A 72,089-nucleotide genomic window follows, 5' to 3' on the forward strand; every position below is an offset into this window, starting at 1 on the left:
ATTGAACTTTAAAAGTTGATTCACATATGCGTCGGTTTTTTATATCAAAGATTAAACAATAAAAGAAGAATTACACACTAAATTTATACCATACAATAAACAGCCTGATCTTTAGAAGAACTATCAGAACTCATTGACATCGACTTGTTAGAAGTTAGAAGTTTTCAATTTCTTGGGAAAGTCGACTTTTTCTTTTTTTACTTCAGTTATGTGGATTAAACCTCAAATTATTGATGAATAAATCATTTAATATTTATTCATTTGATGAGATATCGGCGCTTCTGATTGGTCGAAAAATTTCTTTGATACCTGCATCAATAAAATTTTTGCCGGATCTACTTTTCTGTTTTGATCTAACACTATTTATAGAACGGGTATTTCCAAGATAAACACTGTCAACAAAATGTAAAGTTGTGTCTGTTTTATTGTCAGCAAAGAAAATGCAATCTTGTGAATATAAAAACTTGAAAGTTTAACCTTCAAAAATGAACGAAACACATTATTTGATTCACGAAATAGAAAATTAAGCGTCTTCTCACGATTTCGTCTGCTTGAGATCAATCAACATTTACAGCGAGGCTGGCTGTTCCTTTTCCAGGAATATTATAACGAACATATAGGCCTATAAACTTTCACGGTAACACTGCACTGCTGTTCAAATTTGGTAACGATAATCATAAGTTTCAAATTTACACACGTACATGATCGGTCATCAGAAATAGAGTCGTAAAGAAAAGCTATGAGTAATGCATCAACTCCTTCGGCGCATTCCAAGCGGCAGATATGCCATTTAAGTACATCACTGGCTATCTAGTTACCACAACGTTTACAAAAGTCGCTTATACATACTATTCTTTGTCGACATATCGGCTATTTTCGTACACGATCGCCTTTCCTTGGATGGTTATGTCCAGTTGCATTTTCCAGCGATCTCACATGAAAACTAGTTTTAATACGAGTTTTTCTGCACAGGGAATAATATCACAAGCTATCGCATGTATTTTCCTTTCGTTTTCAATTCAGCCGGTTCAGATTTTAACTCACTATTTGTGTTTAATCCATTAAATTCAGCTCAATAGCTCTGCATCAGCTGAAGGCGCATCCATTTTGAATACTGTTGCTGTTGTTGTTTTGTATTCATACGCGCCGCTTCATTTACATTATTTACATGTTTGATCAATGACACTTCACATTTTTTTATTTGAAAATGTTTTATTAAATGATAAGAAATGAAGATAATAATTTTTCTATTGATCGACGTATCAAAGAAAAAATTGACCGGAAAACTTTTTCATCAATGCGCTACGCGCATTGATGAAGTTTTCCGGTCAATTTTTTTCTTTGATACGTCGATCAATAGAAAAATTATTATCTTCATTTCTTAAAACATGTTTTTAAGGAAACCCGTCTATGAAAATTGATTTAAGACAATCAAACAAAATCAATAGAGAAAAGTTTTGACAAATCTAACTGACAGGGATTAAGTTTAAAGGACGCTTGGTGGTCAACAAATTAATCATTAGATCTACCTAAAATTTTATGATATGATCAGTTAAATTATGTTATATTATTAAGTAAAGAAAAATCCATGCATTTTATCTTTAAACTTTTGGTATTTTCCTATCATTTTATAGAGCTGACCTCTTCTTTTTAAGGAGATTTAAAAATAAAAAATGGCTACGATTTTCAAGTCCTATTTAATCGATTTTTTTTTTTAAAAATCAGGCGATAGATACCATTAATTATTTAGTAGTTTTCTGAAATATAGGAGCCAATGGTTGATTTGATAACCGGCACAACAGAATTCACTCACTTATTGGACCTCTGGCTCACCGAAGTTATTTGTTTATGCTATTTATAGAAAGAGAGTTGAAAAAAAAACCTCTTGCCAACACCTGAAAAATTAAAACCAAGGAATCAAACATACTATTTCATCAATATTCGAAATAGTAACTAGAACAAAACTCGTTGCAAAGCAAAGAATAGGGCTTCCGTTGCACTGCTCGGCGAATAAGAATGAGTGTTAATCAATTCTTTGTTTTGCTTTTTAATGCATTGTATATGTATTAATTAAGAAAAATTTTAATCAACAGAAATACTTGTAAATTGAAGCAGCCATTTTATGATTTTAATGTTCATGATCGCTAGAATATTTTTGAATAAAACATTGGTCTATTTCATGACAGTCTATCAAAAATGGTCTTTATACAATTAAAAGGGCACCAATGGTTAAGCATGCGAACCAACCCAAAGTTAATCAACGAAATCAGTGCTTACTGAAGTGCAATATCCCAAAACAAATTGATATGATATAATGTATAACTCCAATATTAACTCTAATTTTAAGGTTTTGTTTCACTCTACAACATCTCGGAATTCAGGAACTTCCAAAAGCCTCGCACCCATTTCTGAACCCTTACTAGTTTTTGCCCTAAAGATCTTTAGGCGGTCTCAAATTATCATGCTTCTGAAAAACTCCTTCATACATACACGTTCTTCATTCAACTAACTTTCTCCTCCACCCCCCCCCCCTCCTCACCCCACTCTCATTTTCTGGAACCACGCCAGTTTAAAGACAAAAACACAATAGTCCAATTTTTGAAATCAGAAAAGTGACAGAAAATAAACCTTTGTTTTTATTATGATTGTGGTGCTCAGAATGAAACTGGTCAACTTTGTATAGCATTTTTTTTTCATATGCCTTTTATGCTAGTGCAACGTTTTTAATCGTTTTGATAAGACTGTAAATCTTATATAGATTAAATAATCAAATCCAGCATAGCCATAGTCATTTCAAACTAACTTCTTTAAAAATACATGTACTTCATGAACATTTTCTTCACCAAAATAGTTACATTAAAAAGAATCCCCATAACATATTGTCAAAGACTTTACGGTGTAGTCAGTGGTTTTCAGTCAATGCTGACCTCCTTTATTTATTTATTTTCCTTTTGTTATTTTTGACTTTTCACTTTTTTTTTATCTGGCAACATAGAAAACATATGTATTCCTACTAAAGTCTGTCCCAAGTTTTTGCTTCCATCACTTTTTGATGATTTTAAATAAATACACATACCTGTGAAAGAAATTTAGTTGAAATCGATAAAAGGGAAAATATCCCAGATATCTTTATTGACACATTTTCATTAATCACTCATAAAAGTTCAAGGAACGAAAACAAAAATCTTACGGAGATTTATAATGGGTAATGTTTTCATCTTTTCACCATTCGGAACTCACTCGGAATACCTCGCACAATTTTTCAACGTTATCATCCGGGCTATTTCATGGCTGATGCAATGCAGAATCCCCATCGACTTTCTATTTTGGGTTTTATATTGAACCATGAAGCGGTAGAGGGGGTGTTTCAAAACAGATAATCTGGACAATTTTCATATTAATGGATGAACGTAGTTTGAGCACAAAGGTGTTAATGATTATCGAAGTATAAAGCCAAAGGTGGTGGAAGCAAAAACTCAGGACAGAGTACAGGTCTGAAAAAAGTAAGGAACTGTACAAACATATTTTTAAGGATAACAGACCATCATTCTACCACTGTCGCACAATAAATAACCATTTAAATTATAATAATAATAAAATAAAATAATAATAAATAAATAATGACAAAACTCGCAGATTCATGTTTTAATACAGGTACAAACATGCAATTGGTTTACATTGCAACCTCACAGTAAAGATTCTATTAAAACACAGTAATATTTCGAACTTCAAACTGAAGATCGATGTTATGTGCGACGACAGTCATTTGCAAATTGAGAACGTCGTTTACAATGTTACAGGAAATCAATTCAGCGACACTGAGACGTATAGGTGTCTGGAAGGTTTTAATCATACATCCGGGGATCTGTACAGACGATGCAATCACCTGGGCTACTGGACAGGAACATTCCCTACGTGCAGTATGTTAAGCATTGAAATGTATCAAATATAAAATTTAACATTACCGTAAATAATTTAAGCTATGTATTCAAACCTCAAAACAATGCAAATCGTTTATATTTTCTGACAGACTGCATTGAATGGATGAAATATGATAAATCATGGAATATTTAAAACGAAATATTGTAGAAACATGATAAATAAAAGACGTATTTATTCATAAGCGGTACAGTAACAAAAGGTAATTGTTTCAGCTTTATATTTCTAGGTGCCATGTGTGACATAACAAGCTTGCTTATTGACAACGCAAACTACACAATAACAGGAAACCTATACAACGACTCTGTTACGTATAGCTGTCTGGAAGGTTCCAATCATACCTTGTACAGACGATGCAATCACCTGGGATACTGGACAGGAACAAGTCCTACTTGTAGTGAGTTTACCATTTTGATACACACATAGACACAGTGCACCCCCCCCCCCCAACATACACACACCAAGTATCATACTAACATTTTATTAAGCTTTACATGTAAGCTAATGAATTATTTTAAAAAGACCTCAAACCATTTCTCAACATAAATTAACGATTTCTTTTATTTTAATAGTTATGCAAAAATACATTTGAATTTGAAAATACACTTTGCCAATGTACATGTAGATAGACCGTCATTTGTAGAATTGTACTTGGTTTAATTGAAATGTAATAAAAAGAACATGTATTTGATATTTTTATAGCCAGTATGTGCTATTGTCCATGTGGATCCAATTAATACAATCGTAACTGATACAGAAGCATTCCAAGCCAGACTAGAGGAAATAAAATCCAAACTCTCTATCAAGGCAAACGAAATTTCTAAAGCTCAGCGTTTAAAAGTATGTGCAAAAGATGAGCGAACCTCAGCGAAAGCAGTCGGGAATATCCTAGGTAGACTGCTTATCGGGAAGTTTTGTATTATCCATTACTGCAAGTGATTTACCGTTCCTCTTTCGTGAAATCAAGAAAGCATACAGAAACATAAGGTCTTAGCTGGAAAATTAATACATGTGTTTTGCTTTTCACACATTTGTCATTAGTTACGATATGAATATAATAATGTATGATGGGTACTGAGATACATCAATAAGGTTTTACGACTTTGGAGTCGGGCAACTTGGGGCGCAGTCAAAATAATTTATATTGATAACAATTACATGCATCTTATAATTGCATATAACAAAAATACATAATATGAATTATATAATGTCTTATGGAGAAACTTTGGAAGTTCCTGCTTTACACAAAGATTGCTTATGCTCTGGAGGTGTGTCGTTATATTGACCTAAGGTCATTAGGGCAAGTTCAAGATCAATGTAAAAAAATGCACAATTCCCGTCCAGGCCATATCATGTAATGGAAATATATTAAAAGCTACACCTTGATGCAAAGATTTCTTGTGATCTGAAAGTATGTCGATCGTGACCTTCAGGTTTGGTCATTTGTGGAAGTTCAAGGTTATTGAAAAAAATATCGGCGTCTCCATTACCTTCCAATAGAGAACTACTTTTTTTATCATTTGCTACAATTTTTTATATTATATCATTATATTTTTGACAAATATGATTCTTCAAGTGAAATTATACACTTCCCATATTGAAAATGTCATTACCATTTCAAGCATAACATGACATTCTTGCCCAAATTATTTTTATTTGTTTCTTATACCCCAGTATTTTTGGTACAGTACAGCAAAATTATATTTTTCAGCGGGGGTATAATTTGTGAGCTTGCTCTGCTAACGGTATCACTACTTAAGGGACCTCACTACACCTACATTTATACTTTTTAAGACACTACGTCACAAGTCATAGTTTAGTGGTTAAAGTATTGGGCTTCGAATCCGCCTGGAGCTTTTGTTCATGTTAACTGAATTAAAGGACTATGTGCGGTATGGTCAAATATCTTCCCCCGATTTAAACCAATTTTAAATAGTATCGTATAAAAATAAAATCTTCACAAATCATTGCATAGAGGATGCCTATGACGTTAATCTTGATTTTAATCATCATTGCTCATTCGCTGTTTATCTATGACGTCATCTAAATGGCCTAATTCCGGCAAATTTGCAAAAAAGGAAAATATTCTCATTTCTGCTCTATATTTTGCATTCGGAAGTATAAAGCGCTGGTCTGCTCAAGTGCGATTTTAACACATGTTTTTTTTTTTAGATAGTTATACACATTATACTAAAAAATGGTACTTGAGCAAGCCTGCGCTCGACGTTTCCAAGTCGAAAAACCATCGGAAAACACCCATATTTTGCTACAAAACATCAATTTATCTAAATGATGCAATCTTCATGACGTCATTTCTACATTATGACGTCACTGTGGTGATTACCTTTTACACCTTTATTTTCAATATGATTTCAACTATCTTACACCTTATTTTTAAAAATCTTTCTAAACCTTTGATTTTAGGGGCAAAAAAATGCATAAAACCGCACATAGTCCTTTTTGAAAATGTAATTTTTCATCCAAACTTGCACATTTTTTTGCCTATTAGACTTAAATACTTCTTATCCATAATGATATCTATCATAATCAAGTAATTTTCTGCTGATTTGAGAAAATATTTTACGGTGTAGTGAGCCACCTTAATTAATAGGGGTAGGTAACAATTTGGGATAGATATTTTATAATTTTATTTCTCTGCTTTTTATATTTAAATTGTTCACTTGTTTATTGTTGATGATGGCTGACATTTGAATGTCAGTTGTCGAGTTATGTGAAGGTACAGATGTCCCAATTTTTTGTTATGTAAACAATGATTACATTCGTTAAATATTTGGCAAGGTTTTATTTAAAGCAATTTTTCTCCTTGATTTCTTCTTATGAACAGAAATAAACAGTGTTCCATATTTGTCAAATTTGTTTGAAACCTTGTTTTCTCTACTTTGAAATTTTTGCTGAAGTATTTTGTTGTCTAATATGAAATATCAATTTTTATCTTGATTCTGTTGACACCAGATCGTTTTATGGATTTTTGAGATGGTTGACAGTTTGTTTTTGTCATTTTTTTCATCTATGGTCGGGCGCTTTCAATAAAAGCTCTGAAATAAAACAAACTATATTATCATTGATATTTTATTGTTTAAGATTGACATTTTTAGCTCACCTGAGCTGAATGCTCAATTGAGCTTTCTGATCACATTTTGTATGTGGTTTGTTTGTCCGTCTGTCTGTCTGTCCATAAACTTTTCATATTTTTGACTTCTTCTCAAGAACTATTGGACCAATTTCAACCAAACATAGCACAAAGCACCCTTTGATAAAAGGAATTCAAAGTTGTGAGAATTACATCTTCGCTAGCCAAGGGTGACGATCCACTCTGCTACTCTTTTCACCCTTGGCAGATCGAGTCGACTTTTGTTAGTTTCGAGGAGCGCCCTCTAATGGAAAGCGAATTTAGCTTCCGTCAACTTCAGCCAATCAGAGTTTACGTAACATAAGGAGTATTCATCAAAAATGGCTGCGCCCATAGAAAATAATATTGAAGCAGATATTTGCAAAAGATTTAAGATTCCTGCTCTCAGACCTAATCAAAAGAAAGCTATTTATGCTGTCAGTGATAGAAAAGATGTTTTCGTCGGAACGAAAACAGGCAGTGGAAAATCTCTGACCTACGAGTGCATTCCAATACTTTTTACCGGAGCGTGTGTCATTATAATAACGCCGCTAATTTCTATAATGTCTGAACAATGTAAAAAATTGACTGCTTTGGGTTTCAAAGCGACCTACATAGGAAAAGACTCAGCTGAAACGAATGACATAATAAATGGGGAGTATGACTTTATTTATGCAAGTCCCGAACAGCTGGTTGGTGATTTGAAATGGCGAGATGTCCTGAAATCTGATATCTACCAGCGAAAGCTAAGAGCAATTGTAGTCGATGAAGCACACACAGTCATACAATGGTAAGTGACTTAGATTTTTTAAAGTTAGACATACAGTTAACAAACTAGCTGAGGTTGTAAGAACTTATAACAATTGATCTATGCTGTATATAATAGATAATTTGGTTTAGAATTGAAGCTGCTCGCTGAAAAAAAGTATACAAACATATAGTTATATAATGTTATATGTTATAGGGGAGACTCTCAAGACAAGAAAACAGAGCCATTTAGAGAATGGTTTTTTAGAATTGGGGAACTTCGTTCACTGTGTTCCAGCGCTCAAATGGTGGCACTTACAGCAACAGCAGGCCCAAGCAACAGAAGAAAAATATTAAATCAATTAAGCTTTTCTTCCAATGCAGAAATTGTTGTTGAATCTCCTGACAGATTGAATATAAAAATATCATCCAAATGTATTCCTAATAATGACAAAATCGAGAATGTGTTTGCATGGTTAATTTCTGACTTGAGAGCACTAAAAGAAAAGATGTCACGTCATGTTATATTTTGCAAGGCTATATCTGATGTTTCAAAACTGTACGTTGCTTTTGTTAAAATATTTGGTGCAAACTGTGAATTGATTAACATGTATCATAGTAAAACTAATGAAAAGTTAAAAGAAAAAATCAGAGCCGACATGGCTGTGGATGGGAAAATTCGAATTCTTATCTGTACTAATTCTGCTGGGATGGGCGTAAATTTTTTTGGCCTGAATAATATTGTTCATTATGGATTGCCCAGAGAAATGGACACTTTTGTGCAACAAATGGGGCGATGTGGTAGAGATGGCATGCTGTCAAATGAACTCATACTATTCAAAAACCACAAGGGACACTTAAAGAAGGTTGAATGTGATCTCGTAAAATTGGCAAAAGACAACAATGAATGCAGGCGAAACAATTTGTGCAAAGCATACGCGATGAAAAAAGCTGATATCATTCCCATTCATAATTGCTGTGATGTCTGCGAGAAGAAGTGTAGTTGTGATGATGACACTTGTCCCAACACCCACAAAGTTAACCAAGAGACAGAACAGGAAGAGGAAGCAGAGGAAGAAATGAGTCGAGAGGTGTCTGAAGAAGACGGAAAATTTCTCAAACAAAAGTTATTAGCTTTGAAATATCAAATGTCGGTTGAATATGACAGTGTTTTGCAATTTGAGTTAATTTATGGTTTAACAGATAAAGTTATTGATAGTGTTGTTGAAATATGTCATCTAATATTTAATCCAGATGATGTCATGAAGTGTTGTCAAATATGGTCATATGCATCAGCTGTAATTGTATGTAATATTGTCAATGAAGTATTTGGAGACATAGAATTTTATCAAATAGACACTGACTCTGAATAATAAAGTATTCTGTATAAAAGTGCCCCACAACAGCTCGATATGCCAATCAATTATTGTTAAGTTATAATAGTTTCGAGTTCAAGAGATTAGTCTGACAACCATTTCAACAATTTTTCATTTCCTATAATGTTTGATGTACATACATCTCCTGTGGTTTAGGTATTATTATAACAAATGATACATCATTTTCTTTCCTACTGGTTGTGTTACAATAACAAGTGCCTATCTGCAGCTTTTGTTTATTGCATGGTTGATTAACAATGATACATCAGAACAGATCATGTTTATTATTTTGTCATTTTAGTAAGACATGACACTGTTCAATTTATGTAAAGATATGAAATTTATATGAAATAAAATAGACTTGCTGATGTATTTATTAATCTTTTTGAAAAGAAATGGCATTTTACAAATGTTGGGCTGAATGTGAATTGATTAAAAATTGATGGATAATTTTGTCTAAAACATAAGTGAAATACATGCACATGTATTACATATTTTAAAATATCAATCACAATTATAATAGGGACATATATTCATTTCTCTTTATAAAAAGTCTTATAAAAGAATAAAACATCATAGTCCAATTTTATAAAGAAGATAATGTAAGTGCACTGTTACAATAATTGAGGCATATAAATATGATACTTAATTAAATGCAACACTCTTACTGTACATAATTAAAATTGTTGAAATATTTTAAAATTGGAAAGGTCTGTTATTCATAAAATCCATCAATTGTTTCACTTTCTATACACTTGCAAGTTTAAACACATTCATAGGATAGTCGCTCCTTGTTTTCGGAAAGCCATTTATGTAGCTCGGTCACTTTCACACGCGAATATACATCTTTAAATCCTGGAAAATTAGAAAATTCTCTGCCAGGAGTTCTCTCAAAAATGTTTGCTGACATAAGTTCATTCACCATAGCAACAATGTCATTCAGTTTTGATGGTGGGGGTCTTTTGTGTCCAGTCTTCTTTTTTTCCATTTCTTTCTGCATATTGATCAGTATTTCTTCTTGAATTTGCAAGGACAATGCTGCATTTCTAGCACTTTTGTAAGTTGCATTAGATCCTTGAGCATGAATCTTTTTCTTGACTGCTTGAACTAACAGTTCAACTAGGTTGTCATTTGGTATATTGTGACCTGTATTTCCTTGTAAGTTAGCTGTACAGTTCCATAGGTATTCGTAAGCCATTTTTGGTGTTAGCAAAGCATAGCAATAGGCCATAAACCTGAATAACCACAACTGGTACTTGCTATGGTTTCCCACACGTGACAGTAACATCTGCAATTTGGAGTTTAGCAAAATGCGGTTGCCATCCCCCAACTGGTAGGCATCGTTTGTATCCCTTAAAAGAAGGGCACACTTCATAAATGAGGCGGAGTACACAGCAATATGATCGTAGTCTTCTTGAGGTATATTCACCCCTGTGTTTTCCGTGATGTCCCACTGATGCTGGTCTCTCAGATGCCGTTGAATGCCATTTGCAGTCTTGTATTGCCTGTCACACACTTCACACACATAGCGCTGTTGCCGGTTGTCAAACATTGCCTCAATCTGTCGTTTTTGTGTATCCATCGCAGCAGCTTCGGTCAATAATGTTGGCAAGTCTGAAAATTACATGAAAAATACATTTTTTTTTTAAATTTGTACTGCTGAGGCCCTAAAAAATTTCATATACATGTATTTACAACTGCAAATATTATTTCTTATAATTACAAATTAGTGCAAACAAATTTAATTCTTATCGAGTTTAAAGATCATAATGCCACAATGAAAATCACAACGGAGATCACACAAGCTTACAATGATACAATATTTTCATATAAAATAGTGTTATATTCTGATTTTGGTTGTAATGAGCTGACTCAAATGTAAATAATAATAGCAATGTTAAAAAATTCACAGGGATATAAACTTGGTTGTTACATGATAAAATCTACTGAGAAGCGCTTGATTTGCACTTCACATGATTTGATCATGTGACCAGTCAAGTTCATCTCCCAGTGAACTTTTTCACGTTGTTATCTATTTTTTAGATGGATCAATTTTATATAAGCATTGAATTTACTAGTTAAACATATAGCATACAATTTACTGGAATTATCCTACATATTAATTAGGTGCATATATAAATAATTTATAGGTACCATTGGGTATTTTTATGTATTTCTCCAAAATTTCCTTAGATATTTGCGAGATAAAATTGTACTGTTCCTCCTTCGGTAGGATGTCAAACAGTGTCTGTTTTCTACTGGAAATTTCATCTATGTCCGACAGATCCAAGAGGTGTAAACATGCTGTCACAATGTAAGCATCCAAACAATCATCAATAAATGAATAGTGGGCCCTAGAGAAACAATCATGAAGAAAGTACAATATACATATTGCTCAACAGAATGTAAATAAACATAAAAACATTTTTTAAGGATGCTAAATTTGTCGTACCTGTATTTCTGCACAACTTCTTCAGAGCCATGAACGTCAATCCGACCTATAAAGTTCCGGAGTTGGCATAAAGATCCTCTGTCTCCCGAGGCAGTTTTCTTGTAGAAAATCTGATATATAAGCTGAAATAAATAGAATTTGACAATAATATAAATGATAATTTCTGTTACGAATTAAACAAACATTGACACTATTGCAATATTAAAGTGACAGAAAATGTACACATAAATGAATGGAGTGAATGATCTGAAGTGATGGCAATTTATTTTTAATATCAGATAGATTAAAATGATATATATATTGGATAGTGATAATGCTTAAATATCAAAAAAAGGATAATACTAGTCCATGCAACGAACAACATGCTCATAATTAATTGAATAAATCATCAATAAATGCTAAAGGTACCTCACTACACCTAGACTTATAATATCTAAGACCTCACAAGATGGCGATTTAAATGTTTTGTTAAAAAGTATATATCCTTCGATTGGGTTGTATATCATAATAGCTCAATGGTTACAGTATTGGGTTTCTGAACCGCAGATCATGAGTTCGAATCCACCCGGTGTAATATTTCATTCAAAATTGCACATTTTTTGCCTTTAAACTTAAATACTTCTTACCCATTATGATATCTATCATAATCAAGTAATTTTCTGCTGATTTGAGAATATTGTTCACAGTGTAATGAGGCACCTGAACTTTGAAAATAAAAAAAAATGAATGAAACTATAATGATGTAAACACAATATACAAATTTGAAAGAAAAAACAATTTTAACCCTAAAAGATTAGGGGTTTAGGAAATCCATTTTCTATTTGAACAAGTGCCCCCCCTCCCCATTTCCATGTTTCACAAATTCTGTTAATCATACAGTAAATAAGAGATGTTTGTAAAACACTAAACACATATGCCCCCTCGCTTAGACCTCTGTGAAGAAAATGAACAAATTTCACTTCAGTATGTGTTACCTCTGTGAAGAAAATGAACATAAACCATTTGTGGACCGACCGACAGCAGCAAAGCAATATGCCCTCCCTTCTTCGAAAGGGGGGGGGGGATAAAAATAACAATAATTATAGAGGATTGGCTTTCTTGAAGAGGCATTTAAATTTACCGGTACCAGATAAAATAAATTATGCACATGACAAAATCAAAATTGCGAGTTCCTTTCAGTATGATTATGTTTAATGCATTGCAGCATCAAACTATCTCTTATCATCTATATCTAGCCATGTTCAATCTAACAACCCCAGATTTTTTTGTTAATGAAACTGACTAATAAAATGTAAAACAAACATGCCTTTTGAAACAAGAAACTTAAACATCAACTGTGGCCCATTATGATACCAAAAGAAGGTTCATCATTCTGTGTAATCCTTCGGGACGGTGTATTAACCCACCAAGTCTGTCATAATCTGTGTCACCATTCAACATGGCAAGTTGAGCTGAATAAGCTCGTTCATTGGTAAGCACGTCACCTCCGAACACTTTTTTCTTGATGACAGCTGGATTTTCTCCATCAGTATGAGCAATGTAATTGGCATGTATGTGTTCCAAGATAGTGATCATGTCCTCAGACTTGTTTTCACTTTTATCCAACATGTCTAGCAGTACAAAATTTGACTTTTCTGCAAGTTCCTTCAAATGAGGGTTTTGAATGAACTTGGGCACACAGTCTTTGTACTTCTTTAGGCAACCCACATATTTGACAAGGACATTTGTTATATGGTATATGAAGTGTTCATCCAATTTTCTACACTCGTCGAAATTTGGTATAAATGTACAATTGTCAACTGATTTTATATCTGCAATTGGTGCTGTATCATTTAACAATGGATTCAGAACTCTTTTTTGTAGCCCCACCAGAAGAAACCAGTGCCAACTCTGCCTTTTTCTATCTACACTCATCTGAGATGGACTTCTAGTTATGTCTATGTTATCCCCAATAATATCACAAGATATCTGAGAATCATTCTTACCCGATTCTTCTAATTCTTCCTTTTCCTTCAGCATAAGGGTTCCAATTTTCTCTTTCTGTCTCTGTAAGAGCCTCTGTTTCTGCTTTGACATTGCTGATGATGATACACATACACCAAGTTTTGCTAAAGTATCAATAGCCTGCAATGATCGATATTTAAGTATTATACATGGGAAATCTGTTTATTTAATTTTGGTCCCTGCTAAATTTTATATTGTAAATAATATTAATTCAAGCTAATTCTGTATTCATGACAATTTTTCTTACAGAATATTAGCCATTTAAACTGGTGCAGTTTAGGCTAAGTTTACCTTGATATAATTATAAATCTCTGAACATCATAATTGCTTAATTGATCAATTCAAATATCATTCTTCAATCTTCAATGTAAACTATTCTTTATGAAACAAAAACAGTATACTACCCGTTATATAGTTAAATGTGTAAATTGTAAAATAAAAGATAATCAATGACAAAATTTAACTCCTTGATTACAAAGATTTGTACTATCCTAATATTTTCTTAAAAACCAACCTCATCTGTTGCTCCCCCTTTATCTAAAATCTGAGCTACTATGTGGTGGAATGCTGACAACTGGTTGTTGCGAAATTTCAGCGCCACTGCTGCAGTGACAACAGTTCCCAAAATGGATCCTTTCACAGAATGTTGCAGAACTCCATGCAACAGTGGAGCTTTCTTTTGTATTTCAATGTTCAATTTGTCCAAGGAGAAAGTTGACACATTTTCACTGCTGAAATCTCTTAATACTGAAGGCAACCTTTTGGAACACATGGCAGCACAGTCCTTCTCCACTTCAGAGAAAACGGCTTTGTTCACCGCTGCTTTTAGTGGTGTTTTGTAGATAATTCTTCCAATTCTGTCACATGAACTGTTGTTTGTTAAGGTTTTGACAATTTTCTGGCAATGACCTAATGGAATAATTCTACTTTTCACTTTCTCACTCTTGGTAGTTCTGTACAGCACCTAAAATCAACAGTTTATAAATTTTGAATATAATATTCACTTGTTCAAGTTATCAACATATTTTCAGCTCATCATATCATAAAATTGAAAGTGTGTTCTGGTATTGAGAAAATAATAATAGTACTAATATAAAATATAAAAATACCTTGAGTTTACTTGGCGTGAACGACTTTATGGTAATAGACATGGCTTTCTGATTTTCTGGAGCTGATTTTAATGTTTCTACACATGGTATCTCCATCTGATCTGCATTTTGTAAACTGATTTTGGCATGACTTTCTCCGAAGTCGTTTTTCTGGGGGGTGGAAAATAACGTTCTTTTACTTTTCCTTGGAGTTGGTGAATGCACTATTGTTCGTTTATCTTGGGACTTTGGGGTTCTTACTTTGATCAGTTGTAACGTTTTAGAATGTTTCTCCCTTAAAATTCCTAACACTTCACTCTTTTCCCTCCTGAGAGAGTCCATTTTGTGAATCAAATCAGTGTCAATCTTGCACAGTTTATTAAGCTTCGTAAAGCAAAACCCACATACGTATTTCGAAAGTCCATCGTTTGGAGAGGCTCTATAATCTAAAACTTGTGTCAACTGTTGAAAAACGCCAAAGGTTTCGCCAAAAATCACGCGTCTGTGTTTGATAGGCAGACAGTCATTACAAACACGACATACGTCTATGGGCGCAGCCATATTTGTTTACGAGATGATGATACAAGCGTTGCGATTGGATCAGCTATGCGTAGCTGCGTCCAATCAAAGAACAGATCGTATCTCCTACAAAAGTCGACTCGATCTGCCAAGAGTGAATAGAGTAGCAGAGTGGATCGTCACCCTTGGCTAGCGAAGATGTGAGAATTAAGGATCACGCTTTTTTCAAGGGGATTTAATTAGGAATTACTGATAATTTTTGGGATATTTTTAAAAATCTTGTTCTGAAGAACCATTTGGCCAGGAAAGCTGAAACTTGTGTGGAAGCATCTTCAAGTAGTGTAGATTCAAAGTTGTAAAAATCATGACCCCGTGGGTAGAGTGGTGCCACAATGGGGGGGGGGGGGGTGGGGGGGGTGGAGTCGAATTCTTACATAGGAATATATAGAGTAAATCTTTAAAAATCTTCTCAGAAACTTATTAGCCGGATGATTCTTTTAAATTGTGTAGACCTTGGCCCTTGGACAATTTTTTGGCGTTCAGAGTTTGATGTAGGTTAATATCCCATATTCACCCTACATAAACAATTGTGTAAGATCATTTTGAGAAACTGCAATGCATATCATGTGTAATGACTATAAAATTATCCTGTTAGAAAAGGGACTAATAATTAAAAAAAAACTCTAAGGGGTAAAATGGATATTTATTGATATAGGATCCACATGAATTATACAACATTGTCTGGATATGTTGTATTATGGTTCCATTGAGCTGAATTTTATCATACCTATTGTTCCTCAGGTAAGCGTTTGGTCTCTTTTGTACACCTTGATGTGTAAAATTCACACTTCAATTACACATTTATCTGCAAATTACACATTTTAATCTGTACATTTACATTTTTATCTGTACAACTTACAACTTAATGTGTTGAATTTACACCTTATTAATGTGTTATATATATACATGTATATAATTTTAATCTTTAGTTCGAATTTGTCGATTCTTGTTTCCGGAGAGTCTTGAACATAATCAAGCTTAAGTGATTTTTTAATCTATGGTCCCATTTTTTTCAATTTGATAGAGTACCTTTCAAGCTAGACCTTATTTGATTTTTTAAAAGAATCAAATATCGGGCATTTAATTTGTTGCCATCAGACTTCCTGTAAGAGCAATAATGTCGTTTACTAGCGCATTATTTGTAAAAGATTTACAGAATTACTGGTGTATGTACGCAATTAGTCAATAAACAGGCATGTAAACATCATAGAAATTACAGTGTTAATAATATCTTGTTTTAATGTCATGTTATATCTTTTTGTTCTTACCATAGAGATATACGATGTTTTATATAATTGTTTTAATTTTTTTTATATGCATCTTCGCTTGGCAACGGTTTCTATTTATTGGGGTGATCGAAGTGGATTGAACACATTTGGCTAACGAGTATGTTTCATGTTTCATCTTTTAATAAAACAAAACAGAATGAAAAAACACTTGTTCAGCAATGATTAAAAATCAATTCTACTGGGTATACATATAGTGTAGTTACATGCAGGAGTGTAAATACTTAGTTTATAATTGACAAATGTAAATTCACATTTCATATTTTTTGCAGATTGAAACTTTGTTCAATCGAAATGTTATCACGACGCATGCATTTAGATGATATAAAAGATAATTGAAATAGCTTTGAAGATGAATGATAAATTTATTAAAATTATGCATTTTTATTATTTCTCAATGAAGTACATTACAAAGTGATATTTATTTTGTTTATTTTTTCTCAAATTGCAAACTATTTTCAAAAACGTATTCAAGGTATATACATTGCGTCTGCAAAAACTGGTTTTCCTACCTTAACTGTTTTACTACATCATGTATTTGCAATGATATGTCAATGTTAATGAAAATTAATTTCGAAATTAATATAAGCATTATAAGCATAATATAGCATTCATTTTTTAAGTAATCGCTTTAATTTCTATCGCCCGAAGCAGTGTCCTGCATCTGGAGAGTCACTGACATGCGCGGATATATGGGGAGTTATTAACATGCGTGGATCTTGAGAATAAGTATGTGTGGGGAAGGGTGGTGGTCCGAATATGGATAATTATCTAAAATAGGCGTTAGATCCTGACCTTATTACTCGGACACTTCCCCTAAAAAACAAGTAGATTTCTTGATCTGCCCATTATTGACGTGACAATAAAAATAATCAAGTGCTATGATTCAATCAAACCTGCGACCTAAATTGTTTTACACATTAGCTATTTTTATCCTAAAGAAAAAAGGGAATTACTAAAACATGCCTTTATTTACAATTACAATGTAGTATATTTGAAAAAGCTAAGAAAACAATAATGAATAATAAAATTAAGTTTTAAAGAGTTGCGTTTTCTATAAACAGTGGACTACTGGTAGAAAATATTCTATCAATTTTTCTATCTAAAATGTCATTTATATATTTTAAAAAAAAACAAAAACAAAAACCCAACAACATCAATAATATTTGTTTATCCATACGACTTAGATATGTTTATCATTTTGATGTACTATGAACTGCTATTAACCATTAACTCACCAGTAGAGCTACAGATTGTGCCTGATGTTTTGGTTGGATTTTTTTAAAGAAATTGACAGCAAACACCAACAATACGTTTATATTCAGACTAGAAAAGAAAGATCAGTATTAATTTTTTTTTTATAGATAGATTGTTATATATCTCAAATTCTAGAATTGTAGTTCCGAAATACATTTATGTAATGCTTTCCGATCTGGCAAGGAGTCTTAAATATGAGTCAACACATGTATTGCAAAATTAGTCATTTTATTAAATGACTTTTAAGTATTTCTAAGTTAAAAATGTCCCAAGCTTAATACATGATCAAGCAATAAACAGCAGTTCAAGCCTGACCTCCAACAGAAGTCATCACAGCAGTTGAATAATGATCTGTGTGATATCGTTGATAGCAGTATACGCCTGACCTTTCACCATGCTGTAATATAAAACTATCAATTCTTATATATCTACGAACTGCATCAAAGTTCCACCTTCCCATTTTCTGAATACAGGTCTCTGAAAATCCAAGTTGTGCTCCATGGGTACACCCCATATTCAAAATTATGACCTTATAGAGTCCTGGATTTAGACCAATGAACCGTATAATGTTTTGTAAATGTTTTTACACAAAGCAATAGTAACTCGTCCCCCCCCAATAAACCAATAAATTGAAACAAATGGCCAGATTTATGATAAAAAGTTTGTATGACTTAATATAAATATTAAACTAAACACATGTCAGTATTTGCAGAAGCTTTCAAGTGAATTGTACAATTTATTCGATTTGTTTGTATTGAAGTTTTGAAGAACAAATTAGACTGCTGAAAGTGAACCTTGTTGAATTCAAAACCGAGATAAATTGGGTAAGTAATTAAAAGACGGGAATCCTTGTTAGAGGCCGGGTGGTGACAACCTTGTAAAATCTTTTTAACCAGAAATGTGATCTGTTGTATCTGGTAACCCTTTAATAATATGAAGATAACTGATTGCATATATATGGTGAGAAATGCTATTTGGTGAGTTAACATTTCAAAAATAGTTGCGAAATAAAGTTGCATGGTATATCTGGGGTAAGAGGCAAAAACTTCTGGAAATCTTTGAAACAACATCTGCCATGTTCTGTGGTATAACGTTTTTGAACTACATATTATTGTAGCAGCTAGAAGTCTGCGAGCCACTTCTGTCAGATCTTCAAGAGATCCTGTGGCACGGGTGTCACTCTATTGAAGTGCGGGGAGGACTGGCATACAGCCTGGAAATGAAACGGTGATAAGCGGTAAGCTGTGAAACTATAGCTAACACCAAGCGTCTTTCTAAACGCATAATTGACTCATTTTTAGCTCACCTGAGCTGAAAGCTCACGTGAGCTATTCTGATCACATTTTGTCCGTTGTCCGTCTGTCTGTCTGTCCGTCTGTAAACTTTTTACATTTTGAACATTTCTTAAAACCGCTTATCCAATTTCAACCAAATTTGGCACAAATCATCCTTATGGGAGGGCAAATATAAATTGCGGAAATAAAAGTCCGATCTGTATTCAAAGCGGAGAAAACCTTGAAACTGTAAAAAAAGGGGGGTGCATTTTTAAAAATCTTTTTCTCTAGAACTACTGATTCCATTTCAACGTAGTTTAACATAAATCATCCTTATGGGAAGGAAAATATAAATTGCAAAAATTAAGGGCTAATTCTGTTTCAAATCTGAGTTATTACGAAAATAATAATAAAGGAAAGGCGTGTTTCAATCAGTTTAATAGCTTCGGGTTCGGCATCCGGTAAAATGGGTAGGCAAGACTTGGCCTGGGCAAAACAAAAGATTGGCAGTTATTAATCTGCCAATCTTGTTAAAATTTCAGCATATTTGATGGACCAGTATATTTGTATTCGCTGTTAATATTGCTGCAAAATAATGCGTATTTGGAATTGACGATTGCCGATCTGCCCCGGCTTTTATTTTGCCACGGTCCGGGTTTGCATACCCATTTTACCAAGACTCGTATTCCATACTTCTAAAACGAGGTTCTTTGTTTAAAGCAGCCATAACATCATACGAAAAATGGTCGATCTGATAATGATGAATTTGCTTGTTGTGCAACAGTTCGCGTATGAAGGGAAATTTTTGAAACATGCAAAATATTGTGAAGTAAATAGAGGCTAAGCTAAATATTTCAGTGCGTTGACAGTTTTCTCACATGACGTTGGTGTTAGCTTGTTCTGCTTTTCGTTTCGTTTTCATTAGTTATGCTTTGTAACCTGGGAACTGTCGTCTGTATTTCGTGATTTTTACGTATCAAATCGAACAGAGACTTCGGTAAATCAAACAGTTAACTGTTTACCTGCGCAAATTAAGCAAAATCTGATGTATCAAAAAAGTACTGAAATACAATTCATTCTATCGGTAATTCGGCATTATCTTTTGCGTAATGGTAGATTAATGCAAAAGGTTTTGTTGAGATGCTCGGCATTTGCTCAAGTTTATTCAGTTTAAATAGAGTTTATTATCGCTGACGGAAATATGTAGGTATATACATGTATATATATGATTCATTTCGAAAAATAAATTGTGTTCTTTATTTGTTATAGTGAATGTTTCTTGTGTTTAATTGTTTACAATTTCTATTTACTAACCATATTTGAGTGTTAAGCTTCGAATTATAAGCAAGATACAGAGATTTGCTCACAATTCTATGTGTGTACACAGGTCTTAAAAACTAAAGATTAAAAAAGTAAAAAATTTGTCAACATTTATTAAGAAAATTTTCAAAGTCTGTTCTTCAAGAAACCAAATTTAACAACTTATTGTATTGTAAACTTAACCTTTTTTCGTCATTAAATTACTCCTACTGTACACGTGATCCTTGACTGTGTTTGTGTACATTTGTATAAACTGATTTTGAACCTCAAATACCAGTGAACTGGTCTTGAGTGAATAAAAGAATATAAAATCTTTGGCCATTCTTTTTTTTCATTTTATATGCTGAATAGGAAATACCAAGTTAAAAATCTTAAGCTGAATGTAATTAACTCATGTGAACAAAATATGACTCAAACCTAGGCGAACTGTGAGCTCTGTATCTTGCTTATAATACTACGATTGACGCTGAAATTTTGGTTGAACATTAGAAATTCTATATGAATTAGAGTATGTTAAATACTTGTACAAACAAAATAAAAGAATGATATTCTGTATATACCTACTCTCTGGGGCCCCCTCTTTATACAATAAATAATGTGAAATCTACATCAATTTTGATAGTTTTTCAGACACTAATAAATAAAAACGACATCTTTAAAACAGTTTCCATAGTTCTTACACATTTCTGTTGTGGGGATAAAGTTATTATCGCTATTCCTAAGAAAATATCACAGCGGAAAATTATCCTGGTTTGTACGCGAAGTAATTAACAGGCATTTAATTATAATGGAGAAGACAAATAATTTTTTGAATGTTTTTAATTTGAGGAACTGAGCACATTGAGGTACAATTTTCTTCTTCACATCTATACATGCAGGATTTTTTAAATAAAAAACAATAACTATTACATTTTTTTTAAATACAATAACTAGTAAGTAGTTGATGAAAAAATTGTACCTATATGCTCTCATATATTTTAATCGCTTTACAAAGTGGGGGGGGGGGGCAGAACGAAAATATAGGGAATTGGAAGTTAACAACTTAACAGTCTAACCCTACCAAATGTTTAGTTTTATATTTTGCGTAGGATTTTCTTATTCTGGTAAAAAAAAAAGTATTTCATGAAGGTACAATGTCAAAGATTACGTGTATGCAAAAATAAAGGTAAAATTCGAATACTTTACAATATTTTTTTTTTGTTATTCTACCGTGGGACCATATGGCACAATATCTTTTGAACGCCAATTGTTGCTCAGGTGAGCGTTGTGTGCCCCATTGGCCTCTTGTTTGATGTTTGATTATTTATGATATAAACCACTGCTATGTTGTCAGACGCAGGTAAGTACGATAAAATTTTTATTTTTTATTAATATATTTATAAAGATCTCAAATTGTAGAATTTCAGTTCTGAAATATATAAAATATAAAAAGATATATCATTATATATTTGTATGTAAAAGTCTCACTCTAAATAGCTGGCCCTTGCTTTATCGATTTCGACTAAAAACTTGCATGCTTGCTAAATTATGATCACAATACAATTTAGAACAACGTTCCTTCGGATGAGAAAATATTTAGATGTACTTCTTGAAATAAATATTTTTAAATATTTGTCTTTTATGTTTCTGCTGAGCTTTAAGGGTCTTTGGACTGGTTTAAATTAGAGTTGCAACAATGTTAAAACCACTCTTCTTCAGATTGCTTCCATATTTTAATCAATCGTTGATTGTTGCATTTAAATTCTCTATAATTTTAAAGAGATTTTTTCTTATAAATTAAGAATCTCATCAGTATTATGATACTTAAATGCTGTTGTTGATAATTGCATTTCTGGTGCAGTAGTACTTAAAAAGACATAGACAAAAAGGTATGAAACAGCACGGATCAAATCTTTCAGATAGATATAATCGATTTTGAAATTTACACCATCTACCAAAAGCTAGTGAAAGTCTTTTGTGCAATGACACTGTTAGATTCCGAGATCGTTATGCATTGGATATTTGTATATCTCACAGGTTAGATTTTTGTAGTTTATTTTTTCTTGGGATGTCAATTTTTCAAAAATGAAATTGCATTCTCTTACTTTTTCCTTACTGTTTATTTACAATGTTGTTTTTTTCTGTTGGTACATATGCCAGTATTAATATTTAATGAAAATTATAAACTTTTCAATTTTAAGTTTTTCATTTTCTAAAAAAAATGAAAAAAAATGTAAGTCATCATGATAGAACGTATGAACGTCTTCAAACAAAACCCAACCCTTTCAAAAATTGCACGGTTATGATCAAACTACAATAGAATACATTTTGTGGATTGCAGAATTCATCTGATCTTACATCACAAGGTCAATACGAGCTTTGAAATAAAGTTTGCTTTTTGTATAGAAATGTAATAATCTGTTAATATACAATATGATAATCATTACATAAAGTGTAACAAAACACCTCATTGCTTCCTCTTAAAAAATCGTTTTTATAAAGATTTTTTTTAATGCAGCTGGTCTTTCCATATGTCTTTCAACGAATGTCACTGTATTAAGAATCGCAACAGGTGCCAGTTTTGGAATATACGACTTCTATCTTCACGAAACATTATTCGGCGGATTTCCCAATTCATCCTCACAACAATTTAAGTCTGAAATCATCAACGACTGGGAAAAGACAAACATTCAGGAGGTAAATAAGGATGAATTCTCCCACATATGAGAGAGAGAGAGAGAGAGAGAGAGAGAGAGAGAGAGAGAGGGAATTGAATTTAAGAATTTGAATCACCTATATGCTATTTTATTATCAAATACTTAACAGTGAAAAAAAAACACAGTAAATATATACCTATCCAGAAACAGCTTGATTTAAAGAACGACTACTAATAAGTATTGAAATCGAACAGTTTCTTTCGGAGGAATTTTTATTTTAATACCACTAGTATTATGAAGGATTCAAATAACTTATCAACTAATTTTTTTTGTAAAAGAAACAAATCTCGAATATAAATTAAATACAATTGCTACACAACATATTATTCATGGAAATTAGCAAAACAAATTCAGAGCAAAGATTCATCATGAATCAACAGTGGGGTGAGATTAATTGTCTTTTTCTCCAACGAAGTAAACACGAATCATGATCATTTTTTGTACGAATATGAAACAACAAAACGAAGATAAGAAGTTTTTAATTCATCGGGAAAGTCCATAATATCCTTTTATTCTGTATATTCATCGAACCTCGAATCATCAATTAGTAAAACATGATTTTAATGAAACCCGTCCCAGGGTTCTCCAAGTCGATTTAAGACACTCAAATAAAATCAATAACAAGTTGCTGTCCTTTAAAAAGGGACTACAATACGTGGATCATTTGCATGTGTTTCCAACGAAAACGTGAAAGCCTTAAAATTATCAGAGATTCCACAGAATCCAGCCCTCTGCTTTTAACCACTTAATTTGTACTTTGTATTGCGTATACATGCATGTATAGCCCTGACTTTTTATCTCAGAATAATTATGATTTATCTATGAATGAAGTTTGCATGTATGGTATCAGGCATTCGGTGAATTCTGCTATTTGTTCACACATTACGATTCGCTTTACTTTATTAACTATGCAGTGACAGCTTTGTGTAAATTAAAAAATTTCATAATTTGATGCATTTTTCTTGAGATTTAAACTTTTATAGTGACATAATTATTCAATCATACTTAAATGCTTAAAAAATTTAATCGGGAAGTTATCTAGCCTCGCCTACTATAAATGTAAAGTTAAGTTACATGTGTATTCGGAAAACAACAAAACATTGCAAATTATGCTTTTTGATGCATGTTGTAGTTTCGGCATAACATTAACTTATTTCATAATACTGATAGTTCATATCACATGCCAATCATTTCCTGAAAAGGAATACCTTGTCTGTACCGTTTACCTACAACTTTACAATAACAGCGCCTTTGAACTTATATGTGTCATATGGCACAGAATCCCGATCCCGATTCAGATAAACTTGTGCTAGCCTGGTTCCCTGAGCTACCCATTACGCACAGGAACCAGGCTAGCTCATGCGCAGGCTGAATTTTCCCCATAGCATCCGGTTTAACCTCGCTTATATATTTTCTGCGTGGACCTCAGGGTCCACGCAATGAAAAGGAATCGACAAATCTACCTGACAAAGAGTTTTAAGTCAGTTGAAAAGAAAATTATCAAGCGATACCATTACGTATTTATAGATTGATGATATTCAGCGGCTTGTGGTTGATTTTATGACTGCTATAAAGGAATTCGCTGATCAAATGGAACATCTGTTTACTGTAGTTTTAAATTAATGCTATTTATAAAAAGAGAATTAAAAAATCCTTGTTAACAAGTGAATCGCAAAACAAGAGGCCCACAAGGTTTGACAGTCATTGGAGTACCATAGACCTTACATTGACATGTCAAGGAATCTCATATATTTTAAGGTTCCTATGAAGACTTAACCCTTATCTGGGACTAATCTGACTGTTTTTATTGTTTGAAACATATTTATATTGGATCATGAAAATTGGGGAGGGATGACGGGGGGAGGGGGGGGGGGGCAAGAGCCGGAGTAATATTACTTTATCTATCATAATAATATAATGATATTGTAAAAATAAATATCAAAACTGTTTTGCTTTTTCATACATTCAATACGTACTAGTTATAAAATATTTTAATGAACAAAACACTTGTTAATGAACGTTGTCAATTTATAATTTTAATGTTCATGATAGCTAGTTTATTATTTTTGATCTATTTCATGACAGACTATTTAAAATGGTAATCAGTGGTTAAATAAGCAAACCGACCCTAAGTTAATCAACGAAATCTGGTTAATGAAGTGCAATGTCCAAAAGCAAATTAACATGATAAAATGCATAAATCAAATTTTGAGCCTAAGAAAAGAAGCATAGAAAAAAAGTTCAAAATATAACTAGTCTTTTAAAGTATTTTTGTGTGATTTATTGAGAAGTAAGCGAAAGAATATTGGAAAGGATGGCCATTTTAATAATCACTCGCAAACTCGTATGTAATTTGGCCTTTTTTTTTAAAGCCAGGCTGTTTTCTTTCGTTGTTTACGATACTTACAAAAATCGACTAGAACAACACTCCCCTGTATATATTGAACTTCACATTAAGCACGCAATAATATCAATAGTTTTATCAATGCTTAACATGGAAAATGCTGCTAAAAACCTGTGTTTTGTGTTGAATTGATGCAGCATACCGTTTTCGTGGAACTATATAAAAGGTTTTTTTTTGAACGGGATGAATAATTATTAAATCGAGAAGAATATAAGATTCTAGCAGCAGTTTTGATAAAACTGAGATGGTTTGCCTTCACTTGATTTATTTTTTGTTTTGTGGAAACAACAGGGGAGTGTTGTTCTATTTCAATTTATGTTAAGGAATATAGTAACCTATTTATAGTTATCACGTGATAATGCCCCGATGTAGCAGTAATGTACTTCCTTATTTTATTGCATTGACATCTATTTCAAAGGATAATACTTAGTTGTTGGTCTAATGAAAAACAGTTTTACAAATTTGTAAATAACAGTTGAATTAAGATGCTAAATTGCCATATGCTTCTATAACCTACTTGCGAACATAAAAAAAAACACATTGGCAGTCGTACTGGGTCTTAACACTAAGGAACATTAAGAGAGAACTGTTAGAGTTCAAAAAACATTTTTAAGGATAACAGACTGTGGCACAATACGTCATTTAAAACACCATTCATAATATACATGCTGCTTACAAAATGAATTGTTTTAAATCGATATATTCAGGTAACCATAAAAATCTACACAGAGGAAAATATTACTGCGTTTTTTGTGTTCGACGGCAGAAATACCAGCAAAACCAACTGGATGTCAAAAGAGCGATTCAAGGGTTCTTCATACACCGATCTCACAACAATTACAATCGATTCTCTGGAATATTTACAAATAAGGTACAATATTATCGATAAATATGACTGATGTTAAATATATATATATATATATATATATATATATATATATATATATATATATATATATATGTACATATGATTCAAATGTTTTACTTTTTCAAAACATTGGTGACCAAATGTCAAAGTCTGTCACTTTTAATTGTTGCAATGTACAATGTATTAATCCGTACGCGTTCGCGAAACGCTTAAGGAATAGATTATTGTGGGCAACTGAAGATATGAATCGTAAAGGAAGAAGTACACGCTGGATATGTTTAATATACTTTGGAAGATAATCAAATGAAGTATCTGGTGCAAGCCATACGCACGATAACAACCTGGCATGAATACAAACCTTTACTATGACAAAGCATTGTTCTAAAGTTTTTCTCCTTGCGGACGTTTGGTGTAAATTACTCAAGCATTTAAATATGGCAATACGCAAGTTTACAATATCAAAGACTATATCTAAGGCTGAAAGCTATATCACACATTTACAGAATTATTTGAAAAGTCAAAATCAATTATTCCTCTATCGGTTGTTCTTGCTGTAACTTTCAAACTGCCACAATATTAACGGTGAGTAAATTGTACCTGTGGTATTTAATTGTCTTTATTGTATTCAGCTTTCAGTTCGTCAAGACAAATAGAAGATTCTATATAGCTTATCCTCACAATGGATGTAACTTGTCACCGAGTTTTCGTAATGGCATCTGCCAAGGGTTTATGGGGGAGTGGAGTGATCCGAAAACTAATGAAGATGCCACAATATTAACATTACGTTGAGTGACTTGTCTCAATTGTCTTTGATGTATTCAGTTTTCAGGACCCTAAAGTAAAAAGAAGATTCTATATAAGCAATCCTCACAATGGGTGTGACGGGGACATTGGGTGGCTTCTTGTCGAGGAGTCCGTATTAACTAAACCCTGCAAAGTGGATCAAGTTTCTAAAACAACTATCTGGTACAGTGGTTTGACGACAAAGGATTATTTCAATAGTAAACCAATTATATCATTTATTTTTTTATAATCACAAAATATGTATCCTAAATATTCACGCTTTTGCCAGAAGAAATGCACACGAGAAAGGAAGAAAATTCTAAAACAATTCATTCGATAAGAAATTTTGATATAGAGATAATTAAACTAACCATGTAGTTATAGGGATTTAGACAAGTTTTTGGTTTTCATTTTTCAATTTAAATTATATATAATGGTTTTCTTGGTCAGTTTGAAGGACTTCATTTACGTAAGAATTACATAAAAAAGAATTCTTAACACTGTATCTTTCTTGTTACTCGTTCGTTGACATTCAAAATCAGAAAAAGCATTAAAAATGTGCATTAATTATATAAATTGCGACATTAAAAGAAAAAAAATAAAGAAAAAAAACTTGACATTTATTTGTGTCTATGTTCCTAGTCTTACTTAATAACCATTTCCTTTCTACATTTTTTATTAATTTTTCCTTCCATTATAACTTATTCTGCATTTGCCGTTTTCATAATTTGTTAAACGTTCTTGATCATCCTAACGATTCGCTTCTTGTGTCTACTAGATATCCAGGAGAAGCTAACAATTTTAAAATAGCATTTTCATGGCATGAATAAACTGGTTCCATCATATCACATGAAAACATGATGAAGGCATCAGTTAAGATTTTGACTAATATTTTTCAGTTTGTTATAACCAATTACTTTCTTTGCTACGATCTAATTGACTCAATCTTTCAACCAGAGACTTTTCCCTGGAATCATGATAGATATTTAATTATTTTATGCACCCCTGCTTATGATTATTTCTTGTATATAATTAGTTTGCTTGCTATGTGCTCAGTATTAGGAAATCAAATTAAATCAATTTTTATAGATTTGTTTTGTATTGAGCCCTTTTGAGGGCGTTAACTAACTTCACCGAGTTACCAGGTAACTAAATAGGAGTCTCCATCCCTAAATAATGGGGTTTTAATAATTTAAGAAAGTCAGGAACAAAAATGAACATTTATCATATTTTTTTAGATTACCTTATAGCAGATTTAATGACTGTAGAAGTCAATATAGGTGAGTAATAGACACATTTACGGAAAAACAACAAATGTATGTCTTATGTCTCGGTTAATTAATATTTAATTGAATTAAAATGATTCATAGTGCTACTGTTGCAGCGAGCGCAGCAAGAACTACACATGCCTTGCATCATTGCCATGTTATTAAGTTATCAACTGTGTGTGTGTAGTATATATACGTTTACAAAGTAAACTTCGAAAACGCAGTGTAAGAATCATATTAACCAAACACACATTGTAAAACTAAGTTATTGCTGATCATACTTTTATTATCATCGGACTTGAAAAAGAAAAGACCAACACGTTTTTCTCGTCGACTGCTCGTGGAAGAAGCACGTAGTGCAGCTAACGGACAGACAGACAGAGGGGGAGAGAGGGAGAAAGAAAGATAGATGGACAGAAATTCAAATAGATATACAGACAGACAACATACGGGGAGAGAGAGAGAGAGAGAGAGAATTATTAAGATTTCTAAGTTTAAAAAAAATTCTTACAAAATACATAGAGCTTCCACCTAAAACCGTTCTTTACTTTTGGAGAGAATTGATCCGTCTGTCAAAATGAATTTGTGTTTGGTTTGGTCAAAACTGTTAACGATAAATAAAGCATTATTTTTTGGTACCTTGTTTATTTTTTTCTCTTTATTATTTTTTTTTAGTTCAAAATGACCTAATTATTTTTTAATCTTGAAGTTCCCTACCTGTATTTACTGAACATGCATGCAAAATTAGTTTAAAATTGGATCGATATGACAGTAAAGTATCAATGACTCTTGCTATTATATATTAAATCTCTCTTTCATCTCACCCCACCCCTACCCCCCCCCCCCCTCAAAAAATAAAATAATAAAATCATCATCTGAGGCAGGTATCGCAGTCTATACTTAAATTGCTAGTACACACATTACAGATGTTTAATTCACCTCTAATTTATCGCGGGAAATATAGCGCGAGAGCACTGTGACGTCACCCATGGCCTTTTTTGTCTTTGTTTATCTCGACTAAATACGAAGGTATGGAAGCATTTAACAAATCTCTTCGGTCTCGCCAATGCTTCTGCAGTACTCAGAACGTGTCTTCAAACCTCTAGACACAGTAAATTACGAGCTAAATGTCCGCCATTTTTGGCATAGCAACACGGGTGAAAACATTAGAGAGCATTATGGGACGTAGACATGATGAATCTATAGGTTTAGCTCGTTCTTTTTCCCGCGCACACTGATCCTTAGAGCTCGCTTCGCTCGCTATTATTATCTAAATTAATGAGGATTTGCTGTTGTTGATAAATCTATCTTTGTTATGAAATATAAATCTTCTTTTTTTCAAAGATTAACAATACTGATTTAAATGGTGCAAAAATTAATCAAATATGCATGAAAGCCTAAAATATTAATTTAGAATTTGAGGGTTGAAATTTTTGGGCATGATCAAAAAGCAGTGTATGAAAAGAAACACGCAAAAGTATGACTTTTTTAAAGCTGATCCTTATGACTTATTTTAATATTTCAAAACGACATATTTATGTCTGATATCGATTTTTGAAAGTTGCATCTACAATAAGATTAAACTTCTCCAAATTCCAACAATCCGAACAATCAAAAAAATTTCCATAGCATTACCATTTTCACCAGATATTTTAAGACCTCAATTATATGCATATTATTTGCAAATGTACATGTATATTCTAAAGATTAAGCTGAAACACTCTAGCGTAAATAGACGTTTGTAACAAAAGATAAATTTGTACTGGCACCAAAGTATTAAATTTACGTGTCATGTATTTCCAAGTAGCTTATAGTTGTTTAAAATCGGTCGGTTTGTGTGAGAAAATAGTACAAAAAACATTTCGTTTATTGAGTATTTAATTATTTATTTTCACACACGTACAAAGTTGCAATAAATTAACATTTTAAACTTACAGGAAATATTGTATTTAAACACAGTAAAATCCAAAACTTCAAACTTTAGATGTTACGTGCGACGACAGTGATTTGCGAATCGACAACGCCGTTTACAACGTGACAGGAAATCAATTCAACGACTCTGTTACATATAGGTGTCTGGGTGGTTTCAATCATACATCCGGGGATCTGTACAGACGATGCAATCACCTGGGACACTGGACAGGAACATCTCCTACGTGCAGTATGTTAAGCATTAAAACGTATCAAATATAAAAGTTAAACATTACCGTAGATAATTGTAGCTAAGTATTTAAACCTCAAAACAATGTAAATCGTTTATATATTCTGACAGACTGCATTGAAACGATGAAATATGATAAATCATGGAATATTTAAAACCAAATATTGTGGAAACATGATAAATAAAAGACGTATTTATTCATAAGCGGTACAGTAACAAAAGGTAATCTGTTAAGCTTTATATTTCTAGGTGCCGTGTGTGACATAACAAGCATGCATATTGACAACGCAAACTACACAATAACAGGAAACCTGTACAACGACTCTGTTACGTATAGCTGTCTGGAAGGTTCCAATCATACCTCTGGGGATCTGTACAGACGATGCAATCACCTGGGATACTGGACAGGAACAAGTCCTACTTGTAGTGAGTTTACCATATTGAAACACACACACAGTGCACCCCCCCCCCCCCACAAACACACACCAAGTATCATACTAACATTGTAGTAAGCTTTATGTGTTTATCTTAAAAAGGTCTCAAACCATAGTTATGCAAAAATATATTTGAATTTAAAAATACACTTTGCCCATATACATGTAGATAGACCGTCATTTGTACAATTGTGCTTGTTTTAATTGAAATGTAATAAATAGAACATGTATTTTATTTTTTTACAGCCAATACGTGCTATTGTCCTTGTGGATCCAATAAATACATAAACGTAAATGATACAGAAGCATTACAAACCAGACTACAGGAAATAAAATCCAAGCTCTCAATCAGGGCAAACGAAACTTCTAAAGCTCGACGTTTAAAAGTATGTGCAAAGGATGAGCGAACCTCAGCGAAAGCAGTCGGGAGTATCCTAGGTGGACTGCTTATCGGAAGTTTTGTATTATCCATTATTGCAAGTGATTTACCGTTGCTCTCTCGTGAAATCAAGAAAGCATACAGAAACATAAGGTCTTAGCTGGAAAATTAATACACGTGTTTTGCCTTTCACACATTTGTCATTAGTTACGATATGAATATAATAATATACAAGACATGATCTCGTTGCGAGCAACTAGGAGATTTTTTAAAAAAATATGACATCATTGACTTTGATTTTCGACAAAAATACATGATATGGAAAACGGAGTGTAGTACTAATGTTTTTATGTATCGCCTTTTATAAGTTCTCTTTCATTGCTTTTTAAATACTTGCATTTCTTCTAATTAAGATAAAAATGATAACACTTGTTTACCACTGGCCCTAAAAACCCTAATTAGGTAGCGCAAGAGGAAATCATTATATTGTTAGGATATATAAACGTATTATACCTAATTCAGCTTAAATAACCTTCCCCAAAAGAGCTTTCAGTAAAGGGCTATAGATAAATGACTTAAGAACCCTTTAGTCCCTTGATTTAAGGGCTCTTCTTCTGGAAATCAAATGAATGGTCATTTAATTCTGAACACATTTTGTCAACAAATGTTTAGATAGAAAGTCGTTACCCGTTCTTGAGAGATATGTGAAAGAAGGTTTTAGGGACCGATCCCTTGTCACCTGATATGGGCCGTTTAACGAAATTTTGAAGGTTGCATATTATTAAGAACATCATTCTGAACAACTTTTCTTCTGTACTGCATTTCAAAATATTTTTCCTTTCTGAGATATCGGTGATCAAACTTTGGACTTTTGGCCCCTAAAAACCCCTGATTACATAACACATGATAAAATCATTAAATTGCTTGGGTACATAGCTGTAAGATAAACATATTTACTTCTATCACATTTCACAAAATATCTTTCAGTAAAGGGGTATAGATAAAAAACTTAAGAGACCCTTGGTTCCCAAATTTTAGGGGCCAGTCCCTTTTTCTTGATATCAAATAAAAGGACATTTAATTCTTAACACGTTTTGTTCAACAAGTGTTTAGAAATTTGTTACCGTTCTGGAGATATATGACAAAAAAGCTTTTAGGGGCCGATATCTTATCTCTTTTTAGGGGTCGTTTAGCGAGATTTTGAAGGTTTCATATTGCTAAAAACATCATTTTAAACAACTTTTCTTCTGTACTGCATTTCAAAATATTTTTCCTTTCTGAGTTATGAGTGATTGAAATTTTGGACTTTTGGCCCCTGAAAACCCTTAATTACGTAACACATGATAAAATCATTACATTACTTGGATACATAACTGTAAGGTAAGCATATTTGATTCTATAACATTTCACAAAATATCTTTCAGTAAAGAAGTATTGGTTAAAAAACTGTAGAGCCCTTTGGTCCCCTTAATTTAGGTGTCGGTCCCTTTTTCTTGAAATTAAATGAAAGGTATAGTAAATATAAACATATTTTACATTACATGTCTTGAAAAAATATTTTCAGAAAAGAGATAAACAAAGAAAACCCGAAAAAATAACGACGTTTTTTAAATCTCGAATTTCCGGTCCAGGCGACCATTACCGCCTTTTGAGTCAGACAAAAACGCATGCCAAAAGACACATCAACAATCTTTCGACTTCAATCCCTGAGAGTTTGAACTCAATATCTTCAATCGTTAAAGTAAAGATCCAAGACAAGCCGACCCTCTGAAAATCGCTAAAACGTCAATATCTCAAAAACAGAAATGACTTCATCCAAATAGAAAAAATATATATTAAGTTTAGATAAGTATCTATCACATCTGAAAGTTTAATGAAAATCGGTTGAGTCGTTTTTGAGAAATCGCGTGCACAAAATTTGTTGGGAAAAAAAGAAAAATAGCGAAAAAAAAAGAAACAGAACGAAAACACGAAGGTCTTCCGTTGGAAACGGAAGACCTTAATGATGAGTACTGGGATAAATCAATTAGGTTTTTTACTTTGGAGTCGGGCAACTTGGTGTGCAGTTAAAATAATTTATATTGATAACAATTACATGCATCTAATAATTGCTTGTAACAAAAATACATAATATGAATTATATAATGTCCGATGGAGAAACTTTGGAAGTTTCTACTTTACACGAATATTGTTTATGCTCTGGAGGTGTGTCGTTATATTGACTACAGATCATTAGGGCAGGTTCAAGATCAACGTAAAAAAATGCATAATTCCCGTCCAGGCCATATCATGTAATGGAAATATATTAAAAGCTACACCTTGATGCAAAAATTGCTTGTGATCTGAAAGTATGTCGTCACCTTGAGGTTTGGTCATTTTTGGAAGTTCAAGGTTATTGAAAAAATATCGGTTTCTCCATTACCTTCCAATAGAGAATTACTTTATTTATTGTTTGCTACAATTTTTTTCATATTATATCATTATATTTGTGACAAATCTGATTCTTCAAGTGAAATTATACACTTCCCATATTGAAACTGTCATTACCATTTCAAGCATAACATGGCATTCTTGCCCAAATTGTTTTAATTTTTTCCCTATTCCCCAGTATTTTTTGCACAGTACAGCAAAATTATATTTTTCAGCGGGGGTATAATTTGTGAGCTTGCTCTATCCTCACGGTACCACTACTTAGGGTACCTCACTACACCTTCATTTATACTTTTTAAGACACTACGTCACAAGTCTTATCTCAGTGGTTGAAATATTTGGCTTCGAATCCACCTGGAGCTTTTGTTCATGTTAACTGAATTAAATTTTTGAAAATGTAATTTTTCATCCAAACTTGCATATTTTTTTGCCTACTAGGCTTAAATACTTATCCATAATGATATCTATCATAATCAAGTATTTTTTTTTTTTTTTTTTTTTTTGCTGATTTGAGAAAATATTTTACGGTGTAGTGAGCCACCTTAATTAAAAGGGGTAGGTAACAATTTGAGAGATATTTTATAATTTTATTTCTCTGCTTTTTATATTTAAATTGTTCACTTGTTTATTGTTGATGAGGGCCGACATTTGAATGTCAGTTGTCGAGTTATGTGAAGGTACAGATATCACAATTTTTTGTTATGTAAACAATGATTACATTCGTTAAATATTCGTTAAGGTTTTATTTAAAGCATTTTTTCTCCTTGCTTGCTTTTTATGAACAGAAATAAACAGTGTTCCGTGTTTGTCATATTTGTTTGAAACCTTGTTTTCTCAACTTTGAAATTTTTGCTGAAGTATTTTGTTGTCTAAAATGAATTATTAAGGAAGGAGTCTTTTCTGGTTTTCGACTTGTCAAACGTAAATTTGATTAATTGTTCATTAAATCAAGATGAAAGGAAATTAAAATAGTATATTTTTCTTTCTTTTTTACTATCATACAACTTGAAATAGAAAAATGTAATTAATGTTTAGAATGGAACAAGGACTATATTTTTGGCGTAATATTGGCGTAGGAAAATATCACATGTTGCGCAATTCAGAATTGCTGCAGATTATATATATATAATGAGTCTGTTTTAGCATTTTAAAAACAATAACAATAATGTTGGATTTTTTTTACTAATGTGAACTAATAATATGATACTTGGGTTTCAAAATATGTTTTTAAAATATGATTTGCCTATCAAATAACATTTTTATAAAGTTTGTAAAGCGCCCATTCTATACATTGATTTTTGTGAAAAAATCACTAAAATCAGTTTTTCTCTCTTATGAAACGGTCAATATATTAGCTTTTCTGTCAATTTATATCTTTATATAAAGTCTTCATAATGCATAAACATTTGAAATATTTTATTATTGGAAGCATAGAAAAATAATCAAAATTTCTTCAAAATTTTAGAAAATTAGAGGAAATGCGGGCTAAGCAATATCAATTTTAGTATAAATATTTATTCCAATTTAGTAGTATAAGCTGATAGACACTCTCATGGTTTATGATTTCATTGAAGATTTGAATCTTCAAATCTTAAACAGAACTTTAAAGAGCTACACTTATTTTTATCACTCTTTACGTTGAGGAAAAAGGTAGTGACCTTGACCTGACCTTTATCCGAAAACAAAAAGGTCAAATTTAATTAAACTGATAGAATCATTAAGAAATATGATCCGTTTGACTGTGTCAAAATTTCATGCATTTCTTATTATAAGAAGTATGTTTGATAATAAAAAGACTCCTTCCTTAATTTTACCTTGAGTCTGTTGACAGCAGATCGTTTTATGGATTTTTGAGATGGTTGACAGTTTGTTTTTGTCATTCTTTCATCTATGGTCGGGCGCTTTCAATAAAAGCTCTAAAATAAAACAAACTATATCATCATTGATATTTTATTGTTTAAACAAAATGCTTCAACGCAAATGTCATGCTTATTTTTCAACAGATTGATATTTTTTAGCTCACCTGAGCTGAAAGCTCAATTGAGCTTTCTAATCACATTTTGTCTTTCGTTTGTCTGTCCGTCAGTCTCTCTGTCCGTAAACTTTTCACATTTTTGACTTCTTCTCAAGAACTATTGGACCAATTTCAACCAAACATAGCACAAAGCACCCTTCGGCAAAAGGAATTCAAAGTTGTGAAAATTAAGGATCACGGTTTTTATTTAGGGGAGTTAATTAGGAATTATAGGTAATTTTTGTCTTGTTCTCAAGAACCATTTGGCCAGGGAAGCTGAAACTAGTGTGGAAGCATCTTCAAGTAGTGTAGATTTAAAGTTGTGAAAATCATGACCCCGGGGGTAGAGTGGTGCCACAATTGGGGGAGGGGTCGAAGAATTCTTACATAGGAATATAAAGAGTAAATCTTTAAAAAATTTCTCAGAAACTTATCAGCCGGATGATTCTTTTAAATTGTGTAGACCTTGGTCCTTGGACAATTTTTGGGCGTTCAGAGTTTGATGTAGGTCTATTACCCATATACATCCTACATTAACAATTTTGTAAGATCATTTTGAGAACTGCAATGCATAACATATGTAATGACTATAAAATTATCCTGTTAGAAAAGGGACTAATGATAAACAAAACCTCTAAGGGGTAAAATGGATTTTTATTAATACATGATCTACATGAATTATGCAACATTGTCTGGATAGATTTTATTATGATTCAGTTGAGCTGAATTTTATCATACGTATTGTTCCTCAGGTAAGCGATGTGGCCCATAACCATTGGGCCTCTTGTTTTTCATTTTGTACACCTTGATGTGTAAATTTCACACTTCGATCTTCAAAATAACACATTTATTTGCAAATTACACATTTTAATCTGTACATTTTACACTTTTATCTGTACAACTTACAATTTATTGTGTTGAATTTACACCTTAATAATGTGATATATATATCTTTAATCTTCATTTGAATTTGTCGATTCTTGTTTCCGGAGAGTTTTGAACATAATCAAGCTTAAGTGATTTTTAATCTAAGGTCCGATTTTTTTTAATTATATAGAGAACCTTTCAAGCTAGACATTATTTGATTTTTTTAAAGAATCAAATATCAGTTATTTAAGTTGTTGCCATCAGACTCCTGTAAGAGCAATAGTGTCCTTTACTAGCGCATTATTTGTAAAAGTTTTACCGAATTACTGTCGAAATTAGGTGTATGTACGCACTTATGTCAATAAACAGGCATGTAAACATCATAGATATTACAGTGTTAATAATATCTTGTTTAAATGTCCTGTTGTATCATTTTTTTCTTACCATAGAGAGATACGATGTTTTATAAATTGTTTTAATTTTTTATATGCATCTTCGCTAGGCAACGGTAGTCTATTTATTGGGGCGATCGAAGTGGATTTAACACATTTGGCGAACTAGTATGTTTCATGTTTCATATTTTAATAAAACAAAACAGAATGAAAACTACATGTTCAGCAATGATTAAAAATCAATTTTACTGGGTATACATATACTGTAGTTACATGCAGGAGTGTAAATACTTAGTTTATAATTGACAAATGTAAATTCACATTTGATATTTTTTGCAGATTGAAACTTTGTTCAATCAAAATGTTATCCCGACGCATGCATTTAGATGTTATAAAAGATAATTGAAATACTGTAAACGTACTACATTTGGCGGTGTATTCTATTTAGCGCTTTTGGCGGAATGCGGCCCTCCTCTAAATCAAGTACATCGCTAAATGCCATACATCTATGTATAAGAATAGTCACATTCAGAAATACGCTAATTCAAATCCACGCCAACTTGTTCGAAAACTAATTTCCGCAAAATATCGTACACGCCAAATACAATACGTTTACAGTAGCTTTGAAGATAAATGATAAATTTATTAAAATTATGCATTTTTATTATTTCTCAATGAAGTACATTACAAAGTGATATTTATTTTGTTTATTTTTTCTCAAATTGCACACTATTTTCAAAAACGTATTCAAGGTATATACATTGCGTCTGCAAAAACTGGTTTTCTTACCCTAACTGTTTTACTACATTATGTATTTGCAATATGTCAATGTTAATGAAAATTAATTTCGAAATTAATATAAGCATAATAAGCATAATATAGCATTCATTTTTTAAGTAATCGCTTTAATTTCTATCGCCCGAAGCAGTTTCCTGCATCTGGAGAGTCACTAACATGCGCAGATATATGGGGAGTTATTAACATGCGTGGATCTTGAGAATAAGTATGTGTGGGGAGGGGTGGTGGTCCGAATATGCATAATTATCTAAAATAGGCGTTAGATCCTGACCTTATTACTCGGACACTTCTTCTCCTAAAAAAACAAGTAGGTTTCTTGATCTGCCCATTATTGACGTAACAATAAAAATAATCAAGTGCTATGATTCAATCAAACCTGCGACCTAAATTGTTTAACAACGTAGCTATTATTATCCTAAAGAAAGAAGGGAATTACGAAAATATGCCTTTATTTACAATTAGTAGATTTGCAAAAGCTAAGAAAACAAAAATGAATAATAATATTTAGTTCTAAAGAGTTGCGTTTACTATAAACATTGGACTACTGGTAAAAATATTCTATCAACTTTTCTATTTAAAAGGTCATTTATATACATAAAAAAACAAAAAACAAAAAACAAAAAAACCAACAACATCAATTATATTTGTTTATCCATACGACTTAGATATGTCTATCATTTTGATGTACTATTAACCGCTAATAACCATAAACTCACCAGTAGAGCTACAGATTGTGCTCGACGTTTTGGGTGGATGTTTTGTTTAAGAAATTGACAGCAAACACCAACAATACGTTAATATTCAGACTAGAAAAGAAAGATTCAGTATTAATATAGATTTTTTAATAGATTCTTATATATCTCAAATTCTAGAATTGCAGTTCTAAAATACATTTTTTTAATACTTTCTGATCTGGCTATATAGGAGTTCAAAAAATATGAGTCAACATATGTATTGCGATACTAGTCATTTATTCAATGACTATCAAATATTTCTTAGTTATATAAATCACAAACTTAATACATGAAAAAGTAATAAACAGCAGTTCAAGCCTCACCTCAAACAGAGGTTATCACAACAGTTGAATAAAGATCTGTGTGATATCGTTGATAGCAGTATACGCCTGACGTATCACCATGCTGTAATATAAAACTATCAATTCTAATATATCTACGAACTGCATCAGAGTTCCATCTTCCCATTTTCTGTATACAGTTCAGTTGTGCTGCATACGAAGCAGCCCCTATCCTAAAACTATGACCTTTATAGAGTGCGGGATAAAGACCAATGAACCGTATGGTGTTTTGTAAATGTTTGTACCTCAAGCAATAGTAACTGGTTTCCCATAAATTGAACAAAGGGCCTTTATGATGGAAAGTTTGTATGAATTGATATAAAGATTAAACTAGGCACATGGCAGTATTTGCAGAAGCTTTCAAGTGACTTTTCAACAATTTATTTGACTTGTTTGTTTACTTGTTTTGAAGAACTAATTAGACTGCTGAAAGTAAACCTTTTTGAAATTCTTCTCTTCAAACAGCAGTAATTACATGTGGCCTATGTTTAACTATTGATTCCTCTTTGCGCAAAAAGGCATTGAAGGCAAGAAGAAAAATAGATTTCAACAAAAGTCTGTGTTACTCAGGAAAACTGATTGCAAAACTGTCACTATCCGAGATAGAGTTGGGACAGTAATTAGAAGACCAGAGTCCTTGTTAGAAGCCGAGTGTTGACAACCTTGTAAAATCTTTTAAACCAGAAATGTATTTGTTGTATCTGGTGTACCTTAAATAAAATGAACGTAACCGATTGCATAGATATTATTAGAAATACTATTTGGTGAGTTTCCATTTCAAAATAGGTGCGCAATAAAGTTGCATTGTATATCTGGGGTAAGAGGTAACGAGGCAAAGATGGAACTTCTGAAAATCTTTGCAACAACATCTTCCATGTTCTGTGGTATACCAATTTTGTACTACATGCATAATAGCAGCTAGAAGTATGAAAGTCACTTCTGTCAGATCTTCAAGAGATCCTGTGCACGTTACACGGGTGTCTGCACTCTGTTGAGGTGTGGGAAGGACTGAAATGCAGTCTGCAATTGAAAGGGTGATAAGCAGTAAGCTGTGAAAGTGTAGCTAACACAAAGCGTCTTACTAAACGCATGATTGAATCATCTGTTGATGATTGTTTGTTTATGATATGAACCACTGCCATGTTGTCAGACACAAATAAGTAATGATAAAATTTTGAATTTTTATGAATATATATCTCAAATTGTAAAATTGCAGTTCTGAAATATATATTATTATATTTACATCTTCCAAGTATGATTCCCCCGATTTCTTACGGAAACTTAAGTTATTTCATAGCTCTATAGAAGCTTACGGTACTGATATCGACTTGGCCCGTTTATCGATTGGTCAAAACCTACAGCGACAGAAAAATTGCGGACTGCACAAAATTATCTTGACGATATCAGAATCATATTCCCATAGGGGACGATTTGGCTGTTTCTTTTATCTAACGTACTGATGAACATTAACAGTAATTAGTTAATTTAACTTTTTTTACAATTAATATATTTATTTGATAAGATAAAGATATACATATGAACAATAAAATGTTTTCTCTGGTGATTTATGCGGGTTATGAAGGTAGCGATCATTGCAGAAAATTTTTTACATTACCCATTAACACAGGTTATGTATTTTTTCTGCAATGTCGACACCAAAGTAAGCATATAATTGTTTAAATAATAAGAAGATTTATCATTTTATATTTGTTTGTCAAACTCTCACTCTACATAGTGGCCGTACTTCGATCAATAGCTGGTCCTTGTTTTATCAATTTATTAAAACTTGCATGCTTGCTTAATTATGATAACAATACAATTAAGAACAATGCTTTTTCGGATAGGAAGATATCTAGTTGTACTTTTTGAAAGTAATATTTTTAAAGATTTGTCTTTTATTTTTCTGCTGAGCTTTTAGGGTCTTTGAACTGGTTTTTAGAGTTTCGACAATTTCAAAACCACTCTTCTTCAGATTGCTTCCATAGTTGAATCAATCATAGATTGTAGCATTTAAATTCTTGAGAAATTTTAAAAGATTTTTCTTATAAATCAAGAGTCTCATCAGTATTATCATACTAAAACGCTGTGTTGTTGATATTGGTGTTTCTGGTACAGTAGTACTTAAAAGACATAGACAAAAAAAGGTATGAAACAGCACGGATCGGATTATTCAGATAGATATAATCGATTTTGAAATTTACATCATCAACCAAAAGCCAGTGAAAGTCTTTTGTGCAATGACACTGGTAGATTCCAACATCGTTATGCATTGGATATTTGTATATCTCTCAGGTTAGATTTTTGTAGTTGTTTATTACATGTTTCTTTGGATATCAATTTTTCAAAAATGAAATTGCATTCTCTTACTTTTTCCTTATTGCAATTTATTTACAATGTTTATTATGTTGGTACATAATCCCGTATTAATGTTTAATTAACATGATGACATTTTCAATTTTAAACCAAAACATGTTTTTCATTTTCAAAAAAAAAATCATCCTAAAAAAAAGGATAATAAATATAAGTCATTATAAAAGAGCGTATGAACGTCTTCAAACAAAACCAAACCCTTTCAAAAATTGCACGGTTATGATCAAAATACAATAGAATACATTTTGTGGATGGCAGAATTCATCTGATCTTACATAACAAGGTCAATAAGAGTTTTGAAATAAAGATTGCTTTTTATTTAGAAATTTATTAATCTGTTAGTATACAATATGATAATCATTATATAAAGTTTATCAAAACACCCCAAAGCTTCCTCTTAAAAAATCGTTTTCGGAGAGATTTGCTTTTTTAATACAGCTGGTCTTTCCATATGCCTTTCAACGAATGTCACTGTATTAAGAATAGCAACAGGTGCCAGTTTTGGAATATACGACTTCTATCTTCACGAAACATTATTCGGCGGATTTCCCAATTCATCCTCACAACAATTTAAGTCTGAAATCATCAACGACTGGGAAACGACAAACATTCAGGAGGTAAATAAGGATGAATTTTCTCACATGAGAGAGAGAGGGGGGGAACTTGAATTTAAGAATTTGAATCACCTATGCTATTTTATTTTCAAATACTTAACAAGGAAAAAACACAGTAAATATATACCTAACCAGAAACAGCTTGATCTAAAGAACGACTACTGATAAGTATTGAAAAAGAAAAGTTTCTTTTGGGGGTATTTTTATTTTAATACTACTAGTTTTATGAAGGATTTAAATAACTTATCATCTAATTTTTTTGTAAAAAAAAATAATCTCAAATTAAATTAGATATAATTGCTACACAACATATTATTCTTGGAAATTAGCAAAACAAATTCATAGCAAAGTTTTATCATGAATCAACAATGGGGTGAAAGTAATTGTCTTTTTCTCCAACGAAATAAACACGAATCGTGTTGTTTTTTGTAAGGATATGAAACAACAAAACGAAGATAAGAAGTTTTAAATTCATCGGGAAAGTCCATAAAAATCAATAATAAAAAGGTATAGACAAATCTATCTGACAAAGAGTTTTAAGTCGTTAAAAAGAAAATTATCAAGCGATACCATTAAGTATTTATAAGATTGATGATATTCAGCGGCTTTTGATTGATTTTATGACTGCTATAAAAGAATTCGCAGATCAAATGGAACATCTGTTTACTGTAGATTTAAAACAATGCTATTTATAAAACAAGAATTAAAATAACCCTTGTTAACAATTTATAAGATTGATGATATTCAGCGGCTTTTAATTGATTTAATGACTGCTAAAAAAGAATTCGCAGATCAAATGGAACATCTGTTTACTGTAGTTTTAAATTAATGCTATTTATAAAACGAGAATTAAAAAAAATCCTTGTTAACAAGTGAATCGCAAAACAAGAGGCCCACAGGGTTTGACGGTCATTGGAGTACCATAGACCTTACATTGACATGTCAGGAAATCTCATATATTTTAAGGTTCCTTTTGAAGACTTATCCCTTATCTGAGACTCCACTGACTGTTTTTATTATTTCAAAAATATTTATATGTGTTCATGAAAACTGGGGAAGGATGAAAGGGGGGCAAGAGCCAGAGGAATCTCACAATATCTATCATAATAATATAATGATATCAAATAAATATCAATACTGTTTAGCTTTTTCATACATTCAATACGTACTAGTTATAAAATATTTTAATCAACAGAAACACTTGTTAATGAATGTTGTCAATTTATAATTTGAATGTTCATGATAGCTTGTTAATTATTTATAATTAAATTTTGATCTATTTCATGACAGACTATTAAAAATGGTAATCAGTGGTTAAATAAGTAAACCAACCCTAGTTAATCAACGAAATCATTGGTTATTAAAGCGCAATGTCCAATAACAAATTGATATGATATAACGTATAAATCAAATATCAAGGCTAACTTCAAGATAAATTATATTTTTACCAGACATCATCCTCATTTCTGGACCTCGCCATTATTTTGCCCTGAACATCTCTAAGCGGCTTCTAATTATCATGCCTCTGAAATATTCATTCCACTATCTTTCTTCTCAACCCCTCCCCCTTACATTTTCTGGACCCACACCCGTTTAAAGACATAACCACAATATATCAATTCAATTTTTTAAATCAGAAAAGTAACAAAAAATAAAGCTTTGCTTTTTCATAATGATTCTCATTCTCAGACAAGGTTCAGAAACAAGACGACGTAGTTTGCTTTATTATGTGCCTTTATTTCTAGGGCAACGTTTTTTATCACTCTTGATAAGACTAAATTTTACATATAAAGCAAATAACCAAAGCCAACGTACCAATGAATATATTTCAAACAAATGTCCTTGTATAAATACTTGTACAATATGAACAATTTCTCCACCAAAATAGTGGCAAGAGAAAGAATAAACACACATTGTCAACGATTTTTCAGAGTAGTCAGTGGTTTCAAATCTCTACTGAAATCCTTGATGTATTTTTTTTTTATTATTTTCTTTATTAAAGGACATTTATTAAATTTAAGTGTGTTTCATGTGCACGTTATTCTGTGAAATCAGAAATTTTAATTATGATACACTTATTCAAATATTTAAACAACAATACATAGACCAAAAATCAAGAAGCAATGTAAACAGATTCAAAATATAACTAATCATTTGAAGTACTTTTTGTGATTTATTGAGAATTAAACGAAAGAATATCGGAAAGGATGGTCATTTTAATAATCATTTGCAAAAAGGTATGTAATTTGGCTTTTATTTTTGGATCAGTCTTTTCTCTTTCGTTTTTTACGATAAATACAAAAATCGACTAGAACAACACTTCCCTGTACATACTGAATTTCACATTTAACACGAATCAATATTATTAGTTTTATCAATGCTTAACTTGGAAAATGCTGCTAAAACCTTGTGTTTTGTGTTGAATTGATGCAACATACCGTTTTTCGTGCAAACTATATCAGGATGTTTTTTTTTTTAGAACGGGATGAATAACTATTTAATCGAGGAGAATATAGGATTCTAGCAGCAGTTTTGATAAAACTGAGATGTTTTGCATTCACTTGATTTGTTTATTGTTTTGTGGAAACTGCAGAGTAGTGTTGTTCTATCTCATTTTATGTTAAGGAATACATGTATACGTAACCTATTTATAGTTATCACGTGATAATGCCCCGATGTACCTGTAATGTACTACCAGATTTTGTTGCATTGACATCTATTTCAAAGGATAATACTTAGTTTTTGGTCGAATTAAAAACAGTTATAACGATTTTATAAATAACAGTTAAAATAAGACGCTAAATTGCCATATGCTTCCATAACCTACCTGCGAACATAAAAAACCATTGGCAGTCGTACTGGGTTTCAACACTAAGGAACATTTTAAAAGAGAGAACGGTTAGAGTTCAAAAACACTTTTAAGGATAACAGACTGTGGCACAATACGTAATTTAAAACACCATTCAAAATATACATGCTGCTTACAAAATGAATTGTTCTAAATCGATTTATTCAGGTAACCATAAAAATCTACACAGAGGAAAATATTACTGCGTTTTTTGTGTTCGACGGCAGAAATACCCACAAAACCAACTGGATGTCAAAAGAGCGATTCAAAGGTTCTTCATACACCGATCTCACAACTAGTACAGTCGATTCTCTGGGATATTTACAAATAAGGTACAATATTATCGATAGGTATGATTGATGTTTTTTTTATATGTAAATTTAATTCAAATGTTTTACTTTTTCAAAATATTGGAGCCCAAATTTCAAAGTCTGTCACTTTTAATTGTTGCAATGTACAATGTATAAGTCGGTACGCGTTCGCGTAACGCTTAAGGTATAGATTATTGTGGGCAACTGAAGATATTAATTGTAAAGGAAGAAGTACGAAATGGAAATGTTTAATATACTTTGGAAGATAATCAAATGAAATATCTGGTGCAAGCCATACGCACGATAAAACCCTGGCATGAATACAAACCTTTATTATGACAATGCATTGCTCTAAAGTTTTTCCCCTTGCAGACATTTGGTGAAAATTAATCAAGCATTTAAAATTGGCAGTAAGCAAGTTTACAATATCAAAGAATATATCTAAGCTGAAAGCTATATCACACATTTACAGAATTATTGGAAAAGTCAAAATCAATTATTCCTCTATCGCTTGTTCTTGCTGTAACTTTCAAACTGCCACAATATTAGCGGTGTGTAAATTATACCTGTGGTATTTAATTGTCTTTATTGTATTCAGCTTTCAGTCCGTCAAGGCAAATAGAAGATTCTATATAGCTTATCCTCACAATGGATGTAATGGGGACACTGGATGGCTTCTTGTCAAAGAGTCCGTATTAACTAAACCCTGCAAAGTGGATCAAGTGTCTGAAACAACTATCTGGTACAGTGGTTCGACGAAAAAGGATTATTTCAATAGTAAATCAATTACATCATTTATTTTTTTTTATAATCTCTAAATATGTATCCTAAATATTCACGCTTTTGCCAGTAGAAATGCACACGAGAAAAGAAGATAATTTTAAAACAATTCATTCAATAACAAATTTTGATATAGAGTTAAACATACTAACCATGTAGTTATCGGGATTTATACATGTTTTTAGTTTTCATATTTCAATTTAAATTATATATAATGGTTTACTTGGTCAGTTTGAAGGACTTCATTTACATAAGAATTACATAAAAAAGAATTCTTAACACTGTATCTTTCTTGTAACTCGGTCGTTGACATTCAAAATCAGAAAAAGCATTAAATATGTGCATTAATTATATAATTTGCGACATTAAAAAAAAAAAGACAGAAAACTTGATATTAATTTGTGTCTACGAGGGTCAATCAAAAAATACGAAGACAATGTGGCTGTCTATCATATATTTTTAATTAGAGTCATACATAACAAATTAATCTGTGCACCAACACTTATGTTATTGATATGCGAAGTTTTAGTCCATTTGATGAAACGGTATTTTTGTTACCCCTTTTTAAAAACAACATGTTTTGTCACCACGGCGCACGGTACTGTTCAAAACACGACGTCAAGATTAAACACGCACAGTTTATAGATATACCCCATCTTTTTATCACGCTTAGTCTCTTGTGCATTTTTTCCTTACAATTTAAAATGGCACTGAACCACTTAACATCTTACTTGCACACATCTGTTCGAGAATCATAAGTTAGTTCTTCGAAGTTTTGATTTTCTAACCGTGTATCTCTTAGTTTACAGCAAGGATAACCCTAGAAGTCGGTTGACGTTACTTATTTTTTTTACCAAATATCTACAGATATTCTACCTCTTTCGGGCTGATTTATATGCAAAATATAATTATCACCACCCCAACAAAATTTATTACAGTTAAACACAAACTTGCAAATAATTGTTGACTTAATTTTTGCACCATTGAGCATTTTCACAGCTTGTGTCGGCTTTTTCCTGGGTTAAATCCATTTTGTTTGTACCTCTCGTTGCGCCGTGACGTCCGGCGACGTCGATGTTTTTAGTCAATTTTAAAGAGGACTATCTGTCTTTAGTTAATAATATCTGTTCGACAAAACAATCTATCCTGTCATTGTTTGGAACTTAGAATACCAAGACAAAACTTAATTTGAGGTTTCAATATCATTTGTTTTTAAGCCCAATTTATAGAGATATTACTTTCAACATTATATGGATTATTGTTGACATTACACAAATTTTGACCGTGCGCCGTAACCTCATTTTTGCAGGATTAGATTCTAAATAATTCTTAGAAATAAAGGAATCTATTAACTTTTTTCCGTGGAAATTGTTTGAAACTGTTGCTAAATTATGTCTACCAAATTTAGTAATGATATGACGTTAAATAACATAGCTATGACAAAAGTCTTCGTATTTTTTGATTGACCCTCGTATGTTCCTATTCTTACTTGATAACCATTTTCTGTCCACACTTTCTTTAAAACGACCCTTCCATTATAACTGATTCTTCATAGGCCGTTTTCATAATTTGTTAAACGTTCTTGATCATCCTAATTTATATAGCATATACATAACAAGACTAAACTGGTGACATTTTATCACAAGAATACATGATGTAGACATCAGTTAAGATTTTGACTAATATTTTCCAATTTGTTATAACCACTTACTTTGTTTGCCACGATCTTATTGACTCTATCTTTCAACAAGAAACTTTTCCCCGGGAATCATGATAGATATTCAATTATTTTATGCACCCCTGCTTATGATTATTTCTTGTATATACATGTAATTAGTTTGCGTGCTTTAAGTTCAGTATGAGAAAATCAAATTAAATAATTTTTTATAGATTTGTTTTGTATTGAGCTCTTTTGAGGGCGTTAACTAACTTTACCGAGTTACCAGGTAACTGAATAGGAGTCTCCATCCCTAAATTATGGGTTTTTTTTAATTTACGAAAGACAGGAACAAAAATGAACATTTATCATATTTGTTTTAGATTACCTTATAGCAGATTTAATGACTGTAGAAGTCAATATAGGTGAGTAATAGACACATTTACGAAAAAACAACAAAAGTATGTCTTATGTCCCGGTTAATTGATATCTAATTAAATTAATATATTTTACAGTGTTACCGTTGTGGCGAGCGCAGCAAGAACTACACATACCTTGCATCATTGCCATGTTATTTAGTTATCAACTATAAAAGGAATTTGTGAGAGAGAGAGAGAGTATAGTATATAGAGACAGAGAACATACGGAGAGAGAGGGGGGGGGGGGGGGAAAGAGATAGAGAATTATTAAGATTTCTAAGTTTAAAAAAATTCTTACAAAATACATAGAGCTTCCACCTAAAACCGTTCTTTACTTTTTGAGAGAATTGATCTGTCTGTCAAAACTAATTTGTGTTTGGTTTGGTCAAAACTGTTAACGTTAAATACAGTATTATTTTTTTGGGAACCTTGTTGGTATCTGAATTTTATTTTTTTCTTCTTGGTTCATATTTTTTTTATTTGTTTATATTTGCATTCTAATTGCATACGTTGTATCCGTGTCCCCGTCCCTGTTTGTAGATGTGTTATTTCCCAGTATCCAATTTAATGATATCTGTATAGATTTTTTAACTGTTTATTTTTTTCTCTTTGTTATTTTTTTTTAGTTCAAAATGACCTAATTTTTTTTTAAATCTTGAAGTTCCCTACTTATATTTACTGAACATGCATGCAAAATTAGCTTAAAATTGAATCGATATGACAGTAAAGTATCCATGACTCTTGCTATTATATATTAAATCTCTCTATCATCCCCCCCCCCCGAAACAATTAAAAAAATCATCTGAGGCAGGTATTGCAGTCTATTCTTAAATTGCTAGTACACGCATTACAGATGTTTAATCCACCTCTAATTTATCGCAGGAAATAAAGCGCGAGAGCACTGTGACGTCATCCACGACCTTTTTTGTCTTTGTTTATCTCGACTAAATACGAAGGCATGGAAGCATTTAACAAATCTCTTGGGTCTCGCCAAAGCTTGTGCAGTACTCAGAACGTGTCTTCAAACCTCAAGACACCGTAAATTACGAGTTAAATGTCGGCCATTTTTGGCATAGCAACGGGTGAAAACATTAGAGAGCATTATGGGAGGTAGACAAAGAAAATTGTTTGATGAATCTATAGGTTTAGCTCGTTCTTTTTCCCGTGCACACTGGTTCTTAGAGCTCGCTTCACTCGCTATTAATATCTAAATTAATAAGGATTTTCTGTTGTTGATAAATCTACCTTTGTTATGAAATAAAAATCTTCTTTTTTCAAAGATCAACAATACTGATTTAATTGGTGCAAAAATTAATCAAATATGCATGAAATCCTAAAATATTAAGTTAGAATTTGAGGGTTGAAATTTTTGGGTATGATCAAAACGCAGTGTACGTAAAGAAACACGCAAAAGTATGATTTTTTAAGCTGATCCTTATGGCTTATTTTAACATTTCAAAACGACGTATTTATGTCTGATATCGATCTTTGAAAGGTTGCATCTAAAATAAGATTAAACTTCTCTAAATTCCAACAATCCGAAGAGACAAAAAAATATCCATAGCATTACCATTTTCACCAGATATTTTAAGACCTCAAATATATGCATATTAATAGCAAATGTACATGTATATTCTAAAGATTAAGCTGAAACACTCTAGCGTAAATAGACATTTGTAACAAAAGATAAATTTGAACTGACACCAAAGTGTTAAATTTACGTGTCATGTATTTCCAAGTAGCTTATAGTTGTTTAAAATCGGTCGGTTTGTGTGAGAAAATAGTACGAAAACATTTCGTTTATTGAGTATTTAATTATTTATTTTTACCCACGTACAAAGTTGCAATTAATTAACATTTTAAACTTACAGGATATATTGTATTTAAACACAGTAAAATCCAAATCTTCAAATTTTAGATGTAACGTGCGACGACAGAGATTTGCGAATCGACAACGCCGTTTACAACGTGACAGGAAATCAATTCAACGACTCTGTTAAGTATAGGTGTCTGGGTGGTTTCAATCATACATCCGGGGATCTGTACAGACAATGCAATCACCTGGGACACTGGACAGGAACATCTCCTACGTGCAGTATGTTATGATTGAAACACTGCGTATCAAATATTAAAGTCACCCATTTACCCAGACAACTTTAACTGAAGTATTCAAGCCTTAAAACAATGCAATACTGTGGAATCATCATGTTTGTGTGCAATCGTGGCTGTCGTGGGTAACCCTTGCCCAAGAATTTACATCCCAACGAATCTATACACAAGCATTTATTTTAAAATTTATTAAAAAATTTCTGATTACATGTTCCAACAAAATTACGTCTCCATGAACCAGGAACATTTTGGTACCCACGAACATTGACCCCCGCGAATAAAAATGATTCCACAGTATCAATATATTTTCTGACAAACTGCGTTGAATTAATATTGATGAAATATGAGATAAAAACGTTATACTGTAGAAATCTAATAAATAATTGATGCACTCATTCAAAAGCGGTAACAAAAGGTAATTGTTTCAGCTTTATACTTCTAGGTGCCGTGTGTGACATAACAAGCTTGCATATCGACAACGCAAATTACACAAAAACAGGAAACCTGTACAACGACTCTGTTACGTATAGATGTCTGGAAGGTTCCAATCATACCTCCGGGGATCTGTACAGACGATGCAATCACCTGGGAAACTGGACAGGAACAAGTCCTACTTGTAGTGAGTTTACCATTTTTGAAAAACAGAGAGAGAGAGAGAGAGAGAGAGAGAGAGAGCACGAAGGATCATACCTATTAAAACTTTCAAAAATGTCTTTAAAAATTTAACCAGTAGCATTTCTTTAATTATGATAATGATATCATTTGTACAATTATGGCAGGTTTAACTTAATGTAATAACTAGCACATGTATTGAAAATCTTTACAGCCAGACCGTGCCATTGTCCATGTGGATCCAATGAATACATTAAAGTTAATGACACAGAGGCATTACAAGCCAGACTGGAGGAAATAAAATCCAAGCTCTCTATAAAGGCAAACGAAACTTCTAAAGCTCGGCGTTCAAAAGTATGTGCAATGGATGAGCGTACATCAGCGAAAGCAGTCGGGAGTATCCTAGGTGGACTGCTTATCGGAAGTTTTGTATTATTCATTATTGCAAGTGATGTACCGTTGCTCCTACGTGAAATCAAGAAAGGATATAGAAACATAAGGTCTTAAATAGCAAATAAACATCTGTTACAGGATCTTCCTTATTACAGGTGGTTTATAAATGGAGACATAATGCTAACTATCTTTACATTTAATTGTTTTATATTGTTTTAAGTCAATTGTACACCGTCTGTACACCGTCTATGACCTGTGTCATAAAATTCTGATTCAATGTGATCATAAATAATAGTATCAATAGAAGAAAGCAAAATTTGAATGACACTTACACCAATAAAACACATATGTAAAAAATAACAAAGCTCAAGCTTTGTTTACAAAACAAGGAATATTAAATTCTTTTTCTTTCTTTTAACTCAGTATTTGACTTTCAAATTTTGACAAAGCATTAAAAATACCAATATCAACCATTCAAAATATTGAAAATGGAAAAATTAAATTTTGAATTTTAAGCTCAAATCGTGTCTAAGTCCCTTTAACTGTCACCTGAGTAGCATATAACCCATAAACAAACTTGTCAAGGAGTCTCTTAAATGCATTTAATTAATTAGGTTTCATTCTGGAGTAGAAAAATTATAAATTTGTAACGACGACCACATTTCCCCCTGAAATCTTTCAAAAAGAACTGTGAAACCTATAATTTTGGCGAAAAACTTAAAGATCTGGTCTGCAAAATCATGATTTCAGTTTTCCTTTCGGGTGTGTGGGAGTTAAGAAGATATTTTTAACATTATATGCATTAACACCTATGCATACATTTTGCCCTAGAGTCAAAACCCATACACCAGGGGACATGAAAATTAAAATTTCAGTAGAGGACTTCCTGGTAAACTTAATTATAAGTCAGTTTTTTGTACAGATGTGTGAGGATTGAGAAGAAAATTTTAAACATCACATGCATTAACATAATATTGCCATATTGCCCCTCCCCCCCCCCCCCTCACTCATGTCCTGAACCCCTGACCCAGGGGCCATGAATTTAACAATTTTGGTAGAGGACATTATAACCAGGCATTTACTTTTAAACAAATATATATGGGAGTAGAGAAAAAGATTTTCTACAAATTTAATACATTTTTACTATTGGCCATATTGGCCCCACCCTAGAGCCTGAACCCCTGACCAAGGGTCATGAATTTCACAATTTTGGTAGAGGGCCTCATGGACATCAAGATCATGCATTTTGTTTTGAACAAATATATATGGGAGTAGAGAAGAAGTATTTCTAAGATTTAATACATTTTTACTATATGGACATATTGGCCCACACCCGGGAGCCAGAACCCCTGACCGCGGGGCCATGAAATTCACAATTTTGGTAGAGGGTTTCATGGACATAATAACTATGCAACCAGTTTTTTCCTCACATATGTGGGAGTAGAGAAGAAGATGTTTGGCTTTTTTGCATATTAAGCCCCACATGTGCCGCCCCAGGAGTCGTAGAGCCATGAATTTCACAATTAGATTCCTCTTACCATAGAGATGCCTCACACCAAAAATGGTAGCAATCATGCAGCCTTGTAATTTTTAAGAAGTTAAAAATGTAAAATTGTTAACGCACGAGGAACGACGCACGACGACGGATGAAAACGGATAGCAATAGGTCACCTGAGTTTACTCAGGTGACCTAAAAATTCAGTTACATAATATGTCCTTTGTTGTTAATTACATTTCTTTATACTCCATTGATCATGTTTTACATATAGTATAAACCACACAAATAATATTATCTACAAAGAAAACGTGAACACTCTAAGTAATAGAACTTATTTATTTTTCATTTTTCAACGTGCGTGAAAATACATCGTCTCGTAAATAGGTGCCGCCTGTTTGCCGTTATCATTTTAATCAGTTATTTACACGATCCATCTGCATTCTTTAAACCTAGCAAACAAAAGATAAGTAAAATTTCAGATTCTTCATTGAAAAATTGGAAAGGTTAACAAAAGAATAATATCATTACCTTACAAATTTGCTTATTAGTTAATTCAGTCTAGATCAGTGCGATCTCTTAAAAATGTAGTTCTTTCAATAATGTAAGTCATTAAAAACATTACAGCACAAATATTTGTTGCAAATGTAATTGATATGCAATTAAATAGAAATTTGCCATTAAACGTACTTGAATTCTTTTTCAAAACCATCTTTCAGTATGAATATGAATCAATATGGCTTAAAGCTTGATACATTTGATACTTTGATAAATGATTTAAGAGTAAAACAATGCTGCGGTCGTATTTGACACACGTGTCATTGATAATATCTATTGATTTTAATAGTAGAGTAATTACTATAGTTAACAGATGTAACAAATGCCATCGTCAATTTTTGTCCGTAAAATGTCTTTAAATAAAATTACGAAATATATGTTAAGATGTTAGATTTATTTTTCTTATTAAATGTTAGTTTTGTAGAATAACTGAAAACTAAACTAAATGAAACGCAAGATTTAAAACATTTTTTAGAGATGAATAGAGATTTTTTCATTGATTATGGCAACATTTTTTAACAAAACTGTTCTTGCTATGTTAACTTATTTAACCACATTCATAGATTAAGTGATGATGACAATCTTTATTCTTTCTTTGAGGTTTGTATACTAAATTAAAACAGATTCTGTACTGATTTAATGACTCACGTTTGATAATCTTTAAATTCTTACTTAATTTTAAAAGGATTTGTTGTTTTTGAACCAGAATGGTTTTTTTTTTAAATGAACTAGATTTCTTTTTTAAAAATGCTTCTCGAAACGCGTTCAATCATTAAACAAGAAGAGACAAATGGGAAAGAAAACATTTAAAAAAAATTAATGCATCACCTTTCTTTATAACTTGATTTCTAAAACTCCACTTGTTTCCTTTGCATTCTATAGTTTGGCAGTCTTTTGTTACCCATTGTCTGTCGAAAAGGTAACATTTGTCCTCATACAAACATCCTGTTTACATGTTAACATAATTCAAAAGTCAGTAAGTTTGGAATAATTAATTTTATTGAGATATATTTGAAGTATTGTTTACCTCAACTCATGTTTATCACTAAAACCTATTTGGCTACAAGAGTCTTTAACATTTAGAACTAAATGATAAGTTTATACCAAATACTAAATTTAATTTCTTCTGATGTTTAAGAAAAAATGGAAATGCTTCTAGAAAATCATCAATGTGTTTGAACTTACCAATATATTCGTTCTTTAAATTGCGACAAGGCCCTTAAATGAGATTATTTTGCATTTCAAAAATAGTATCTATAAAGGATATAAAAAATAATGTGTTGTACTAAATGAAATATGAACCGTATGTAATAATAAAGTATTATAATTATGTATTTCTAATACCTGTAACACATATTTTATCAAATAAAAACAACCACTACTGTTCATTTCTTTATGTCTCAATGATAAATATTGCCGATCTTAGTTACAGATGTGGAAAAGTCGCAAATTAAAGTCTATCATTATACTTTCATGTTAAATACTGAAATCTGATTGGTTTAGACGCAGTTGGTAATCCGTTCTATTACCCTCAGCGTTAGCAACACATTTGGCAACGGGTAACACAACGAATTGTTACATGCGCGTAAATTATGCGCGTACGGTTCGCCATAGAATTCACTTCATGGATATATATAAAAGCAGTAAAATTTTCTTTAAAATTAAGGCATTCAGTATAATAAAATAAACACTGTTGAAATTGACACCCCGAAACAACCATTGTCAACCGACGCGAAGCGGAGGTTGACCATGGTTTTCGAGGGGTGTCAATTTCAACAGTTACCCTCCCAAACAGGCACTATTTATATAATGTCATATGTTGTTTCTTTTGTTTGCACGAGAAAATCGATTTTAAACACTCTGCTTAGCGTATTTGTTTCCATTTTCACTTGCAGCTCCTTATTTTGAAAGGAAAAGCTAGACTTGACTTGTGACCTTAAGAAATACGTGGATAGGTCCAATGTTATTTTACAATGTACCAATATTGTCGGTATAAAGACCAGAATGGGAAAATCTTACCTGCTTTTATAGTTTCGATTTTAAATCCCCGTTTTTCATCCTTCTTGCATTTAAGTTCTGCGCCTCTAAAATCTTTCCAGGTTGAGTCAAATTCCTGACATATGCCTTGATATAAACAACCTTTTAGAAGGAAATAAGATACTTGATAATAGAATGCACATAAAAACATCTAAAAGGATAAAGCTAAGATATCATGATAGCTTAACTTTCTAAATTTTCAATGTGACTCGAAGCAAAAAATATGTTACCTTTAAATCCACTTCTGTCTTTACAAAAACCTAGAAAGTAAATAATGTTTTTCAAATTGAAAACAGTAAAATTTTACTGAATATATTTTTATCATACTTCTTTTGTTGATTTTGAATATGGACTTAACTTTACAGATGGCACCATGTCTGATTAACAGGCCAGTTCCCATTTGGTTTCTTTGCATACATTTTCAGTTACTTACATATCCACGTATCATGTCAACTAATAGATAGTATTATCCTTTCATGTTAAATGCTGAAATCTGATTGGTCAAGACGTAGTTGATAATCCGTTCTATTACCATCAGCATTAGCAACAGACCTGGCAACGGGTAATTACACAACGAATTGTTACATGCGCGTAAATTCACGTCATTTCTACATAAAAAGCTTTTCTTTAAAATTAAAACATTCAGTATAATAAAAGAAATAGTGCCTGTTTGGAAAGTTAACATAAGAATTAGACACCACTCGGAAACATTTGTCAACCTCCGCTTTGCGTCGGTTGACAATGGTTTTCTTTCTCGGACAAGTGCAATAGTATTAACTAAGCTCTGACATAACTATTTCAAACAAAGCATCTATAAATATTTATTTTGAAATGCTCAGTACTTCATAAAGGCAGCACAAAAAATAATTATGTGTGGTTTAATAGCTTTTCAGTACTATTCATTCCGAGTTCCTTCATCGATTGAAAGTGTGTTAACATCTATGATAAATAGCAAAAACGCTATTATTGGGACTTAGTCTAAAGTGTTCATTTAACAAGCAAAAAAATAAATGGATCTGAATAAACCATGTTATTTCTAATGATCATTGACATTAAGATGAAATATTCATTTAGTTGTTACTATATAATAAGGACTATTCAAGTGTCTTATGATGTTCCAGCAAATAATAATTGTATCGAAAGTAGAAAGTGAAATTGCAAGTAATCCAATTTGTTAACAGAAAATATACGCGATAGATTTCTTTTTCAAAGTATAATGTTTGTTTATAAAGCAGTATTGATTTTTCTATTAAAAGAACGTTTCAAATCTACCTTCTTATTAAAAGAAATGTTTACTCTCATTTAAAACTCATGAATTAAAGCTGCGAGTTTACATTATATATCAAAACTTACCTTTATATGAAATGAAAGGTAAATTCATATTTTAAACTTATGAGTTAAAAATTGGAATTCTTATTTCAAACTGCAGGTGTTTAATATGAAAAAAATAAAAAGTTATGCTCAGGATTTTAATAAAATAACTGAGTCAAAATCAATAAACTCTGACATTCGGTTAAGATTGAACACAGATTTATAAGATAAAACCATCTTAAACATAACTATGCCAACCAACTCTCAAGTGTTTTATCTACCTCCTGTAACGGACTCTAGAAAGTAGTGTTTCTTGTTTCCCACACATCTGAGGACCTCTCCATTTTCGACATACCATTCCTTGCCGAAAGGTATACATTTACCTCCATATGGACACCCTCAAAAGATTTTTTTAAAAATACATTAGTCCGTAATTACTGTCAGAATGAATTCAAAATCTACATTCATTATATTTTATGAATTTCAGAAATGTTTCACTTATTACCTTTAAGATTTCCCGATCCAAAACGACAGTCATCTGTAAAAAAAATACATTTTGAATTATTTTTAAAAAATACGTTTTTTATGTGATAGTTATTTAAGAAAACAAAATAACAATCATGCGATTGTTTCGTTGTAATTTTTACAAACATTATAGCCTAAATATAAATACCTGAAAATGCTACCCCAATTATGCCAAAAATTAAAAGAACGTTCCCAAACCACATATTGTTTTTTACGTGAATTTCTGTAAAATAAAATATAAACATTTAATATCAATATTTTAGACATATATCATAGAAAATGGTATTTGATGAATAATTTATTGTAATCTTGATAAAAGAAAGCAATTGAACATACCTATAATGATAAACTCCTCCAGTGTGTAGCTTTAGAATCAAATTGAAAGTCATAGGACCCTTTTAAAGTAATTTATAGTAATTTCTTAAATGTATTGACCAAGATATGATTATATAATTCATCTATTTCAGATTCTTTTTACGACATCTGCTGATGCGTTATTTTTTGATTAATTTGACCTCATTTTCCTTCTGGTCATCTTAAGATATTAATTAACTAGTTAATATATATTTCAGACGATGTCATTATTTAACTGACGTCACAATAGTAGTAAGATTGGATCGTTCTAAACTTTAAAAGCAAACTTATGATGCCAGCAAATTGAATATAATGACAAACGGCACGAAAGATATAATTGTTGCGTGTTTCCAAACAGTTAGTCCCTTGTGCTTAAGGCGATTTGGTCAATATGCCACTGAATAAATCAACAACAAAATCGATGAAAAATGATTCTATCATTGTCGTTTTGATCCTTAAAGCATTTTTAGTTATTTTCTATGTAATTTTTCAGTATATATCGAATTTGGAGGTGGACAGCGGAATACGTTCACGCAGTTTTAGGAACATTTTTAGAAAGTAAAAAAATGAAATATTTAAGAAAGCTCTTATTTTATGTACATGTATGAAGCAGTCTGTGATATTGCAGTATTAAAATTTCATTTCATCCAATTTATTTTTCTCAAAGATGAGAAAAACAACCACGTAGAAGATATGTTTTTCAATTGATATTCAATGACAAAGCAGAATAAGTATGAAAAAAAAATCGATATCATACGGGCAGGATCATGAAATATTCATTTGGGAAAAACTGCTGAAATGGGCCTAAATGCGTTTTAAACTGACAGTTTTGTTATCATTCCATCTTCTTTGTGTGTTCATTACGCTACATCTTGGGTATGTCTTATGCTGAGGGAAATTTGAATGTTAATTTCCGAATTATTGCAAGATAAGTAGCTCGTGAATTATCGAATACCTAATCAAAGATAAACGACAAGAGCCTAAAACGGCCCCTGTAAATGAACATCATCAATTTCACTGTATTTCTTTTGAAACTTTAGATATAGTTCACAATTGTGTATCTACCAAAAGATATGGTATTGGTCGAGTTTCCATATTTGAATCACGTTTCTACCTCCATAATCTGAAAAATGAATGATAATTCGTATTCTCTGCATTGTTCAAGGAAAACATTGGTAAGCAGGATACATTTGATGTTTTAGCTTGAATCATGAAAATACGTTGCCTTTTAATTCTCTCTCTCTCTCTCTCTCTCTCTCTCTCTCTCTTTCTCTCTCTCTCTCTCTCTCTCTGTATGTGCGCGCGCGCGTACAAATCATTTTCATTTGCTGTAAAGGAGTGGTAACAGCTAAATGCAGCATACACGATCAATACGTTACACGTAAGCTGAGTACGCATTATCTCTCTTGTATTGTGAAAGAAGACGGCAAGACAAAAACTATTCAACTCTATGTTAAAATGCAATCAGATAAGAAGTATAAAACAATTTTTAGAAATATCAAATATCGCTCAAATGGGACTTACAATATGCCAGGTGCAACTCAATATTTATGTTGACATGCAATCTGTTTATTGTGACATGCGATTTATTTATGTCGACTTGCAACTTATTAATTTTTTTATGATTTATACTTTTTATGTTAACATGCAGCTTTTCTATATTGACAGACGAGATAAGTATACCCACGGGTATATTATCGACAAAAAATAAGTTGCATGTCAACTTATTTATCTCGCATATCAAAATAATTAAGCTGCATGTCAACATATACAAGTTTCATGTCAGCATAATTAAGTTGCATGTCGACATAAGCAAATTGCATGTCAAAATATCTATCTCGATTTATCTCGCATTTTAACACAATTACGCTGCATGTTAACATATAAAATTTGCATGTCGACATAAATAAGTAGAATCTAGCATGTTGAAAGTCACACGTAGGCGATATTTAATATTTTTTTTGAGATTTTTTATTATTCTTAATATCTGACAATTTTCTTGCATGTCAACATAGATTTGTAGGATGTTGAAATAACTATCATATAACTTAATATTTATCATGTATGTCGACACATTTGATAGGCATAAATTTGCGCACCAGAACACACTTCCTACCTTAGATCAATCCGCATTCCAGGTTCGACCGAGGTGAGTTTTACAGTAATATATTATACATGTATCTACATAAAACTATAAGTAGTATATAATACTGCACATTCCTTATTAAACGCGAGGAATTATTATCCGCGTAAAATCGCGAAGAGCACCCTTCGCGAATTTAAAAATCTCACCATTATTTTTTGAGAGTTGAGGACTATGAGAAATAAGGATAAAAGTTCCGCGATCGCGATTTCATATTCTCACGATTTGATACAAAACAGAACAGCGGGATCGCGGAATTAAGTACTCGCATAATATAGGGAATTTACAGTACAACATCCAACATACCAGAATATAGATGAACAGTCTATCAATCCTTCAGACTACTCACAATTTTAAATAAATTATCATAATGTATAACCAAAATACATTTAATCCAAAATAAAGCAAAAGTGACCATCTTTTGGGGACTTTTATTAAAGAACATTCTACTGACCAAGTTTTTGGTCCTAATTTGATCTGAATAAGTATTGTTGTGATCAGTCTCTCTCTCTCTCTCTCTCTCTCTCTCTCTCTCTCTCTCTCGTTCGTCGTTAATTTTTAACTTAAAAGGTATAATGACTCCGTAATCTGTGAAATTAATTTTTTGTTGTTTGTTGTACAATGTTATTTTTGTAAACGTCCAAGAATACATTTTCATGTTCTTAAGTTGTGCAGGAATTGCTTTCATGTCATCAACTTATGTGTCGTCCTTTCAAAAACGTTTGAGAATAAGAACTCCCTGCTACTGGTGAGGTGCTGCTGTCAGTAGAGCAAATAGAAGAGTTATGCCACCTTTTACCTTAGATTCATGCATAAACTGGATATGTTTTAGAGGAAGCCATACAGTGGTTTGTGTATAACCAGTAAATCAACGCTTATTGTCTAACTCGGGTTTAAATTACAAATATTGAGATATTTTTATCATAAACCAAAAGTGATAGACATTCGCATAATACAAAAGATCTAGATATGAGATCTAGGAATCATTTTTTATAGTAGTCATTGGAATCCTCAAAAAAACACTTTTTATAATCAGAGGAAGAAATATTTTTATAATCAATCCGATTCCAATCAATTCGTTTATTCACTCAAACCATTTATATACAATGGTACATGAGCTACAAAATGGTATACTTGCATTAAAAAGAATGCCAATGGTGTGATGATACACAACATAATGATGTCCATAAGCATCAGTAAAAAGGGGGGATGGTCAGGTTGCATTTTGAATGCAGCATTTGGCATTTTATTAAATACATAAAAAATATAAATAGTTACTAAAATGAAAAGTTTAGACTGGACAGCAGACTTGCTGGATTTTTAAAATAAAAGTGCTTAGTTTTTTTTCAATGTTTTTTAAGTTTTTCGTCAACAGCTGTCTAAATTTTACTGTATTTGGTTTGTGAAAATACCCGGTAGGTAAAAATGGTTTTCGTGAAAAAAAAAAATGCAATCGGAAAAAAAGTGAAATTTGCCCGCTCATTTACCGGTACATGTATTACAAAGTGTACAATTCCTGTCCTTTTAAAGAAATTCCATACCATCTACCAGTTTTAATTGTGTTCTGAATTTAATAAATGTATGCGGTTTTCGCTTTTAATTGTACGAATGCAAAAGTAATTTTCAAATCCAAAGTTTTGTTTATAAATTCTATATGTTTGACCCTTTGATGAATTATTCATATTAGCTGCCCATTTATTAATGAACTGGCCTTGTAATCTGTGGCAGCAGAACTCCACTTAACAGTGAACATTGTAGTTTATTGTTACGCCCAGATATTAGAAAAACCGTAGGAGTCTAAATATGTTTAAGTTTATAAAACCAATCCATTAGTTTACACAGTCATTATTATAAATAAAAAAATTGATATAATTGGAGAAATAATTTTTGTAATTATTGCTAATGTTATACAAGAAAGTTACATATTTATCCATTCATCTTAAAGGATTGAAATCATTAAACAAAGAAAACCAGACTCAAAGAGATTTCATGTCTCTTTTCTTTGTGACGATTCGTTTGTTCTAAAAAAAAAAAAACGAAAAATTGATTTTAATTAATTATTCAATTACAGTATAAAAGGTTCTCAAACAAGAATCATGAGTTAAAAAACGTGCTCATCACATTAACATTATCAATGGGTTTGGGAATAAAGGCACGGTGAAAAAGAATATAAAACTCAAATATTACAGCATAACCAAACTAAAAAAATGACTTGGTTCATTGTCATCATTCACACTCACTCTCTTCTTGATGAGAAAAGTCAAATTGTTTCACTTGTGCGTTAAAGGGGCATGGTCGCGATTTTGGTAAATAAAAAAAAATGTATCATTTTTAATGTTTACATTGCTTCAGTGAGGCGTTTCTAATAGTCAATCAAAATTTGAGTGTCAGTTGTTGTGATATAAGCGAGATACTGGGCTTATAATTCTTTGTCACGTTAACCAAACTTTGCTTACGTTTTGAATGTTGAAGTAAAAATTCCAGTTTTAGACCTAAAATGAATATAAGGAACTATTTATTTAAGGTTAAAACCAATAGAACAGAGAGAAATCAGCTTGAAAAAAGAACTTTTACCGGTATATTGAACCAATGTAAGCAAAAACACGGCACAAACCCTTTTTACCTGCCAAAGAATTGTGTGCTCTGTATCTTGCGAATAACTCTACGACTGACACCCAACTCCTGGATTATCATTAAAAATCGTGATCATGCCTCTTTAACGGTAACAAGACGTCTCTGATTAGATTCCACCAGTTTAAACTAAAAATTTTAACGGTTAAAATCAATAAACTACCTCTGATGAGTGTCCCTATGTTGTCCATTTGTGCACTAAATATATTTTATCTATAGACTACAGTTTTTTTAGTTGTAAAAAGTGAACCCAGACCTGAAAAGATAACCCTGAAAATTTATATTTACTATATAGACAATATATGTGACACTCATTGGGATTTTTATATATTTGACAGATAGCTTAGAAAAAACATGATTTAAAAGCGGGTAATGTAAATATAAATTGAGTGTTCATGTAATAAATTGAATGAAAATTGATAAAAATTACTCGTTAGAAGATTTCATTTGCTTACAACTCTATCGCCAACCCCCGCAGTGCGACCTCGTAGGTTTTGCTGTTTAAAGATGGCGTTAATCGTATTGACTTTGGTCAGCATAAAAGGTGTGATCATTATATCATGAAAAAATAACCTAATCCACTGACGCCTATTCTATATGTTCTGCAAGAACCACAGCCCTTATACAAAGCATTTGATGTGCAATATAGTGGTTCAGAACAAGAATAATATGCACAATACACGACGAGCAACTTCTTATCTCAAGTGCATTATGATATTACAGAAAACAATGACATGCATTTTTCTCCTGTTCGCATTTCATCGCGAGAATTCTAATTCCAAAAGACCCAGTTTGCGATTGTGTTCCTTGTTCAGAGGTAGAGACATATTAACCTTCGGCAAGTGCATGGTAGACTTGTTATCAGTATAAAATAAACAGCACTTTGAATCATATCACACAAAAAGATACAACTTATTTTACAGTGGTAATCTAGGTGAATTGTTTCTATACGAGGCCTTCCAAGAATGTTTGATCAAGGTGATGGAACAGCTTACAGGGTGATAACAAGAGGAAGGGTATCAACACCTTCCACCAGAACTTGGAGCACTCTGGAGGAGAATCAATCTCAACCATTGCCGATGAACACCCCTCTTAATAAAACTTGAGATATTGTACTAAAATTATTAAAAGTTATGTGTGATTAGCTGCAGTTTTATCATGCCAGTGACGTCATAGGATTAAATCACGTGACAAGAATACATTCAACCAGGAGAAAATACGTTTGTCGTGAGTCGCTAAAGGAACACGACCTTTAAACTATTACATGATCGATCCATCCAGCGATTCAGTTTTGAAAAAAAATGTTTGTCGGGGTGAAAAGGGGGTGTTTAGCTTCTTTTGATTTAATTACTGCGTGTTTGATTTGACTATTTTTAGGCGTTTACTACATGTAGTACGCGCCATTATAATGATGTTTTCATTAAGACTAAACTTTGAAATCTTCAACTTTTTAAAGTGTAGTAATGAAAAACTACTTTGAATTGTTTATCAAATTGAGCAATATGATCATTTTCAACCACACATAGGCACCAAACAAAGCATTTTCCACAAAACAAATAACATCAGGCAAATATAAATTAATCAAATATCTCTGTATTCTGAAAGCATCGCGATCAAATCATAGAATATAACTTACACAAAATGATAAAAAGGTAAGATAAGGGATGAAATAAAATAAAAAGACCTTTAATCTATAAATGCACGTCTGGGTTTTTATTTTTTTTTTTTCATCCGAATATTATATAAATTGGTTTGTAAAATGTCGCAGCACACAGTTTTGCCTTGATGTCCTGATAGCGTTCAAATTGAATTTTGAACGTAATACTTTTCTTAGGGCTCCAGCTGATATCAGCCTGATTTGAGAACATAATAGCCCCATTCCTGCTGCTGGGATTGAGTTGTCTCACGAGGCATTAAAAGCAGCCGCCTCTGATAATATTCCTGTCTCTGAGGATGAAGCCAATTTGTCAAAGCAAAGATTAAAATACAATATTCCGAAATTCCAGCGATTCCAAATATTAAGATGATTTGTGAGTTTGAAGCTGCATATCGCAGTCTATGTACGTCACCGAAAAGAAAAATAAAAAAAAAATACATGTACAAGGGTAAACAAAAAAAGAGACAGCAATTTAAAACGTTTGGAACATTAACCGTATTTTAGCTTTGAAGCATCAGAGGGATAAGTATTTGTTTACTTGTTTTGTGACATGGCCAGATCAATACTATGGAATTTTTGAAATGCTGTAAACGCAGCCATTTTACAAAGGCAAAATTTACTGAATTAAGTTTTCGAATTGGTATATGCGTACGGCAAAGGTACGGGACAGAAGCTATTGGACGAGTCCAGTTTCTCTCATGGAAGTACACCATACGTCGGTTGATCATTCATAATTGTGGTGTTTCATTTTGTAAAGATACATAGCATTGCTCTTTCGTTAAATTTCTCAACCTACAACATAAGGTGCACTGGTTTTTCTTTCTATTATCATGATTACATTTAGAGACGGGTATGCATTAATTTTGTAACATATCAAAAATGTCTACAAAGTGCAATTTATATTGAGTATAGCCTGTTCGTAATTTTTTTTCGTATATACAAATTCAATGAAATGCAATCCAATTAAAGGGGAAAAAATAAAGAGGAAAAGATAAATCGAGAAAATGAATGGAAATGACCAAAGTGTTTTGGCAACTTAGAGAGGAATTTACAAACACGAAAAGGAAAGCAAATAGATTCTAAGGAATCTCAATGATAAGTTGTGTCTCTATAATGATGGAAATTGCATAATAAATTGTTTTATTATAAGTGGCTTGTTTAGCTTCGATGCCACAGTTAAGCGTTTCCACGGCGATAATAACAAAAGGTAAGTGAAATACTTGTTCATTTCAACGGTTAATTAAGAAGTTCTTCAGGAATCGGCCCATGTTTAAATTCTACGTTTTAACTTGGTTTCACGGCAAATTCATTTGTAAATTAACGGACACCATGCGTGTGCTGCATGATAATTCATGAAAATTCAATGGGATATAATATCGATTTGATTTTTTTATTATTATGATAATAAAGATATGAGTGATAACTTGCAATTTTCTACGATCACGCCACTACACTCACACAGTAACTGCCAAACTTATCTGTATAGCTCGGTTAAGATCTTAGAGAGAAAGTCTAATGCAGAGCTATGAAAAATGGCGAGACGGTTAATAAGATATATCGTTTTGATGAGCTAAAAAGTGCAAAAATGATTAGGGGATAATCGGAGAGTTGTAAAAAACAGAATGGTGTGATAATTATAAGAATTGTATGAATGCTGGAAATGTTGATGAAAGTGAACATGAGATGCAACGTTGCACTAAATTTCTCGAACGGTTTGAAGTGTATCAAAAATGATTTTTGAAATCCATATTGCACCTCGTGTATATGCATGCAAAGTATAACTACGTGCTTCTTAATTTTTTTTTTTTTTTTTTTTTTTGCAGATTACTCCCTTTTGATAAAAGAAGATCAAGAAGTAATATTGGAAATCTGAGAACAAAATAATTGTACTGGGAGTTTTGTTGCAGCACTTTCACAGTGGATTTTCGCACTTTTACACGGAGTATCGCTAAATTCAGAATAGGTGTACTTCTTTTACGAAGTGGTAATGAAATAATGAGATGAACCTATATTTGTATCTTTAGAGGATCTCGGCTGTTATGAAGCCCCCAGAGGCAACACATAACATTATCAGTAGGCCTTCACTGTGGAAAATCTCACCCCGGCGAGAAACTGGAACTATAGAGGGAGACCTTAACTTTTAAAAAAAAAATTTAATGCTCTATTTTTTGGAATAACTATAATTTGCATTGTTTGGGATCTTTTAGCGTGACACAGAAACTTTATTGGAGTAAAGTACATGCAGCCACCATGGATATACATGTACAATATAAATATATAAATATTCAGGATTTTGTTTTTCTATAATAATAAAGCGAATGTCATAATCGTTTCCATTTTATCATATCTGGACAACTGTTCATATCGTTTTCATTGTAATTTCTTCATAAAAGAATTATGGTATTCTGAGGAACATTTTCATGAACAAATATACCGGTACTACATGTAGTTAGCACGTGGGATATACATGTAATACAATGAATGCACGCTGTAACGTTTAAAACATTTTGGGGCGGACATGAATGTTTAATATTTATGCATGGACCTTGTAAATCTATATTCGTATAATATATGTATCATGTTAAACCCTTTTTAATGTTGTAAACTAGACCTTCAGAATAACATTTTTTGAAAACAAAACCAACATTATTTTTTCGTGAATTATATTCATTAAGGGTTATGGTAAAGAAAAGTAGATTTACAGAAACCACCCAGAGAGCTGCTAAGGAAGCCGAACGCCACTTCTTGTCGAAAAAAATCTGGAGCCCTCTTCATCTTCACAGAATAAGGGTTTTTGCCGGCTCTTCAGATGACGCAAGTTGGAATATTTTAATGACAGCAACAAGTAAAATCTTTGTTTTCAGCAGGATAAAAAATTCTTCGCACACAACTTCGGAATAACAAATCGGTGTAGAAAGGAACCAGTCGTGCGGAGATTGCATGTAAAACCAAGCATGTTAGTTGTCATTTGCTCATTTGTTTAAAATTAAATAAATTAACACGTCTCGACGGAGTTCTGTTAGTTTCAATTTAGAATATAAGGAAATGTTTCTGAATTTTTGAAGCACAAAAAAACCTACAACGAAAAAATTCACACAGCATAAATAGTCCAGCTGATTGGTGCAAAATTTTAGCAAAATTGCTCACTTGATGAAGAAAGCATGAAACTTTCTACACAAGTTTTGTTATGTATAAGCTTCAATTTCAGCTATGGACCCACTTTTCAAAATCCAATATGGCCGCCATTTTCAAGATGGCGGAAAACTGATAAAAATTTTCAATTTTTTTTTATTAAAAAGTTTGTTTTGACAAAGGAGCAACATTTTAAAAATAACTAATGATGTTTAATCATTAAGGAAGGTTTACCATTTCATGTAATTGCAGATTAAATAAAGTTAAGTAAAACGTGATGCTTTTTATGATATTTTTGCCAAAATTTTGCCCAAAATAGTAACCCTTTTTTTTATTTAATAATTATTTTATTAAAAATGAAAATTACCCGGTCTTTTTCTTTTAGATAAAAGAGACACAAATGCTAAAGATATTTCAAGAAAGTTTTAATGTTGAGAATGTTCAAAAATTAGTCTCTGTCACATTCTCCGCCACATTTACAAAGAGCAGTGCAGGTCAAATTAGCTTTAATACATCGGCATCTCCCTCTACATCCAATCTGAGGCTTGCATCCACATTTAATTAGCTCATTGCATGATGCTGATGCTTCAGGTAGTACTGTCCAAAATGGAATCCACATATTTGTTTCATTCCTTTTCCAGCCCCATGTTCCTGGATCTACTGTTGTAGAGGTAGGTTCAAGACATCTGTCCCAGACCTGGCTAGCCATATAACAGGCTCGCTTTGTGTGTTGAAGCAGTGCTGCTTCTGTAGGGGGAATATTATCAATTGCCCTTCCTTTTCTAGCAAATAGGTCCATTCTTGCGCCATTGACTGTTACACACTCACTTGCTTTATCGTACATAAGCACAACAAAACGTTGTATTTCTTCCATGTGATCCACAACGGCTGTTGGCGACAGACTCTTATCGCTTAAACTGTCAAAGGTTTCCATTACTGGTCTATAGCTTGTCCATGTATCCCATGCTCTTTTTTTACCCTTGTTTCCAAATGATGATACCTGATCACAGCCCGTGAATGCATGGAAAAATAAAAGGCCATGTGACTTCTGGGGTCCAAGAGCATTGGCAATATTGTGGACTGACAGGTACCTAAAATTTTTTCCAACTCCGAAGGCAATCCACAATTCTTTTATCTGTTCAATTTTCTTAAAACAAGATATGGCTATAACCACAACATCGGTATCAACCGTCCGAATCATGACACACTCGTGCCCTTCTGCAACTGCATCCTTAACATGAAGCATCATTCGTGTATCTGCCTCTTCATGTGTGCAAGGTTCTATTTGACTGGTGTCCTTTGTCTTTAAGCAAATGACAGAGCTGCCTATAGTAGTAACGAGCTGTTTCTCAGCATCCCAACTTTGGTCTGATACCAGTTGTTTTGATAGGTAAACAAACAATTCCTTCTTGTTCTCGTCTACTCTTAAAAAACTTTCCCAATTTCCCGGAACGTTAGAGTCTGATAAAACCCTCCTTCTTATCCCCTTGCCTCTTCTGGTTCTTTCCGATGATTTTAAGCTGTCTGTAAAATATTCATCCCAGATGATATCAATTCTCCTGACAGAGTGCAGCTGAATCTGAATATATGGTTTAAAAATATCTCTGAAGTAATCTTCAAACGTTTTACTCCCCCTTGGTTTAAGCATGTTAACAAGGGCAGCCCCATCTAAAACTAAAGCATCAACTGAAGGTGCCTCATTGCTTGATTCGGTAGTTTTCTCCAATTGAACAAGAAGATCAGATTTCGATCCATGGCGTAAATCACCAAATTGTGAAAGGGATGGAGGATAAGCTTGGTTTTCATGTTTGAAAAAATCTACAAGATCGCCATTTCGAACTTGACACGAAACATATAACTGTGAAAAAAGAGAACAGTTCTGTTTCAATGATACTATTTGCTGTTTCTCCTTGGATACTGTTCTTGGTTGTTGACGGCTAAATAAAAGGAGCTTGTTTTGTTTAATTGGTTCGTAAATAGATTTTGAGTTACTCTCTAAACGTTCTTTTACAAACTGGTGGAATTGCTGTTTTCCAATAATCTCTATGTTTCTAACTGTTTCAGCTACCTTTTTGTCAACAATATCATGTGTATCCAATATAAGTAAATCCTCGCTTTGTTCCATAAAAGGATTTCCCATGTCTTTTACAACTGAACAGAAAGCGTTTACATGCTTTGCAAATGTGTTTTGCTGACTCCTGACCTGTTCGTGGTGTCGTATATCTGGTCCTTTGCTTTGATCTTTCTTTATTTGTTCTTGAGCAGATTCGAATTCATTTATTACTCTGGCTACTTCTGGACCCGATACCATCCACCTTTGAAGCTGAGCCATATTTTCTGTAAGGCCAATTGCTCCACCATCTCCTTTCACTAACTTATTGTTCTGCTCATGTGCCTGATCTAATGCTATTGATGAAAATCTATTATGAGATTTCTTAGCAACAAATTTACCATTTTGAAACTCTTTTTCCACTTCTGGTGAATTATCATGTAGCATAACCATGTCACGTAAGTGAACAGGTAACCATCTCGCATAGTTCGGATGATCGAGCGCAAAGAACCAAGGGATAAGAAGTGAAATTGATTCTTTATACAGTTGAAAATTACCCTCTCTCAGTGATCTGATGAAAACTAATATTGCAATTTCAAACTTCAGTGTTAAAGACCAGAAGTTGAAAAGGGGACTTTCAATTTCTCTTTGTTCTCGCCATTCTTCAAATACAAGCTGATCATTTTCACCCTGTTCTGTTATATATCTATCGTAAGAACGCTTCATCAAAATGTATAAAGAACAAGCAGTCACCTCATGTGCGTGTCTTGTCCGTTTCACGTGGGATGCTTTAAGGAATGAATCAGCGGTGCCTGAACTTGCTATGTCGGCTTGACATAGTACACTAGTCCAGCCACTGTTTTCTAGCCAATCACCAATCGTTCTAAAAGCAGCAATTTCAATGTGAAGACCACCAAATAGGATGACAACATGTTTCTCTGAAAATCTTTCTGGCCAGGTCCATTGAATCAGCTTTGCTAATGCAAAGAGGGGTTGGTCACATGTGATGACAGGTGTCTGTCCTGGGTTAAGAAAGTTGACAATTTTCTTAATAATATCTAAAGCATGTCGAATCATTGCAACTGACTTTGCCTCTTCTTGGAATAAAGGTAATAATGAGCTAATGTCTATTACTGTCTCTGGATTATCTTGTAGTCTTTTTGCATGAAAAGCTGACCAAGAATATTCCATGCATTCACTATTGTCAGCTGCAATATTTTCATTGACATGTTCAAGCCATCTGAAATATTAATATATAGATATGCATATATATGTATATTAAATGTTAGTACTTGTTACTTAGGAAAACATATAAGAATTGTGTTTGACTGTAACAGGAAATTTCAAACTATATGATAGCTGTACCTGTATTCCTCATTCAATGCATTCGGAACTGTTACATGTTTATCATCAGTGAATAGTAGGGAACCTCTAATTGGAGAACTCTCTGATCTTTCCCTTGGAAGCACAACTGGTGGGACTACAGTGTAAAATTCTGGCAGTGGCTTTAGTTTTTCATGTCTAGCAAAAGATGCCTCTATTGGTGGGATCAAGCGCTCGATGCCATCCCCCTCATTTTCTGGATGTTGGAATACTGAAATTGCTGTGCCGTGTAAAGAGCCTTGTGCAGTTGTCGAACTAGGATTGTGGTCTATATTGTCAATTGCAGCAGTTGTAAAAAGATTTTTTCTAAGCTTAGCAGGACAAACTACATTTTCAATATTGAAAGATTCGCAGATGGAATTTCCCAGTGATGCTGATAATTGCATTATTCTGTCATAAGAAATGGATAAGCCTAAATCATACAGCTTTTCAACAAGCCCTCTTTTTCTTGTTTCAGCATGTATTAGCAAGCCTAAATATGTTGGCAATGGAGGCTCTCGGTCAGTTGCATGTGATGAATAAATTGCAGAATCTTTTCTCCTGCGAACAGATGAATTAAATTGGATCAATTGTGCAATCGTTAGAGTACACTGAGCTTCTATAAAATTTGAGGACTGCATCTCAATACTTGGCCCACCTTAAATCATGCCTACAAGTGTTTTTAAAGATTGTGGAACAGAATTCTTTTGACAATCAGTTTCAAAGAACCCTTTGAAGGAATACTTTGTTTGCATAATTTCCTTCCGAACAATTTTTGCAGCTTTTGCAAGAATTAAAGCATCGTCATCATAGTGATTTGTAATTGCCTGTCGAATAGCATTCCCAACATCTTCATTGAACATGAGTAAAACATCCCGTCCTTGTTTGTGGGCTTGTAAATCTGGTATTGCTGCTAGGATTCTGTCTTTTACATGTGTTGAGTTGGGTCTTTTATTCATGTCGAGACCAAATTGCTCTAAACGATTACTGTACATTGCCATGAGATCTGCCAGCCTAAATACAGCAGCTACACCTTTGTTCATTCGTGAATCCTCTACATATGATACAAGTTCAGCCAAAACTATTCCATGGATTTGATTTTCGCCATTCTCATCTACAATCTTTTGTGGTCTTGCTTTGTTAAAAAGATTTAAGTAGCAGTTTTTGTGATACATAGCTTCTTGAGATATCATATCCCCTGCGCTAAGTTTCGCCAACAATACAGTATCCTGCACTTGCAATGCATATTTCCTGATATTACTGTCTATACTGAAGGTAGAAACTTTGTGAAGCTCTCCTGATGTTCCACCACAGAAAAAACAATCTTGAGTCATTGTCGATGTCGAGCAACCAGGACTTTGGCGAGTTATCTTTCTTGATGTTTCAGAAATGTCTGATTCAACTTTTCTTTTCGAATGTTCATGTCGTTTTAATTTCATGTCTGTGTATTTGTTCCTACATGTTTTGTGCCACTTGGCTTTCATCAACTGTAACTTGGATGCAATACCATTTGCATCATTTAATTGGTCAAGTCTAATTGTCGTTGGAAACCAATTTATACTTTGACATCGAAGGAGCACTGTTTCCAGAGATCTATATCCAGCACCAACTTCAATATCAGATCTCCTTATATTTGCTGGACATTGCAGAGCTTCAGATGTGCTCTCTTGGCATAAAATACATTTTTCCCAATCAAATAT

At 32.5% G+C, this 72,089-nt stretch overlaps 6 protein-coding genes and 1 pseudogene across 6 annotated transcripts; 4 read left to right on the top strand and 3 right to left on the bottom strand.

The window, feature by feature from the left end:
- The first annotated feature begins 3,345 nt into the window (after positions 1-3,345).
- LOC128187540 (uncharacterized) lies at positions 3,346-4,933 on the top strand (annotated as a pseudogene).
- Positions 4,934-7,346: 2,413 nt separating this feature from the next.
- Positions 7,347-9,503, top strand: LOC128187541 (uncharacterized). The gene is made up of 3 exons (XM_052857961.1): positions 7,347-7,859; positions 8,034-8,942; positions 9,494-9,503. Exons 1-3 carry the CDS (start codon positions 7,411-7,413, stop codon positions 9,501-9,503), a joined length of 1,368 nt encoding a protein of 455 aa, XP_052713921.1. The 5' UTR covers positions 7,347-7,410.
- Positions 9,504-9,804: 301 nt separating this feature from the next.
- LOC128187542 (uncharacterized) lies at positions 9,805-12,639 on the bottom strand. Its single transcript, XM_052857962.1, has 4 exons — positions 12,619-12,639; positions 11,645-11,766; positions 11,347-11,546; positions 9,805-10,806 (listed from the first exon to the last, which is right to left on the bottom strand). Exons 1-4 carry the CDS (start codon positions 12,637-12,639, stop codon positions 9,956-9,958), a joined length of 1,194 nt encoding a protein of 397 aa, XP_052713922.1. The 3' UTR covers positions 9,805-9,955.
- A 349-nt stretch (positions 12,640-12,988) lies between these two features.
- On the bottom strand, positions 12,989-15,306 carry LOC128187543 (uncharacterized). Its single transcript, XM_052857963.1, has 3 exons — positions 14,758-15,306; positions 14,159-14,612; positions 12,989-13,806 (listed from the first exon to the last, which is right to left on the bottom strand). Exons 1-3 carry the CDS (start codon positions 15,295-15,297, stop codon positions 12,989-12,991), a joined length of 1,812 nt encoding a protein of 603 aa, XP_052713923.1. The 5' UTR covers positions 15,298-15,306.
- A 6,997-nt stretch (positions 15,307-22,303) lies between these two features.
- On the top strand, positions 22,304-31,639 carry LOC128190823 (uncharacterized). The gene is made up of 8 exons (XM_052863023.1): positions 22,304-22,468; positions 22,950-23,128; positions 26,260-26,423; positions 27,243-27,421; positions 28,442-28,483; positions 30,456-30,632; positions 30,882-31,058; positions 31,313-31,639. The coding sequence occupies exons 1-8, from the start codon at positions 22,414-22,416 to the stop codon at positions 31,603-31,605; spliced, it is 1,266 nt and encodes a 421-aa protein (XP_052718983.1). The 5' UTR covers positions 22,304-22,413; the 3' UTR covers positions 31,606-31,639.
- A 9,543-nt stretch (positions 31,640-41,182) lies between these two features.
- LOC128186852 (uncharacterized) lies at positions 41,183-52,144 on the top strand. The gene is made up of 8 exons (XM_052856786.1): positions 41,183-41,313; positions 41,830-42,008; positions 45,022-45,185; positions 45,763-45,941; positions 47,985-48,026; positions 49,939-50,115; positions 50,572-50,748; positions 50,956-52,144. The coding sequence occupies exons 1-8, from the start codon at positions 41,259-41,261 to the stop codon at positions 51,246-51,248; spliced, it is 1,266 nt and encodes a 421-aa protein (XP_052712746.1). The 5' UTR covers positions 41,183-41,258; the 3' UTR covers positions 51,249-52,144.
- Positions 52,145-52,841: 697 nt separating this feature from the next.
- On the bottom strand, positions 52,842-57,437 carry LOC128186853 (uncharacterized). The gene is made up of 9 exons (XM_052856787.1): positions 57,397-57,437; positions 57,209-57,283; positions 57,041-57,073; positions 56,817-56,933; positions 55,455-55,484; positions 55,207-55,326; positions 54,373-54,405; positions 54,016-54,132; positions 52,842-53,081 (listed from the first exon to the last, which is right to left on the bottom strand). The coding sequence occupies exons 2-9, from the start codon at positions 57,261-57,263 to the stop codon at positions 53,050-53,052; spliced, it is 537 nt and encodes a 178-aa protein (XP_052712747.1). The 5' UTR covers positions 57,264-57,283; positions 57,397-57,437; the 3' UTR covers positions 52,842-53,049.
- Positions 57,438-72,089: the final 14,652 nt, after the last annotated feature.

The sequence above is a fragment of the Crassostrea angulata genome, chromosome 6 (assembly GCF_025612915.1).
Source record: "Crassostrea angulata isolate pt1a10 chromosome 6, ASM2561291v2, whole genome shotgun sequence".
Lineage (NCBI taxonomy): Eukaryota > Metazoa > Mollusca > Bivalvia > Ostreida > Ostreidae > Magallana > Magallana angulata.

What these genes read in the sequence shown, in the direction of transcription:
- LOC128187542 (XM_052857962.1), bottom strand. Translation starts at nt 12,639, where the DNA reads ATGTTCATTTTCTTCACAGAG. An exon ending in TGTTCATTTTCTTCACAGAG is followed by an intron (nt 11,767 to 12,618) that starts GTAACACATACT and finishes TATTTATTTCAG; the next exon opens with CTTATATATCAGATTTTCTA. An exon ending in GAAGTTGTGCAGAAATACAG is followed by an intron (nt 11,547 to 11,644) that starts GTACGACAAATT and finishes TTGTTTCTCTAG; the next exon opens with GGCCCACTATTCATTTATTG.
- LOC128187541 (XM_052857961.1), top strand. Translation starts at nt 7,411, where the DNA reads ATGGCTGCGCCCATAGAAAATAATATTGAAGCAGATATTTGCAAAAGA. An exon ending in GCACACACAGTCATACAATG is followed by an intron (nt 7,860 to 8,033) that starts GTAAGTGACTTA and finishes TATATGTTATAG; the next exon opens with GGGAGACTCTCAAGACAAGA.
- LOC128190823 (XM_052863023.1), top strand. Translation starts at nt 22,414, where the DNA reads ATGACACTGTTAGATTCCGAGATCGTTATGCATTGGATATTTGTATAT. An exon ending in CTGGAATATTTACAAATAAG is followed by an intron (nt 26,424 to 27,242) that starts GTACAATATTAT and finishes TGATGTATTCAG; the next exon opens with TTTTCAGGACCCTAAAGTAA. An exon ending in AGGAACAAGTCCTACTTGTA is followed by an intron (nt 31,059 to 31,312) that starts GTGAGTTTACCA and finishes ATTTTTTTACAG; the next exon opens with CCAATACGTGCTATTGTCCT.
- LOC128187543 (XM_052857963.1), bottom strand. Translation starts at nt 15,297, where the DNA reads ATGGCTGCGCCCATAGACGTATGTCGTGTTTGTAATGACTGTCTGCCT. An exon ending in TCACGCCAAGTAAACTCAAG is followed by an intron (nt 14,613 to 14,757) that starts GTATTTTTATAT and finishes TGTTGATTTTAG; the next exon opens with GTGCTGTACAGAACTACCAA. An exon ending in GGGAGCAACAGATGAGGTTG is followed by an intron (nt 13,807 to 14,158) that starts GTTTTTAAGAAA and finishes TTAAATAAACAG; the next exon opens with ATTTCCCATGTATAATACTT.
- LOC128186852 (XM_052856786.1), top strand. Translation starts at nt 41,259, where the DNA reads ATGACACTGGTAGATTCCAACATCGTTATGCATTGGATATTTGTATAT. An exon ending in GAAAAAGGATTATTTCAATA is followed by an intron (nt 45,942 to 47,984) that starts GTAAATCAATTA and finishes TATTTGTTTTAG; the next exon opens with ATTACCTTATAGCAGATTTA. An exon ending in GACTGTAGAAGTCAATATAG is followed by an intron (nt 48,027 to 49,938) that starts GTGAGTAATAGA and finishes TTCAAATTTTAG; the next exon opens with ATGTAACGTGCGACGACAGA.
- LOC128186853 (XM_052856787.1), bottom strand. Translation starts at nt 57,263, where the DNA reads ATGTGGTTTGGGAACGTTCTTTTAATTTTTGGCATAATTGGGGTAGCA. An exon ending in AATCGAAACTATAAAAGCAG is followed by an intron (nt 54,406 to 55,206) that starts GTAAGATTTTCC and finishes ATCTCATTTAAG; the next exon opens with GGCCTTGTCGCAATTTAAAG. An exon ending in AAATCAAGTTATAAAGAAAG is followed by an intron (nt 53,082 to 54,015) that starts GTGATGCATTAA and finishes TTTGTTTGCTAG; the next exon opens with GTTTAAAGAATGCAGATGGA.